General features: G+C 39.5%; 3 protein-coding genes and 5 non-coding genes across 16 annotated transcripts in view; 5 read left to right on the top strand and 3 right to left on the bottom strand.

The window, feature by feature from the left end:
* The window catches only part of LOC107274750 (aryl hydrocarbon receptor protein 1), a 99,384-nt gene extending 86,045 nt beyond the window's left edge, over window positions 1–13,339 (bottom strand). For all 4 annotated transcript variants that reach the window (XM_015754224.2, XM_015754225.2, XM_015754227.2 and 1 more), the window contains exon 1: window positions 11,214–13,339. In XM_015754224.2, coding sequence (XP_015609710.1) covers window positions 11,214–11,329 — 116 coding nt within the window. In that variant the 5' untranslated portion in view covers window positions 11,330–13,339. The remainder of the gene's footprint in view (window positions 1–11,213) is intronic.
* Window positions 13,340–33,470: 20,131 nt separating this feature from the next.
* On the bottom strand, window positions 33,471–33,564 carry Trnay-gua. Its single transcript has 2 exons — window positions 33,528–33,564; window positions 33,471–33,506 (listed from the first exon to the last, which is right to left on the bottom strand). It is a non-coding gene; the product is annotated as a tRNA-Tyr (tRNA).
* Window positions 33,565–36,712: 3,148 nt separating this feature from the next.
* Window positions 36,713–59,118, bottom strand: LOC107274759. Of its 4 annotated transcripts, XM_015754239.2 has the most exons (14): window positions 58,977–59,118; window positions 56,259–56,291; window positions 55,432–55,480; window positions 54,018–54,115; window positions 53,799–53,879; window positions 52,763–52,898; window positions 52,494–52,678; window positions 51,597–51,722; window positions 51,353–51,535; window positions 46,963–50,729; window positions 43,103–43,214; window positions 38,542–38,681; window positions 37,134–37,161; window positions 36,713–37,056 (listed from the first exon to the last, which is right to left on the bottom strand). In XM_015754239.2, exons 1-10 carry the CDS (start codon window positions 59,061–59,063, stop codon window positions 50,508–50,510), a joined length of 1,200 nt encoding a protein of 399 aa, XP_015609725.1. In that variant the 5' UTR covers window positions 59,064–59,118; the 3' UTR covers window positions 36,713–37,056; window positions 37,134–37,161; window positions 38,542–38,681; window positions 43,103–43,214; window positions 46,963–50,507. The 4 variants fall into 4 exon arrangements, with proteins under 4 accessions (XP_015609725.1, XP_024947701.1, XP_015609729.1 ...); XM_025091933.1 differs by lacking the exons at window positions 36,713–37,056; window positions 37,134–37,161; window positions 38,542–38,681; window positions 43,103–43,214; window positions 55,432–55,480 and having other exon boundaries at window positions 49,178–50,729; window positions 58,977–59,073; XM_015754243.2 differs by lacking the exons at window positions 36,713–37,056; window positions 37,134–37,161; window positions 38,542–38,681; ... (2 more) ...; window positions 56,259–56,291; window positions 58,977–59,118 and adding an exon at window positions 54,720–55,065 and having other exon boundaries at window positions 49,178–50,729.
* Window positions 49,052–49,148, top strand: Trnay-gua. Its single transcript has 2 exons — window positions 49,052–49,088; window positions 49,113–49,148. It is a non-coding gene; the product is annotated as a tRNA-Tyr (tRNA).
* Trnaf-gaa lies at window positions 50,181–50,253 on the top strand. Its single transcript has one exon. It is a non-coding gene; the product is annotated as a tRNA-Phe (tRNA).
* Window positions 51,045–51,116, top strand: Trnaq-uug. Its single transcript has one exon. It is a non-coding gene; the product is annotated as a tRNA-Gln (tRNA).
* Window positions 56,623–56,694, top strand: Trnag-ucc. The gene has a single exon. It is a non-coding gene; the product is annotated as a tRNA-Gly (tRNA).
* Window positions 57,183–62,703, top strand: LOC107274758 (zinc finger protein 271). Of its 3 annotated transcripts, XM_025091931.1 has the most exons (3): window positions 58,588–58,977; window positions 59,232–59,445; window positions 59,527–62,703. In XM_025091931.1, exons 1-3 carry the CDS (start codon window positions 58,828–58,830, stop codon window positions 61,665–61,667), a joined length of 2,505 nt encoding a protein of 834 aa, XP_024947699.1. In that variant the 5' UTR covers window positions 58,588–58,827; the 3' UTR covers window positions 61,668–62,703. The 3 variants fall into 3 exon arrangements, with proteins under 3 accessions (XP_024947700.1, XP_024947699.1, XP_015609724.1); XM_025091932.1 differs by lacking the exon at window positions 58,588–58,977 and adding an exon at window positions 57,183–57,278 and having other exon boundaries at window positions 59,232–62,703; XM_015754238.2 differs by having other exon boundaries at window positions 59,232–62,703.
* The last annotated feature ends 9,386 nt before the right edge of the window (window positions 62,704–72,089 follow it).

Below are 72,089 nucleotides of genomic sequence, written 5' to 3'. Positions count from 1 at the left end.
TTGCAAGCCATACGGAAAAGAAATTCTTTTCCATTAAAATTGTAAATTAAAAACAAATATGACATTTAATAATACTGTATTTATTATGAATGATGTATTAACACTTTGCAACGAAGATTGACAAAAAGTTAGGAATAATTATTTAAACGAATCATTGATTCTTAACGACTGATCGTAAAGGAGTTAGCTATTGAGGATTTTTGAGTTTCTTCTACTTGGTACGAGTGCGACGAAGACAGAGTAATGGGCATTTACGTGAGTGACAGAGTGACGTACGTATGAGAAGAAACAATTTTTTTGTACGACTGATCGATCGCAAATAATAATTAATTCAAGTAAGTGTACGAGAGCTATTAAATCTACTTTGCATATTCAAGTTGAACGAGCCTGTATGAAATACTGAATTTTTAAATCGCCTCGTCGCCAAGTGAAAAACTTTTGCAAATGGCTATACGACTGCTATCCAGGTACGATCAGAATGTGATGTTTCGCGATGCACGGTGTCTGGATGTTGTCTCGGCCAGTCACACTGCCTAAACGGCTTTGACCAGAGCGTGAAATGACAGACAGGTGAATTCACGCACAATGTAAAATGGCTGATAACCCCCTTTAATGCTAATCAGATTTGCTACTGATATCTATACCAAAGCAGAATGTTACGCGACCATATATGTGAGTGAAGGACAATACAAGGAGGAGACGAAGAAATAATACAAGCAACTCTATACTATTTAAACAACTGTTTCACTGTATACTGATAAGAATCAAGAAAATTCAATAAACACAATGCTTAGAAGAGTAAGGTACATAATGCTATTTTATGTACTCTCTATTGATCGATAAAATAATCATCAAATATGGACGTAGCTACGAGAAACATTTAAATATTCCGACAGAAATATGGAAATATGTCAGGTAGAATATCAATTAAATTCAGGTAGCTAGGTTGTATTTTACCGATAACCTTGAAAAATTAATCGTCGATTCAAATTAGTCAAAATCGATCTATTTAATGTACCATAATTCGGTAACATAATCGATTTAGTATAACATAAGCATCAACGAGAAGATGCTGATCCAGATTTCATAAGACTACATTATTTTAGGGATGAGTAATACCGAAAAAAAAAGTTTGGAAAAACCAACTGCCAAATTTATTTGTATCCAGTGACTTTTAATTCTATCGAATACGATAGAATTAATTGAACGAAATCTTTCCTGTTATCTCAACTACAACACGTAGTTACAATAAACATGATCCGACAGAGTTACCTGAAATGGATTATATGTAAAGCAAGTAAACAATGTTCGATACGAGCGAGAGAAGCAGGTGTTTCGATTAGTTCATACCCGCAGTGGAGGATTTCCACGTGCTGTTTCTCCGATGCGAAGTTTAATTGGAGTGACTAAACACGCGGACAGGAAATACATATAATATAAATTGCGCCAAAAATGTATTTAAATATTTTCTTACTTGACTACAGGCCGTACTTGAATGAACTAAGTAAGCCGTAACTACCCTTTACCGTAGAATGGAGTTGGATCGATAAAAATGTGTTTTATTTCGCCAAAAGTTTCTTTAAAAAAATATGTACGATAGAGACGTAAAAGACAAAACGTGCAAACAGTAACGTATCCTTTTTCCATTATCATCTTTCATCTATATTCCCTCCCTTTTCATTGACTTTCTTTCTCCCATTTATTCAGTCCCTCCGTATATCTACGCGTCCACAGAAAGGCGTGTAGCAGCTGACCGTACAATAGTTTGCATAATCATCGGCTCCATTCTTATCGGTCTCATATTATCACGGGATGCTTAATTGACTTCAGATTCCCTCATTAGCGCTAATGGGATAATTCTTAAACTGTTCCGCCATGAGGCGCCACGAAACCGCAAACCGTAGCTAGAAGACTGTCAGTCGCATTCGCGGCGATGGGAGGGGGACGGGGGGTGAAGAGCTCATTTCGTAGTTTATGAGAAAACCGTAGCGTGATGAGCTTTCAAGCATGAGTTAAGCACTAGAAAATTCGTATCCAAGTATATTCTCAGGTAATCCGATAACGAATTTGGCGCACGAGTTCGAAAAAATGTCTCAAATCAACGAAAATAAATAATCCATAGATCTCAGATATTGACAATACACTGAATGATAAATGATAACGAATCAAATTACACAATTTACACAAAGATAAAATCTTGTGCAAACCTATAATGGCTAAGCGCCAAATGTGTTCGATGGGCTGTATCGTGTCGCCTGTATCACGAAGGTACACTAGTACAGTAGTAAAGCATCCGAGGCGCCATACTATGCACTAACGGGTGTAGTAGTAGGTAGCTGTTAAAAATCACAGGCATATTCAACGTCCGTTTGTTTACATGACAGTGAGTGGCGTGTTAATTCTTATAGGAAGGATTAAATGTCGATGAAGTGTCGAGTTACGTTACAAGCTATTTCTTAGCAGCTCTGCTCTAGTAGATTCTCGTTTGCAAAGACCGCTTTTGCGCGTCGCTGCGCTACTCTTGCCGTTGGTCCTAGCGCAGTGAAACCCAAGCATACAGGACAAGCGAAGAAGAGAGAGAAGAGGAGTCAGTCAGTCTCGGGTTAAGGTGGTAGCTAGAGGCTATATAAGCAAGAGGAGCGAATAAACCAACCCGTTTGTATAGGTCCATGCGTTGGTATAGTCTACACGGTGCGCCTCTTCATCCTCATCTTCCTCTTTTTGGCGCTGGCGCATCTCGACGACTGAACCGCTCGCACCGCGCACCGTTGGAACTATCGCGTTGCAACCGCGCCCACCGATTATTCTTAAAAGCGGCTGATTTTTGAAGCGGGAGACTACAAGTGGAAAAGATACACGCGTGAAAGGGATGAAGCGAGATAAAAAGAAGAGGTCAAAAAGGATGTCAAAGAAATGAGCAAAGTGCGATAAGTATTGACCTTCTAGTCGATTGGACCGACCCTGCATCTGTGAAAAATTTCCTCTTCCCAGCATCCGAATGATCAGGACCAGATGTAGATGTCTCTCGGAGCGCTCGTTTCCGTTACTTTCTCCGTTACAATTTCCTGCGTTGATATTCAGCATCATCCTTTTAGTCCGAAGAGAAGCAAGAGGGGTGCCCCTTACGCTCGAGCAGAGTCTTCCGGCTCGTCGGCTCTTCGGGCGCAACTCACTTTCCAATCTATTCGGACGATCGAATCACGCCAAATCTTCCTTTCGACGAGGAACGTGCCTTTACGTAACGAGATCAGATTGTTCAAGCTTCTTTTTTTATTTCGCTTACTTTATCGTCGTAAGCTCATCCGCAAGTATACACAGTGACGTTCATTGAACTTTCTCATCCTCTCGCCTCGTGCGACACGGTGGCCAATGATTTCGAAGTGCGTGCACCCTTTATCTACGTGGGCGTTTATCAACCAATATTCGAGCCATATACCCTACCTAACATCGGACAGTCAAAACTTTCTACGACCTTCAGACTCGATTGTCATCGCCACGTTAGAACGAAATCAGTCCGACTGCTCGAGTTCGCATAAATCACATGAAATCATTGAGTGTATCGTATACATACCACGGGCTTAAGTATTATTAATAATTGATACGTGTGCCCGTCCACCATTTTCTGCTTACTCAGAGACGTCGGCTGCCTACAGTCGACGAACACGAGATACGCCTAACGGTCCCACCAATTTGGACAGTGTCACGCGAGAAGATCGACCTTTTTTTTACTCATATGCCAATACATGCTGTTCGAGACTTTCCAAAGTCCATCAAAGGAAACGGAGAATTATCCCTACTGCATATTGCAGCCTTATGCAGAGTGACTGTATAATTAAGAATTCATAGCGACGTAGAGAAACGAGAGTTAAAGAGGGCAAGAGAATATCTTATTCTTCATCAGATCAGACGCTTTTGAAAAATGTATATTAAGACCGCCTGGTCGTTTCTCTCTCTCAAAAAAAAATGTATTCAGACAAAATAATTAAAAATCAAACGAAATAAGAATCAACCAAGTATCGTGACGCAGTCAAGCAGTACAACATTCTGTCTTTAGTAGTAAACCGGAAACGGAGCCCATCCCGCTTCAGCTGCCACTCGCGGCAAGTTTCAAAGAGCTTATGCTAATAAAATGTCTGTAGACGCAATAACATTTAAAACATCAAATCCACCTCACACAGCCATTTCCCTTCGACCGTCCGTTACAATCTGTTTAGAACTTCCTAAATCATGAAGATTAATAAAAGCGCGATCTATATCTTTTTAGTTCTCACATACTCCAGCGTCCCTCTGATCGCAGTCAAGGATAAAAAAAAGTGCTGCTTACGAAGACGTAAGGGAAAATGCGCAAATTTTCAAAATGATGGCGGGCTCTTTTGACTGGGTCTCCTCGCACACTTTAACTCTTTACCTACCCTTATCCGGCTCCGTAACGCGGCAGTGGTTCTTACCAATTCAAGTTAGCAGAGCTCAACTGAACCGAAGCGCAGACGTGTAATCTTCGGAGCTAGCCACTGGGCGGGGTAATGATACGCTCGTGGAGCACTGCTAGTGGAGTATATACCGCGGAGTCGCGTATAAACCACGTTAGACCTATCCCTCTGGCATGAGCCACTGAGGGTGTTTCAGCTCGACCCTTTGATAAACTCCCTTTGGTTATAGCTAACGGAAATTATTCATTAATATCATAGCGCTCTGAGAGTATCTAGACTAGAGTTTACAGATGAGATCTCGTTAGGTGCTCTTGAGGTTGCTTCGGTCCCCTGGACCATACTGCTCCGTCTGATTCGATATGGGCGAGGGTACCTTTACGAAGGAATTCGAGGAGCAGAGGACGTACCTAATGCGCTACCAGCAAGATAGACGTAATGGTGATTGGTAAGTAAAGGGGGTGAATACTACAGCGCGGTATTCTTTAACCGATATTTCAAAGCCCTAGGCTAAATATCCTCCAACCACTATTTCAGTAGTCGCGACTCTTATGAATATAATGAATGAGCTGCATACCTAAGAGTGCTTTAAGACGTATCATTTGCTATTAAATTCAAGAATTACGTGACTTTTATTTTGGCTTTTTTTTCTACGTTTCAAAATTGTTGTACATCAAAAATATTTTTTAAAGTGCATGGTTTTTTGAAAATTTTCATTCAGGGACGATACTCCATGTAATCGCGATTTTATATTCGTTGCGAATGGCGGGTTTGGGTTGAAGGGAAAAATGAAAAATTGGCATCAGGACGTATAGGCGAAGATGATAAAGGCAGAACGGATCTAGATACCCTGTGTTTACAAGGGTACCGCCCTGCACGCACTAGCTCTATGTTTATACCGTCTAATATTGCACTCTGAAATGCAAATCCGCCGAATCGGCCGAATATCGAAATGAAGGGATCCGCCGTTCGTTATAACCGTCGGCTCGTTCAAGCACCTCTTGAAACGCGAGAATTCGTACCTAAGCGGGATTCGAGTCGAAAATCAACAATGAACAGTGAAGGAGAAAGAGATATAGAGATTAAAAAGAGAGAAATTCGAGAAAAAAAGGGTTAAACCGGTATAATCGCTGTTGGGCTGAGAATTCGAGCGAATCCCTTGAAAATAATTCACGTACGATGAAACGAAGGTCGTCGATCCGGATGCTGCGGTCAAGAACTCTTTCGGGAAGCCGAGGGCGTGGTCCGCCATATTTGTACTATTACTAGTGCAATATATGTTGTGCAAATTCGTATAGCAAGGGTAGACAGAGGAATGTATCTGTACGAAACGCAAGATCGTTCAGCATCGTGAGTCAGTAGCGTTGGAAGAGCGTATCCGAGTAAACTCGTTATTAGGATCAAACCAGCCATTAATTAATCAACTTAACGCACGGTTATTAAGTAATAATTACAGAGGCACGCGTGTGTTAGAAGACTAGCGTATGCAGAGCGTAGATACGTCACAACCCTGAAGGAAAAGTAGACAAACCGAACAAACTCGGCATTCGAACGCTGGTATACACGCTGAACTTATAGCTTCGAGCTATCCTCTTGTTAATACCTTTAAAAACCGGTGTGGCGCATTCAATTTTCAACCTGCCATATACAAGCCATAGCGATCAAATGATCGACTTTCTGACGTATAACCTTCATGACCATACTTTGATTAAATAGCTGAATATAAGTGTTGTGTGCATATATATATATGTGTGTGTATATATATATATATATATATATATATATATATATATATATATACACCTGAGCATTCGCTATACCGTTACGAGAAAGCATCCAGGCAAGTTCCTCCTGCGTAATCGCGCTCATCACACTCGTCGTTTCCCTCGGTGGGAAGGACAGATGCTTGAAAAAGCAAATGACAGTCTGGAGTGACGTAATGACAATGAGAATCCGCCTCCGAGGCACCGGAAGTAGCTGCTATAAGGACCAGGAGACACCAACTGATGCTATACTTAGCCCTGCTAATGCCTCTTTTCTGTATGATGCGATTCACAGAACGAGAACACATGTAATTTTTGGAATTTTTCAAAATAACTCATACAAGGTATCACCGATAGCCAAGTAAATGTTGCGTCACTAAATATTTCGTACAGAGTAACCTCATTTTATGTTTTGTAGGTTAGAAAATTCCTTGTGAAAAAATTGGACTCTGCATTCTTATACTGTTATGGCTCTAGTAAATTACGTAAGAGAATTAATTCGCACGTGTTACAGAGAGCAAAAGTATACGCGGGTTTGTAAGACGATTTCATATGAATGGGAAGTCCTAGAATTTTCCCATGATGGCGGAGACCCCGTGTGGAGACACTGGAGGACGTTACAGGTCGACAAATCGAAACAATAGCGCCGGGGATTTCACAGTTAAACAAATCTACGGCTAATAAGCGGTTGATGCATGGTGGCGAGTTGGAGGGGGTCCAATACATAAAAATAAGATAAATTTTACGCTCGGCTGGTGATGAATGGCGGGATGAATTATTGAATAGTTAAACACACAGCGCCGTACCGGCCCGGCTGGACCCCAGCATCCGAACGTGGTTGAGATACATCGCCAAGGCATCGTCGATTCAGGGCCGCCAGTATCACAATGAATTTTGAAATTCCGTCATGAAAATGTCTACCACGATGTGTACCACGACAGTATGGTAAAAAAAAAATTAATTATAAATAATTTCAACAATACAAAATTGGACTTACCCATGAATACAAACGAATAAAAATCCCATGCTATTTACATATGAAAATCATCCTCAGACTGACAGATACTCAGACATTAAAAAAGGAAGTCGAGTGAATGTTGACAAGGAAGAAGAATAAGAACAATGAAAATCGGCATAGCAGTATGACAAAGGAGTGCGTGTCGCAATTGACGCGAGGTAAAAGGCTCGTTCACAAGTGTTCGAGCTCGAAAGCGATGAGCGAACTCGTAAACAAGACGGACGAAAGAAGCGCCTAATTTTTTGGCTGCCAGTAAAATCGGCCTTCTCACAGTCGGTTGCATCCGAACGAGTTCACGTACACGAGGTTCACTCGTTCACTCGCGCTGGTGCGTTCAGCGTTCACTCAAACACAACGTGGCTCAAACGGGCGCTCGGTCGCTCATTGGTCGTTAGGTTGGTACAAGTCGTCCGTTCCTGCGGCATAAATTCACCTGCACGTTTCACTTCGTTATGGCTCTATTCACAAACGCCGTAACCCTTGGAACTCCTTCCACAGCACGGGCGGTTCCGCGGAAAGACGTAAAGACGTCCCCATCCTGACATGAATATTCCGGCGTAGTTTGGATCCAAATGATGAATTACAAAGGCGATACAATTTTATTGAATGTGCCTTCTGGACGCACCTCGAGTTCAACATGATTTCATTCGATCGAATGGAGCAATAGACACGCTTCGATAGTCCCAAGCATTCTTCGAGTCTAATCGGTAGTTCTGATTGCCGATAAATGTTCTAACGATATTACCTACAAATGGTATAATTGAATCGTAAAGGATCATTCAAGAAACGTGAGTCTATAGTAATGGCGGTAATTGCCTCTGCGACATAGGACCATAGTGATAATCAGGTACCAGGTGTTGGATCCGTTCGGTGCAGCTAGTTTTGGGACTTCTGAACGATCCTTAATCTGGGAACGATGGTGGCGAATTGCCTTTATGGATTTAATGTGTGGAATCTAAAATGGCACTCTATGCAAGTATATCGTAGAGAAGAGGACCGTCTAATGTACATTTTGCGACATCATACGTGTTCAGTAAATTGGCGAAACAAGTTAACGAAGGAGTTAAGCTTTACCGGATCGTATCATTATTTTGGCGTATCTCGTCCATTTACTCTGGCGCTCCTGAGGCAGTATCAGAAATTGAGTAAGTGGTACGGAGGCTGCAGAGATCCGAGTACGGTCTTCGTCTGGTCGAATGAAGGAAAGGTCTCAGAAACAGGTTCATTACAAGGCTATAAACGTACGTTATAAGGCCATAAGGATGCTCGGCAATTACTTAAGAACTAATCAGCCCAAAGCCAGGACGACGGCCGCTATCCATCAAGAGACCGTCGACCTCTTCGGCAAAGGTTCATTTAACTATCCTTTTGTATACTAAAATATATTTTTCGAAGAAATCGTAGGGATCGAAATTTACCAAGGCTTATTAAATTCGTAGTTACGTATAGCAAAGGGAAGTACCGTGTGTCGTTACAGTCATTAAATTCGAATAAAATATAACCTATTAAAAGCGTAAATCTAGATAGTCCCATGCATAGACGTCCAAGATAGATTCAAAGGGCGTCCGAGGAGCCATATCAAGATACTTCAGGTAAAACTGACCAAAAAAAAAGATAAATTAAAGATAAACAGAAAATACGCTCGAGCGATTTCAAATCCCCCTTATCCTTCTGCTCTATTTTTTAAGTTCAAACGCCTTTTAACGTCGAGCAGAGAGGCTATCGCTAAAATATACCGAAACGTCAAGGCGCATCTTCAAGCCTCGCGTCTCGTGGGCTGTCACCCGTTTAAGGGTGGCCGAGCAGAGGAATCGCAGAAAGGGAATATTTAAGACGAAGAGAAGAAGCGAAAGAGTGAAGGAAGACGGGGCTGACAGTCAAGAGTCAAGACTGACTAAAGTATAATCAGGTTCGACTGAGTCCGCAGTCGAGTGTAATAACAGTAATCCCTCCCTTCGCCAGCAATTTGGCTGTTCGCTCAAAAACTCCAAATTATAGAAGCTGCTGTCATTAGCCGAGAGCCACGTCGCGGCGCGTTCCCCGAACCTTCGTAAACTTTGAGGAAACTCGAGCTGCCAGTGGGCAACGCGTCCTGGTAAACTCAGTCATTGTCATACGTGCTTAAACTTTACTGCCAATGGACGTATCGGCACCGCCAGTACACAATAGATAACAGTGATTTTGTGTGGCATCCGAACGATTTACTTTGCGTTAAACTGTAAGGGCTCCAGAATTCTTGGTGCTCTTGCTGACTATCTCTGGATACCGTATGGACCTAGGTGAGTATAGGTACCAGGCGATACGGCCGATCCAACCGAGCAGGGATCCAACCAGACGTGAACCCTGAGGGCATCCTATCCCCAAGATATACCGCGTTTCAAAACAAACTCACCGAGCTTGCCGAACGTTCCACCTAAGATAGATCTTTCCGAAAGATCTCTTAGCTCCGTTGCAAAGTCCTGTAGCTCTTGGCAGATTTCCTCTGTCATATAAAGTGGCTGTACGTATACGTACTTGTATCCTTCATATTCTCATCTGTAATATCGAACGATGCTGCACGCTACCGGTATTGAGCATTGCCATGGTAAAGAGCCAAGGTGGAATTCAGATAGGCAATCTCTTTAGACTTTACTTTTCCGCGTCTTGGCAATCAGCCTCGCACTCCGTCAATGTCAGCTTAGCACCGGCCACCCCGTATCTTTCTCTTCGTACCCTCGCTCAACCCCATCGCGTTACGATCCACACACGAACAAGAGAGAAAACCACTTGCTGCACGCAAGAATGTCGCCAGGGGATTAAGGACTTACTCGATGGGTGCAGATTGCTTTAATTTCTCAAAACCAGGAACGCCTACTTCTCTTTAAACAAGTGAATCTTGCATCCATTGTAGAATCATTTTCAAGATACCGTTTATACTCTCCCCGTCTGTAAACTCATGGGAACTCGGATTAAGAAGGTACCATTTTTCTGTGTGAGACACTGTTACAGGCTATACTTGTGATAAAAAGTTCCTACTCTTATTGTGTAACACGGATCACTTTCCTAAGTACGGACAGGAGATCAAATTTTCTCAGGTCATTTTAAGTAATTGCTATCAATTTATTATTTTAATCCCGCGAAGGAGGCATGCGCGACACGCCATGCGTTTACGCCTGATTTTCCGTGCTCGTAACGCAATTTGCTCGTAAATAATAAATCCGTAGGCCGTATCGGTCGTTACGCACAATGAGAATTTTTATAGCTTCTATAGTTAGTAGCAAGAGACATCGGTAGTCTAGTCACTGTCAGTGCTTTGCAAAGATCAATTTGTAATGTGTAATGTCACTGTAGTTACCCCGAGTCCACTGGATCATCAATATAATAATAGTCACGTACGAGTTATGAAGATCCATCATCGGCACACGAGTAAACAGTAGAAAACTTCAAAAATATTACATTTCAATGTATTATTATTCAAGAAGGAATTTAACACTGATGAGTCGAATAAGAAAGCTGATACCCTGCTTATCTACTTACGGAACGACAAACCAACAAAGGTTACTACTCTTACGCTAAAGCAAGCTTTACATACCTTGAATTATTTATACGTACAACCAGGTCATGTCAGTTCACAGTCTATTTGTACACTGGGAACATACTAGTTACCGTAATAACTTTTTGAGCCACCTTTCCCAATAATGTGACAGTCAGACCATCATTCGTCCTTCGAGAATGCGAATCTATAGGGCTTGTATTCACAGGAATTACGGAAACTAATATCTTTTTCATCTTCAAAATATAGCGAATAAATATAAATTTATAAGTGTCTCCAGATCTTCACGCTTGGCTATTCTACAAAATAGAATACCTTGTACGTAGACTAGAGTACCCAAAAGCGTATTCGCTTCATAAAGTTTAAATAAACGTAACAAGAATGACGTTTCGTTTGAATGAATTAACTGATGATTCGTTAATTCGATAGATTTCTCGAAATAATGAATCTAATAAGAAATGATGTCGACTAACCTTTTTCCATTGCGACGGCGCCGTTTGGTAGCGTAGACGGTACCGAGCTGGCTCATCGCAACGGGGTTGTTCGGTCCCGTCGCGGATGCCGGTGCTGGCGCCGAGGTCGGCGTCATCGCAGCTTCAACGACGGAGGGCTGGGGGTGAGAAGCGCTCAAGGTAAGCGTCGACCCAGGTGGATAACATGCTGCCGTGACATAATCCGTCGGCGTGAGCGATGTGGTTGGTGGTCCGCAGATTCCGACCACCCCCGGACCACCACCGACACCACCGACCACCCCCAGCCCTGAGGCAGTTCTGTCCAGCGCGTACACGGTGCAGACGGTCACACCCCTAGCTGCTTCCAAATCTTCCGCTACGTCATCGTCAACGAGCGTAATCAGTTGCTGGCTTCCTGCCGGTTGACGATGCAGCGATGACAGCTGCAACTTCGTGCTGGGCGACAGCCTCCGTCTTCTTCACGATCACGCCTTCCCGTATCCTTCCCTTCCTATTTATATTCTGTCTCTTCTTCGCCAAACGAAAATCACCGAGGTCGAAGATATCGCCTTGAGATCAATTCTGGAAGATGCGGACACTCGGCGAAGGTGATCCTCGAGGATCTGGTCTTCCCGACTGTATTCCGTGAATGCGATTTCGTATGCGTCCCGATGGAAGACTTCCCTATTCTTCCATGGAGCATAAGGACTCCCTGATTTGTTTTTTTTTTTTTCTTGAAAAGATTCCCTGCGTGGAGAGGCAAGGCAGATATTTCCCAGAGGATATTGGAAGACGTTCAGGATCCTCTGGAAGCAGCTAAACGTCCCGGTTGCTGGAGGAGACCCTCTGGGAATTCTTTAGGAATCCGCAGCATTGGAATTATTCCTTAGTGAGAAGTGACGTCGATTGATCCAGTAGTGGGGAAGCCTTGGTGAATCGAGAAATGCAGAAGAGACACATGAGCCAAGATTCAAAAACGTATATGAACACTTTGGATTAATAGTTCCCAGGATACTCTGGCTCCAATCACTGAGAAGGAGGAATGGAGGTACGTCATTGGTAAGACACACGGTGTCGAGTATTACTGTCAATCATGGGCAATGCCACGAAATCACTGTAATCACGGAAGAATTCACCCGCGGGACACACTTCGAGAACGAACGCGCATCCTTGTCGCGACTTCGAGCCTTGTCGACCCAGGTCTCCCTTCGTGTTACGACTTCGACGTAAAAGCAGAAACAACACAAGACGAACGTCTTATCTGCAAGCTCAGAGGCGAAAGCTCACAGTCACGTGTGTGCCGACAGCTTTGAGTCACGAATTATTCACTTATAATTCTTCTCGCATGAAACCTCATTCTCTGAATCTGTATCAGTGAATTTCACAAAAAAAAAATGACGATTCATAATCTATGGATGTTGACTTTTTATCCCTGTTACTCCTCCTATTCCTTTCTCTCTTCCACTCCCACCCTCCTAACCCTCTCTTTCAGATAGCTCTCCCGGTGTGTCACGCACGTTCACTCATTCACTCTCTTTCACTCTCCCTGTCTCTCTCTCTCTCTCTCTCTCCCCCCTTTCACTGTCCGTCCTTTCGGAGCTCACTCTCGCGTATCTCCTTTTGCAGAACCACTCGTGGATTCCACCAGATAGAGCGTCACGTGTCGCAGGTTTCCCGCCTTGGAGTTCTCCACTGCCACTTCTCTCAGCTCGCACAAGATCCTCACCCAGTACTGTCAAAGTGCTTATTTCACGTAAACTGCACGTATCGGTCGAGCACTCTCTGCCTTTCTATTGGTTAGCAATCACAAATGATCTCACAAACGACGAATAAATTGAGTAGCAGTACTCGAGCAACGTACAACTCGATTGAATCGGAACCGTATGACACTCCAAACGAAGTTGGTTCTCTGAACGCCGCGCGCAGTAGTATCCCAAGGTGACTCTCTTGGGAAGCAGCGATATTAAACGGCAGCAGGATGCCTCGCCTCGTGGTAGGCTACCTCCGCTGAGCCGGTTGTCGCGTCAGCGCGCGAACGGTACGGTGCTCGCTTCGTAGAAGCGTGTGGTGTACTGCCCTGCCGGGCGTAGCATAAGAGCATAGATCGGCGCAACGCCGCTGAAGAACGTGGTGGTGGGCCCGACCGAATACCCTCTACAGGCCGACGGAGAGGCACTGAGCCGGGAGGAACCCCCTCTTTCGGGACGCCCTGGAACCCCCCACTGACTGCGTAGCCCCGCCCCTCCCACTCATGCCTCGACCAATCACTCGGCCAGCATGGCGCTACCAGCGTAACCGCGGAACCGCGAAACCCTGATATCATCGACGCTCTCTCATCTACCTAGTCCCGCTATTCTCCGTACCCTACGAAGCCCTGCCCTGTCTTACTTCCCAGGACCTTGCACTTCTCGTAGCCGCTCCAGCCCTTTATTCACCCTCCTGTATACTTTGTGCAACCTCAGTCTCAGTTATTTACTTCATCAGCACGATACTCGTGCAGCAGTTGCTTGAGACAGTTTGACAAATCTCGGCGGAAGTTTATTTTTTTCAAAATTTTCATTTCCATCGACTCATCGATCACGTATACGATTGTCGCACAAGTGCATAATTGATCTTTAATGGTATCCGATGATTTATTATCTACAGGCAATGATGGATTCGACATGGCGAGTTCCGATCGTCGACCGTTCATTGAGACTTCGTGTCTTGGGGTCCGTTTGCACCTTGACAATCGCAGGTATTTATTTTCCCGTCACGTTTGCCTTATCTCAAGTTCTTTCGTGTGCGCTATCGGATTGCCAACACGAGCGATATCCTGCAGCAGCCAATATCACTGAATAATCTCGAACATAAAACGGAGTATTGGTTGGCTATTGGCTGGGTATTGGCAAGGACGGGAGGTACACCTTCGCAAGCACCTAATGCGTAGGCGACATGCAACTCCGCGGCGTTTTATCGACGATATTCAGGAATATTGGGGTCCCGTAATGGATTGTGTGCTACTGCCACACGGCTGGGATGCCTGTATTTATTGCGACCTCTTGCACGCCATGCACTCCGCAGTGATAATAACCGTTGAAATTGCCTCGTTTATCTTGGAAAATCGTGCGGGCATTCGATACGACGATTGCCGGACATCCGCGCATTCTCCACCGGTGCTTCTTCCGTCACCAGGGGTGTCATGATCTACGATCCTTGATCGCACAAAAGTCCCACCTATACCCACACAGTTCTTCATCCTTCAGTGCCCGATGCAAATAAGAAAGTTCCGTACCCTTTTGCGCGTGAATAATCGAGAAGACCCTGTACATCTCTTAATAACGCGGCTATTACACACCTTTTGTACCGAATTCCCATTCGCGTTAAGAACTCATTTCACGCATGCACTGCACTCAGGATGTGGACGCTACCGTTGCAGGAGGCTTCACACGCGATAACCTGCAAGAGCCCTTCTCTCTGGGTCACGCGAATTCGGACCTAAACCCAGTGCTCGCTTCAGTCCCAACACGACATCACACTGAGTTCCTCCTCTTGTACTTTGACTTCATTCGGCTCACCTTGACTCTTTCACGAAATTCCTTCAAATCTTTTTAATACTGAACTCTCTCAGGACCCACGTGAATGGAGTGCCTGTATCAACGTGGCTGTAATGCCTTTGGCCAGTCTTACGTTCCTCTTCTCTTTGATCCCTTAGAGCTGGTATATGCTCGGTGCAAAATGCCTGTCAATTCAATTCATTTTATTTTTTCCTATATCACTGGTTCGCTATGTCTTGTCGCTGATGATGATGATGCATTATCAGTTTAATTGTAAAATTGTCGTAGGAATGCTAGTCAACAGTTCGAGAACTAACGAGAAACCATCGTCAGTTTTCATTCATCAACCGTAACCTCGTTCCCTCTCATTTTCTCGAATTATCCAGCCAATTCAGTTGTTCGCGATGCCAGGCATTTTATTTGCGCCAGGAGTTTGCATTACGGTGTGCATATTTACTCGTTGCGCACCGGATACGAGACTTTCGTCAAGTATCATTAGAAGAATGTGGCAGCGATCTCGAATGTAGCACGAGGAGAGCGAATTTCCAGGTTATGTAATTTATCGAGATAGACTTTTGCGCTATTTATATATAATTTTAGCATTTTATAAGAAATAATTTTTACGCAATGGTAGGGAAAAATTATTTTGATACCTTTTTTTATTTCATTACAGGACGTCACAGATACTGTAGATTATTCCATAGAAATGAAAAGAATTTATATCGTGAATTGTTCATCCCCATTATTATACCGTCTATTCGGCATCATTTTTATTATTTTTTTTTATATCTCACATGCGTTTTCTCACTACCCGCTTCTTCGTCTCTGAAACGAATTCGCAATCGTCCAAGCGGATACTTAAGTGGCCGCGCGGTTTCTCGCCTGAGCTGCATATTCATGGAGACATTACCATAAAACGGCAAATACGATGGGATCGGTCGAAGCTACTGGATTTTCTTGATCCGCATTTCCACCAGCTCAGCGGCCTCGTAATAATGACCATCGCGCGTCTCGCGAACGAACAAACTCCAATGGATGTGCTAATTCGTATTTTGAATATACAAATAATGGCATGTATAATTGAATATACACAAGTGAAAAAAATCGTAAGAAATTCCATACATTATGATATGAAGATGACGAAGAAGTCTTGGAAACAAGGGTGAGTGGAGAGGAAAAATGTATTAAGTGTATCATGAGGTGCGTGTAGGTTTACAGGTGTTCGCAGTGATAGGTGAACGGTGAACGATGTAAATAAGAAGTGGAAAGGGGTTAAGTCAACACGCATCGCGTACACGCGCACGCAACAATGAGGCGTTGAGCTGGTCAGTGTCGATTGGCGCCCACGCGCACGCATATACACGTAAGTACGTATTATAATTCGTTAAGCGTGAAGGACGATACGAAATTTATAAATTGACTATCGATCCTGTAGAAATATTATTAGATGTTTAGTAGGCTGTGACTGACTCGTTAATACGACTGAAGCGCGATCACGTAAATTCAGAACGAATCGCGTGTTGACACGAGAGTCATCGAATATTTCTTTGAAACTTGTACAGAATTAGAATTAGCTGATACAGCAAGAAACCACCGCTATGTGACAGAGGGACCATATAGTATGTATGGATTTTACAAGAGAAGTTATGGCAGATAGATATGCGTGCTGTATATGGTAATACCAATATTTACAGCCGAATTATAGCTTTGTTAATAAACGTTAAATCAATGCGAGATTACTATTTTTGTTAATAATATATTTTTAATTGGCAATTTTGGGAAGGAATTATAAGTTATAAATTTAGAAAATCTGTTTATTCAATTTTTCAATCTTACGTTCAAAGGACTTCGTGCACGTCGTTTAGATTGAGCGAAACTACTTGATAAAGTAAAACCAGTGAAAGGTAGGCTTTCGCCATCTACCGGCTTCTCTGGTCACTACGATTCACCTGGACATGTGAAATGCCTGATTACCTACCGATAGCTAGACCGTAGTTCTATACTTGAAAATACATGTATCCATCTTGACGTTTCAAAATGTTCTAATGAAAATAAGTAATTTCATTCGTGAAGTATAATAAACCCGAATAATCGTTTGGTCAATGGTAGAATAAACGTGGAATGCAGTTTAAATATGTACTATCGATTATTTCGAATCACGAATATTATTCGAAATGAAAAGAAATATTGGAAAAAATTTTACAAACGTTTATAAAATTAACATACGATTTTTCTATTATGAGATAGACTTTTTGATCGAATAAGGAAAAAATCCCACAAATCTTTAGAATGCACTCGTAGACTCACGTAGTACATTTTTACCTACGGTCATTTTGTGCAATAGAAATAGCAAACTGTAGAATAATGGGTAGAGCATAACAAAAGCACAGCTAACAATGCAAAAATGAGGCTTAATTAGATAAATCATTGTTTTGAAATGTAAACCAGCAATCAAGGCTGCAACTAGTGCCGCAACTGATGCAACGATACCGCCGGTGCACCAGCGACACAACGCAGTGTTTATAATTGCGTGCTATGAATAATTACTTTCATACTGGCTGGCAGGGGTAGCCAACTACCCAGTCAATATAATACTGATAATAATAAATATACCAAAGAATTTCCCTCCATCCGCCAGACTTGCCTATACCCTGTCTGCCATAATCATGAGCCGTATCACTTATAAGACTATACTCCATTATTGCTAATATCCTTATCCAAAAAATCTATACAGAGTGCAGTAAATACTTCATGGAATCAACCATGTGGCCTGATTGATATCAGCTGTATGAAAAAATTCGAAAAATCTATTCACAGAACTGCACGCAGCAATGCATCCACATACCCCATGACCAAGGTAAAAAAAAGAATATCTTGATCGATATTCAGCCTGTAAGTGCAGACACGTTATGTATACAGGTATATTGATATATTAATGGAGACATAATTTCCGTTCGTATATCTGCGGTTTCAAGTGATCGATATGTAATGACGTAACATAACGAACCAATAAGCATTTTTAACGTGGATTATTCATGGCTTGACTACCACTGTACTGTTAATAAAAAGCCTGCTGTACACGGACGTCACTCCGGAACTACGTTGTATGCATTCCTATATTATTATTTATTATTCGTTTTTCATTCACGTTGAATATTCTGATGTGGATGCATCGTGTGTTGAGGTGACTCTTCACTCCCCATTGTATCCATCGTAACCACTCATTTCTGCTACTGTATGGTAACAGCGCTGTTTTCTCTAGGATATGATTTATTGTGTGTATGGTGAACCATTGATTTCGACAAATTTTATAAAGCTACGTTCTCTTCTGAAATTAGTGACAATTCGTTCCACTTGTACATTTATTGAATTCGAAGACTTTTGTTTCAATTGAAATTCTTTGTTTCATAGTAATTGCATGGTTAAATTGTAAGTGTTCTTGTGTCATGGTAATACGCTATAACAACCCTTATGGTTTTCCGACAGGAGGAAATCGAGAAATCACCAAAGGGAAATCATTGAAAATGGGAATTAGTCCATGAACCGTGGTGATATTGTGCAAAGGTCACGTGTCAGTGCTCATTGTCCAAATTTGAAGGAACTCCGGAAGCGGTCGAAACTGCACGGAACCCCCGCAATGAAACAACAATGGTTAGGGCTGTGGAAAACGACAGGTCGCATTATTCTGGTACATAAACAGGGGTAAACATTTGGGGTCACGGGATGTTGAACTTTTATGGGATTAGCTATAGTCTCATGGGGATTAGTAAGTCATTTATCTACCGAGACATCTATATATGATTGAGACGGTACGAGATTCGAGTGACTCTTTCGCATGGTAACTCGTAAGAAGATGGCCCCTCAAAAAGGCACTGGTCTCGCGTGCAATTGTCAATAAATGATCGCTCTTAAAATGTATTTCTAATCTACCTCTTATTAAGGGATGAAGTGTATCATTTAAATGGCTGCTGTCGTTACTATCGTACGATCTAAATAGGATCAAAATTTCCTCAGTGTTTCCATAGCAATGTATATAAGTGCATAAGCTGCAGTGTGCGAACACGCGAGTCGCTCCATCATCGTTAAGTCACTATCGGAGCCTGCAAACTCGAAAAGGTGTGCTTTGAGCAAGGATTGCCTTTAAAATTATCGTATTACCCACGAGGGGGCACGAAACGTTTAAAAATGACGGCCAAACGAAATGCAGAAAGAAATAATAGTTACCAGGTAGAAATATAAGTACGTGTATAAATTGCATCTAAATTATGTACTGTGGTCGTGAAAACCTTGAGAATGACTTCGATAGAATTTTATTCTACATGTATGTGTCATAACAGAATCAGAGCCATTTCAAAGAATTAAACCATCGCAAGCACCTCGGACCATCGGTGTATCGAAGATGAGTAGATCTCGGGGTAGCTGTATATTAAAGTTCATCTAATTGGGCTGGAATACACCGACTGCAAAAATATATCCTCTATGGTGGGCAAACCAGTGATTATCCTGGTTTCCACAGGCCGCAACTCATATTACATTGTTATTATAATGAGCATGGATAAATAGAAGCCGCAGGTACGTGATCGGCGCAATTACCTTCTTATAATAATTTCGAGAACCGCGCGCTTGGGCCTCGAACAAATTATCAGAAATTATGAGAAGAAATTGGTAGTCTAGCCTTCGGATGATTGACAGCTGGTGCCGGGAACCGATCGACCCTCCTTGCTGCTGCGGTGGTTCTGGCCCATTCCTTCATAGGATTGTCCCACCTGAGGGATAATCCTATGATTGAGGCACCAGGACGGGATGTCGCGCGATGTCCTGCTCCATTTATTACAACAAACTAATTCATACGAGTGACTCGCGATCAGAAACTGTGACTGGGATCCTGGGATGATACTGGGATGTACAATTTTCTGGTTTATAATTCTGTCTTACGTGTGAGCTTTGAATATTTTTATCTCAAGATAATTATGTCATTTATCCTTACTTTGGACTGGCATCCCTCAGCGGGTCGAATAGTGCACTCATATAGTTTATAGGTTTAATACGAACTCGTTGTCAATGATTTCGCAGAGTCTCGAGCCCTAGGCGTCCCGAAACTGGATTCATGAACAATCGAAATAATTCTTTAACAGCCCAATTTCACGATATAAAAGAGTTTCGTTATAATTCCTCAAGCGCGCTAGGACGAAGGATCTGTTTTGTGCTATGGGGCCCAATAAAACCCAATGCCGACATCGTCGTGGTAGCCAATGCCGCCGGCGACGAGTCTCGCCGTTCGAAGACGTTCGGGATTTCGGTCTGACAGGGAAATGACTATAGAGGCAATGCTCGCATCCTGAAGAGCTATTAGTTCAGAAAGTGAGAGAGAGAGAGAGAGTGTATGCGTCTGTTTTAAAATAGAGGAAGATCAGCTGTGTATTACATATGCAGAAAGTTCCAGTATACAAGACGTCACGAATTCCTTCCTCTCGGAAATCAAGTAACATTGATTTCGACCTAAGACTAAAAGGCTGAAAATACACGAAGAGTTCCGCAAGCAATAAGTTCTTTACTCCACCTTAAAGTCTCGAATATACTGAATGAGATAAACCGTAAGTTATTCTTCTTCGTGACTCGAGGCTCGTAATCAATGATGATCGCACGGAAGCTCGATCTTCCTATGGACTCCTGAATTGACACAGTGAGTATTACCTTGATACCAGTGACACAAGCAATTACCAGAATATACTTGTTACGTCGATTGGACAATTAGCTTGACGCTGGCGCAAGTAAGAATCCTCGGAGTTTTTTCCCGCGCGAGTTACGCAACCTGGAGGTCTATCGGCGAAACCTTCGACCTGTAGCCTGGGAAAACTTCCACGGGCCCTCTATGCACCTTCTGTACGTGCACGCGTTAATAATTACTTTTAAACTGCTAATTATCGACGAGCGCTGTTAATAGCTTGGTAAACGTCATGACGTTTAATGCGTAATGTCACGTGCTGTCAGGCTGACCCAGTTCGGAGATATCTTAAAGTCTTGATTCGTGGATCCAGTGTGGTACTATAGGGTTCCTGGGGCTGAGCATGAGAACATAGAAAATGGGGCTTCGAGAGAACGGATGAAGATTCCTACAAATAGGGAGACGCGTATGTTAGACGCTTAGGGAGACGGATGTTTCTCTTCTCGTTTGAGAATATCATTCTTCTATTTTCATTATTAAATTGACGATGAATAAAACATCCACGGGGTACGTCTCGTTTGGACATTAAAAACTCCTGCCAATGAATATTATTCTCTCTCACGACGGCGGTAGCGAGATGCGTCACGCTAGCCCTGGAATTCTCATCGGAACACACCGATAGGCAGCCCATAAGGTTGCTCGGAGGTCCTTGGATGAGCAATTACTCAGAAATTGCTCGGACTATTTTTCTTTGGGTTTTGTCCCGAAGCTAAATTATCCCTACACGCGAACATTGCCACCCTACGCCAAATTGGCTTCCGTTAGGTTGGCTATTCAAGGAAAATTATCGAAAGCTAGTGTTTTTTTCTCTTCTTTTCTCTTGGGTTTATTTTTTTTTTATTTATACCCGACTACCATATTACTTGATATACATAATTAGGAAGGACGAAGGTGCAACGGGAATTAGAGTTTATTTTTATCCTTAAATGTTTTGCCTCGGCATTCTTATACTTATATTTTTTTTCTGAGAATGATTTTACAGCCGCCATATTTCTTTTGGATATAAATTGGTCGATATATCGAAATTGCACGATATTTTTTTCAAGAGAGTGCAGCAAATTTGAAAATTATTTGACAGATGACAGTAACGAGTATGTCGATTGTAAGAAACAGCAAGTTGACGTTTCCTGAGGAAATAAATAATTACGAATTTTTCGCGTATATCCCGTAACCACGCAATTCTAGGAAAGTTCCCCACTATTTATTCGATTTTTTTCTTTTTATTTGGCGTCGTTACACAAAACGATAAGACACTTGCAGTATCCTTGAAACTGTTGGAAAGGATCGGGTTTCGATAAATGAGAGAAACTTGACATCCGGCAACTGTCAACTTAATTCAACTCGTCGATCCGCAGCTTGTACGTCAGTTCTCTCGTGCGTGACCAGATTAAATTTGTAGGATGTAAATTTGCGTCAGGTATAAAATTAATAAGACTGCGTAAGAACACAGGTAAGACTGACGATTGTACGCGTTGATAGAAATGTCCCGTTAATGCTATTTTCAAATCTTGATATAGAATGACGTGACGTAACGTGACGCAACCGTGATTTCCCACGGGAGTCGCCGCCGGAAAATTCTGTCGTTATACGCGCGTTATCTCGCTATCACGATTGCCATATATGTATATCGTTACGCCTCATTCCTGCGAATTAAAAATCCAACGAGCACGTTTATAACGTAGGAACTTTCGTTATATATTTATATTCTCGTTAATATAATACATACTGAAATACCCACAACGATGTACGAGGAATAACTGATTCGGTATGCCGTTACAATGCGAACTGTTATCGTAAAATTTTAATTCGTGACTAGCGTGTCACCACGGACAGAACCTGTATAACCCATCGATTTTTTATAAAATTTTAAAAGGCGCATACTTTTTCACCTAATGTCACTATATCTATTTGAGTTAACGCGAACCCCGACGAAAACTAACTAAATACCTCACATATGAAACCAAACCCCATACGAATATAACGAAGTAAGAATCACACCGAGCAAAATGTGTTTTTAATTTTTTATACAAAAAGCACGAAATCGTACCATCGATTCCCCGAATTCGTTAATATTAATAATATATTTCTGAGTTCCTACGAAAGTCTATTGTATTTTATAATGCATATAAAAATATTATTTTCTCAGTGCATACCATCAAAAAATGTGCAGGCGTAATTGTCAAATGAAAAAAAAAAATTCGTATCATTGATAAGAATGAAAAAAAATGATCCACTTTATCTACCGGGACAGATACTCGAGCGTTGTAGGGTATGGCAAAACGGAGTAACGAGACAGAGTAAAAAGGTAAAAAATCGGAAAAACAAATGAGTATGCACGCGAGCAAGATGGCGCCGCTGTGTACAGGATCTGCATGGTCGACCAGGGAATGGTGGGAACAGTATGGGGGTAATTGCGTTGGCAATGCGCGAGGCTCCTCCCCTCATTCAAAGCCAAAGTCAGAGGAGTAGTAGCTACTCATTTCAGCGTGCGCACATGACATGTCCAATGCGCGCAAGGTGCGAAGAACCGATATACCAGCTGGTCGAGCATACCGAGTAGAATTGCTAGCAGTCTGGGCGGAGCGCATCCCTTCTTTTACCTCTTTTTCACCATTTCTTTTCCTCCTTTATCACTCTCTCTCTCTCTCTCTCTCTCTCTCTCTCTCTCTCTCTCTCTCTCATATCTCTTACAGACTGCTCTTCGAAGCAGTATCACCAATGCCAAACTTCCATGACATTGACAAGTCGATATCTTTTCCTAGCCATTTTATTGACACCGTGTCTAGCTAACTTCAACTACCTGACAGACAGAACGACGTTGATAACAAAGAGAAAAGCTTGGTCGAAAAATAGGATCCCATTTGCAAGATAGTACAGTCGTATTACGTGCTACGCCTATCGTGTGATGAATTCAAGACGATCAAATTGATAGTATAGTCTGTCGATATATCTATGGTGATGATATAGGAAACACTTGGGTCTTTGATCGATCCTATTCATAGAGGTTCGATGCAGGTATATCCTAGATAGGTAGGTGCGACCGAAAAAAGTACTGATAACACATCTAGGTCCAAGGTTCCTTGTATTTAGCTTAATATTCCTGCCATCATTCAATGGGTCTACCGATGTTGAAACGGATATCGAGCCATTAATCAGAATTAGATACGAAAGAGTAACAGTTCTGTGGATTGTTATTACACGACGGTGACTATCGGCTCTTTTATCATGCATGATCGGGAAAGTCGGCTGGTACTGTATTACATCGAGAGAGCATGATAGAAGGACGTCACGTTTTATCAGTTACATATTTTCATAGTAGATCCCATTATACGCTTACACGACAGGCTGGTAACATCATTCGCTACTGTCGATCCAGTCGACGATAGCATCATGGTTGCGATGCTTTCAGCTATGGTTATAGTGTATATATGTATATATGAAAGACACGAAAGAATATCTTATGTATCAATAAACGTGAATTGGTTAGGTGGATTAGGTTGATGTAGAAATAAATGTATATACGCTTCGTTACCTTAGGTACCTTGAGACTAAAGTCTTATGGGCCTTTGGACAGGGAAAAAATGGAAACGGTGAACTTTACTCACGCGAGGAAACATCTTTCTCTGTGATACATGAATTATTTCTTGGAGAAGAACATTCGTTGGTATTACCGTCTAGACAATTTTTCGTTCAAACTTATTTAGGTTTTACGAAGAAGCAATTGTAGGTTTAATTCCCTTTTTTTTTTTTTATTTTTTTCTTCCTATTCTATATTATTCGAACCTTATCTTATACTTGTTCGATATCGAAAAAGTATGTTTTTTCGTGTCACATTGGTTGGGTGTTTACATGGGTTTTAGGTACGAGTGCAAATGTTGAACTGACTGTACGTTATCGATTAAACTTGCAAGGTGACGGAAACTAATGTATGGTTTCCATGCAGCTACTGGTGACGGATACTAATGCCTCGGGACCTCCCTCGTATCGCAAAGACTTTCTCTTAGAAGTAAAAGAAGGGTTGATATGTACAGCATACTCTACAAAATGCAAATTAATTTACTACACGTTTAGCGCTGTCTCGGCTCCTTGATTGATTTTACCAAAACACGCCAACCTTCAAGGCGCCTTTACATTTTTGGAAGCGTTTAACCACTTGTTACTAAAGGCCATACTTGTCGACTACACTGGAACCGAAATTTCAATTTTATATACAAGGAACATTGTGTCCATCTAAATTGCCTGTACATTTTGTATATTTTAATTATTCATTAATAATTATTTTTTTTTTTACAGCAAGATTAATACATATTAACAAACTGTATCTGCACAGTTTTTAGGATATTAAGGTTAAGTTGTTATTAAGTAAGGATAAGTTGTTATCACTGTGCACTACGGCCTCCTAGTAAAACAGTAGTAAGTAAACGTTTTGCTCGTAAAATATAATTTTCTTAATAAATTATAATTAGATTAATTGTGAATAGTGCGACTACCAGAAAACAAATTAATGAATACAGATCTTTTCAAAATTATAACAATTTCCACATAGATCAATACTCTCATCGGTACGAAAGTTTATGATCGTAGGACCTAATTTTCAAATAGTAACCCTCAATATTAAAAAAGAAAAATATTAAAATAAAAAAATTTGTAATTTTTGAAAAAAAATTACATCTACGTTAACTCTTTCTTTTTAAAACTAAACACTCCAGAAACAAGTGAGAAGCAGATTAGCCGATTACCCAATGCTCGTGGTTGTTAAGCGACGTCTTGGCGTTCCGAATATCAGTAATTTCTACAAGTGCTGCTTTCCGTGGGAGTCTTCAGCTTTGTCTTCAGGGCTGGACGGAGGGAGAGGGGGAGGGGCGGTCTCTTTATACCTCGTCGCGCAACGAAGCGGAATTACTCAAAAGAAGACTCGTATATCAAGTATAGACAAGAGACCGACACTCGCTGTGGCCCTCATTCCTTATGAATAAACTCGCTCTATTCCTGGACACCGACAAAGCCATACCACGAAATTTCATTAATTAATCGCTTCGCCAGCGACGGCCAAGCGTCGCTACGTACAATTTTTCTGTAACCCATATAATATTCGATCCAGTTCGTCTCACTCTTATACTGAGCTTGGACGAGAAATTATTAAAAAAAAAAAAACCATATCCATATGCACAGTGAACCATGATAGATATTCCAACGATTCGGCATTTATTTTTACAAATAAAAAATTCAAGATCCCCTTGGAGATTTTCCAAGAAATGAATATTAATCGAGCGAATATTGCGATATCCTGATGCCCCACGAATACATCGCTCCCTATACGCATAAACAGCGGCTGATGTACGTTCGTCATTTAGGTATATCAGTCACTGACAGTCATTAGCCGGCTAATGCGCGAGGAATCAGCGATCTACCGCCTGCACGTTGCACGCTGTGATTATCGAAACAATTATGCGCTAACGGGAAGGAGGTAGCAGCAGCTGATTTTACAAGAGCGGTTTGTCTTGGAAGAACATTCGCATGGATACCAAAATTACCGAGGCTCACAAGGTGTCTTCTCGACTGTGGAAGGAAACTTGGCTGTGGATGGGCGACGAAAAGAAAAAATGAATAAAAGGGATGAATGATAATAATAAAAAGTTAAAGATCCACGCGCGAATAAGAGACCCCGAAGAATGTTGAAAAATCACATCGTTACGTATATCTCGTGCGTAACGACCACCGGGAATAATGGCGCTACCGTTCCTCAAGTGCGTTCTCAAACTCTTAACACGTTCCAAAGAGATATTGTAGAGAATCGTCCTGGCACAAAAAACGAGTCTCTACTCCACGTATAGAATCAGGGTTATATGATTAGATATAAAGAAAGGCAAGGTGGTCTCCCGTATCTTAATATGTACGATTGAATGATAAGCTGTATACATATATCTTATATATTATATGAAATAACCATATCCCATGTGCGGTTCGAGAGCTGGGCTGACGTTGGCCTACGACCGCCTGAGTTGGAAAGTCGGCTCAGCTACGTTCGTCGACGTCGCCTCAGCATCCAATTAACGGCGGGGTGATAACACCGGCCCAACGATACACCCAAACGTCGAGCCGCGACAAAATATTAATATCGGCCATACGTCGACTGATTAAATATTCGACTCTGCCAACGTCGGTTTAGCGTCAATTTTACGTCGGGAGGATAATATCCGACCAGGCGCCACTATTGGCCCTACGTTCATTATCGAAGCTCAGCCACTAGTGACGGTTTTGTTATACATAAAAAGAAAAGTTATTTCAGTCAATGAATTATTTTTTCTATAATTAACACATTATATTCTAACAAGAATATACTACTTTGATATGCGATTATTATTTTATAAATCATACCTATCCAGTATACACTTAAACTTTTTAAATTAAAAATCGATTTTTTTTATGAAAAAACTACAAGTTTGCTTCAAAAATTAGGTTTTGTATACAATAAAATGATTTTTGCAACGCTGTACGGAAAGTATAAGGTTTGTGCATCAAAAAACAAGCACAAAATGGTCCATTCTTGATGAGTTCAGAGTGTGCGGGAATCATCAAGAATCGGCCATTTCGTGCTTCTTTTTGGTGCATATCCTGCGAACTTTCCGTACATTGTTGCAAAAAATAGTATATGATACGCGTGCGGGTTGGTGATTCCTACTCCTGTGACGTTTGCCACCCTCGCTTCGCTCGAATCGATTCGAATCATTTGCTGATATGATTGCTCGTTCGCTCGGGCGGCAAGCGTCACACTCGTCAGGAATCACCAGCTTTTCGCACTTGTATCATAATGTACTATTTCCGCCAGATAAATAAATTATTTACTAGTTTTTTTTTCTATGTATAAATCTCGAGAAATGGGTTGATTTATACAAACGAAGTAAGTCGAATACACAAGTATTTATTAATAACGATATAGATATTTGTGATAAAAACATAATATAATACAAAGTCTTCTCATAGTCTTATTGCAAATAGGCTTTTTTTCGACTTTGACTCCGCATAATATTGTCTTAATATAAATCAGAAAAGACTTCGACTTCTCATAATATAGCCTTTTTATTAAGTAAGAGATCAAAAACTAAAAATAATGAAACGATGACGGAACGAGAGTATGGACAACGCTGGGCCACAGTCGCGTTCTGATCGTCAGATGCCGCATCGACGCCGCCTGACAGCCAAGCTTCGCTCGTACGTTTCGCCAACTCTGGCTCGTCATAGAGCTCCGACCGTCGAGTACCGACGAGGTGCCGTGATACAGCCAATCATCGGCCGTACTCGGCACGTTGGCTAACCACACATGGGATATGGTTATAACCATCTTTGCGTCAGTACCAAAACGTGTTTTTACTGTTTAATTTATTTTCATAAAATAATCACCTATTAAAAAAAATTGATTAATTATATGATATTTAGCATGCATTTTCGTGTATATGTATATATTGATATATTTATATTGAATATACATATAGTATATAGTATTATATGTACTGAACGTAAGTTATTTCGAATTAAATATAGTTAGTCGTATCGAGATGAACTTCCGGTTTGAATACGACAAATGGTACTGTGTGCTCCTTTCGTTTGGAATTCCTATGTGACTTGACAATCTCCGATTCTCCGTGGGATTCTCGGAAACTAGGTGAAAGGTAACTAGAGAAATTCACAATAATAATTCGAGCAACTTAATCGACCGCGTCCGCTGGTTAACCCAACAGACAGTTGTTACACACAGATGGGTAATAGGTACGTACTGTTTCCTTTCCATAATCACTTTTTCGAAGAGTGCTCCTTAATTGAATGTCATGGGACTACGAAATTATCTTATCTGTTCGAGAAAACTAGAGTACCCAGGTGCCTGTGTGTGAAAACATCAGAGATAAGATAATAAAAAACATCTGAAGATTCTATTTCCGATAATTCCTCAAGACGATCAGATAAAGTATCTGTATGAGAACTATCAGTCACTGGATCCTCATGACTGCTCATATCTATACAGATCGTAAAGTTTAATGACGTCTCGTTTGCGCGAATGTATTTTCAAACCGGTACTAGAAGCATAAGCATCGGATGCTCGATATAACAATAAATATTGTTGTCAAGCTCGTAAAAAAACCTTTCATTGAAATCATCCGTAGAATCACTAAACAGCTCCATTACGAGTCTTTTTTTTACCGCCTTAACGAACTACCCATTCCTGTTTCTATGAGGTACGGTGTCAAGGATACCACGTATAAAGAAGTCATTACGGCATTAATGTGCTCATGGAATAGCCTAATCAAACGTTATTTTTTGTCAACGGGACTAATTAGCTATAGTAGTAAAACCACTGGCGGCAGTAGTCAATGTATGTACACAAGTAGCGAGAAGAAGATCTATTGATTTTTATCAAATGCATTATAAAATCTTACGACGATACAGATATTACAGTCGAGTGCTGAAAATTTTGTTAATAATCTGTTTGGTAATTTTATGTAAAAATACATTTTTCACGCTTATTTTGAAATTGCGTGTATTTAAGATCAATTCTGTGCGATCTCTATTTGCGAAGTCCTGTCTCGCCATCTTGATCGCAGTTGGATCTACTTGGCCCCAGAGCTTTTGACAGGGTGTCGATCCCTTGAGAACACGAGAAGGGCGGATCCTCATTAACCGTGCGTTATATATCTTGCACGTTAACGGTAGATATAGAGGGGAGAAGCGGGAAGAATGAAGAGAGAATAGATTTTAAAAAAAAGATTAACAAAATGTGAAATCTCAAATATTATGTATGCTTCAAGTACGAAGCTTCTTTTGGCGGTTTCGTAGTAAAATCATAAATTATTCGTCCTTAATTAAGCCCGAGAATATAAGTGCTGTCGATCATACGTCTTGCCGATTCAACATAAAAGAATTTATAATCACTGAGGAGCTGCTTGAGTGCTTGTAAATTGATCGTAAACATCCATATATGCCTTGATGACCTTTCAGCAATTAATGCTACTGATAATTATTTCAAGGCACGTTACCCGACACGCTTTTGTGCCTAAGTATATAGTGAATTGTTTATTGTAATAATTTTATTTCGTTGCATCAGGAAATAGTAGAAATTTATAGTATGATAATGAATATACGATTACAGGATATCACTTTTGTAATTATATTTAATTTTTTTTAGACTGTAACTCGTACACCATATTCACCTAATCACGTGATTCTATCTCATCTCTCGTACAGTGCTCAGAAAGCGATTCTAATGACAGTAATGCCATATTTATCAGTTCCCCAGCAAAGAGTACATGCCGTGTTGGGACATTGATAGAATAAAATTTCACATTTTTCGGACATTGATAATATATAGTGCAGAGCCAAGAGGGTGTGGCTTGGACAATTCATCATCGCCGGTGGGCTATTTAGTACGGTAGAGTTAACGATCGGGAGCTCTTTTAATTGTCGGGTGACGCCATTTATGTGCAGTGCGTAAAGAACAGCAGGACCTGCGCTGGTTAAAAAAAATGATTCCTTATCATTTTATATCGTTCGAATTTCCCCTGAACATTCACTTTAATACTTAGTCCGTTACGGTATAGATATATCTGTATACCTATATCTATAAGTGTCTAGTAAGGCTATAACGGTTTCTTAACGAAACCCATAAGAGTCACCATAAAAGTCACTGGTCTTGGAAATGATAGTTCTAATTGACTTGGAAGCTTTCCCAGATCCTTATTGCACTAATTTCGAAGTGATAGCTAAGCACCTATGGTACAACATTGAATTCAGAGTCACCTGGCCACCCGGTATAAATCAAGTTGCCAGCTGCACTGAAAAAGGATGAAGCTCCGTACCGCTTTCGAGCACTTACGATACAATCGTACTGAAGTCATTATTTGTACAGGGACATCAATGACGCTTGCGTTTTAACAATAAGATTAATTAGCGCCCTTAAGCCTCATTATCTCACCATGGTCCATCTTGTATGATGAATCATTGGAGTATCTCGTAACGAGGCTAATTTGTTCATACCACACGGTGGTCCGATGTAAAAAGTGCATAATACGACGAATGAAAGAAATATTTTAAAGATTCCATGAAAAAATTGTTTTTTCCCAAAAAAAATTACTTGCCGCCTAACCTTACTGAACCTGTAATATGAGTCCCGTTTAAGTCCCCATACACGTCTTATACGGTTGTCTTGCCAGTAAAAAAAGTTCTTGTGGTAATACTTACACGCTTATGCAGTACTAAGAATTTTATTTCAAGGTCAGCCGTATTTAATAACATAAAAGTACAAATGAAGTAAATAGCGAGACTTCATAAAATAATTATTAGTACGTATCGTGAGTTGTCAGTAAAGGCAGAGAAGAGACGGAACGAGAAGTTGATATTCTATACGAGGCACTATGATGTGATGGGGTCAAGGATCATATTGGGTCCAGTCTGTGAGAAAGGTGGACCCGGTAACGAGGCGAGGCCCTGCGGTATAGTCCGTCTCGCCATAGTCGATAATGCTAATGGGTGTACACAAGAGACAAGGCCACCTGACTGCCGATTTACATTTTACGGGGTCGGCGACAGGGCCCGCCGTAATGTCAGGCCCAGACAACTAGTTCCAGAGGGCCCATAAGGCAGGTGCACGCTTTGCGGATCGAAGGAATCTGCTCTTGGCTCGTTGAACTCGGCCGAAAAGTCCTGCGATTCCACGACTTAAGGGAATGCGCGCGCGCGCACACACGAGCGCATCATCACATCTCACCGCACTTCATTCCACTTCGCCACCACTTAATGGCTTTCGTGGATCGTCCTTTTTGCGAAATTTGCGAACAGCGCGTATCGACTTCGCATTTATCAAAAGCAGATTCGCATCGGGCCCTCGAAACGTCTCCTGCTGTTACGCGACGATATTTATTGCCCACGTGTATATCGGATCGATGCTATATAGACGTGTAAAAAACGTCGCTCGAATCGACACCGCGGGCGCCGCCTTTAATCGAACTTTAATCAACCTCGTACCGAAGATTCACATCAATTCGACTTTCAAGTGACTTTTGAGTAGTATGTATTTTTATAATTCTTCCTTTTTAGAACTTCTTATTTTCTCGCTAAAATTATACATGATCAAATATGACGTAACTGTCTGGTCGTTACGTCTTACGATAATAGAGCCGCCTATTAAATATGCATTGACTCGTAAACATTTTCTAGTAACGATCAAGTAAACGAGCAACATAAAATATTAAAAAATGAATATATTTCACTGACAAATTTCGTCACGTGCTGCTAATGTCTCAGCGATGCTATTAAATACCATGACCTTTGTTACCTCGTCCATTCATATGAAGACGCAGAGAGGATCCAGCCAGTGATCAATCGATCGAACGGTATTCAAATGAAGACTTTCTCAATGTGTTGATACCATCCCAGAGTCATTATGCCAGTACGAAACAGCCGCTACATAAAACCCGATGGTAGATAGCGCATGCAAATATACGTTGCAGTGAGGAGGTCTTAATCGTACGGCGGGCATCATCGTCGGACAAATGATTATTGACTGGGCGATAGGATCGGAGCATTTTGGCATTAGTCTAACATAGCAGACATCTGTCCGAAGGATCCCATAGATGTATCATTCTCTGATTGCATTGTAGAGACTTCGGTAACGGCTGACGAGTGCATGCAAAAAACGGTCATTTACGAAATTTGAAAAATCACATTAAAATAATTCCATAACAGTTTGCAATAAGGCAGCAGCCATATATCAATGATATTATAGCGATGGAGGTACATAGTTATATAATCGGTATATACTTACCATCTAAACGTGAAGGAAAAGAAAGCAAACGCAACAAGGCACTTAGATGTAATTAGGCCGATATTCAAGTGCGCATGCAAAAAAGGTACTAAGATCTTTTTTTCCAAATAATGGGTTTGCCAAGGTTCTCGAGCTGTTACTGTACGGTATAACTATAGAGGTCCTTTCATATCATAAAAGAGGTCTGTCGCCAACGATAACGATACCAGCTAATGCAAGTGTCCAAGGATATGCTTAAAGTGTTACCGAGGTAATTAGGTTGGTACTTGTATGTATCTCGAAAAGTACCTAATAATCACGGTGAAAGTGGGCACATTACCAATTTCATGGAGAAAAATTTTTGCACGATATCTTTGCGCAATATGGATATACACGAAGCATATGTGTACATAGGTGCACCCGCGTTTCGGTTTCATTATGCTAGGGGCGGGCGTGGTCCCAAGCTACACGCACGGACAATAACTTCCGAAGTCGCATAAACCAGCCGCAACGTCTCACTTAATGAGCGGCTTGATTAACCCCACCACACTGCGCTACCAGGGCTAACGCCAAACGCGTTATTTAGCGATGGATTTACGAGCGAAGATTGCGCGCAAATGAACGCGCGTATAAGGCGCCAGGGCACAAACGACAGGAACTTTTTTGAAATCCTTAGCTACTACCGCCATCAATTTTTTACCTTTGCCTCTCATGTAGGTATACTTACAGAAGACATTGGTATGCTGTATACTAACAGAAAAGTATTTCTACATTTTTTTTCCATATATCAGAAAGAGTTCCTTGATGAATAAATTGAAGGATTTATGGATTTGATTGATAATTTTTTAATTATATTAAAATTTTATGACATTGTTGATCATGATTATTGTTCCACACTACATCATTACAGTATCTCTGTGTATGCATAAGGCCATGCCGTAATAGGCTAAGTTACCCTGACGCTTCGGATAAATTATACCCTTTTAATTCGCACCGTCCAACTTTCTTGGTCTTCCGTACTTAATTGGACATGGATCGACGATGTTCTGCCTATTTTAGTCTTGTGTTTCCTTAATGCATTGTCGATGAAGGAGAAACGCACTTTTCATCTCGTCACTTTTATAGCTCGATATATTTGGTTCTCTTCGGTACGACCTGCGACGAGGTACAATTTTCACCAGCAGACGTAATATCACGTCCGGTTTAATTCCGGTGACAAAAGGAAATCCTTCGAGCCGGATTTGAACCAGCGACCTATGGATGTCTTTTACATTACTTTCCAACTACAGTCCACCGCTCTACCAACTGAGCTATCGAAGGTGATATTAATGATTTCGACCGCGAAAGTTACTGGGAACGCTTAAAAGTAGGTTAACACCGGAGGCGCGAAAATAAACAGGGGATAGTACATGCCTAGTTCACATTACTTGGAGCCATAGATTATCATTGCGAAACGGCAGAATTAATTTGAGAATTACTAGAATTTAGAAACACTGATAACAGTCTTATACATTCTTTTAGTCGTTATCAGTCTTTAGAACGTATATCTATCAGCCTCATAGATTTTAAATCATATTGAATTACGTAAATACGTACTTAATTAAGAATCACGATAATAAATTCAATGGATTCAACATAATATTACCTAATAACACGCGATATCCATTTTTCATATAAAATCAACATAATCATCAGAATAAAAATATGAATAATCGTTATCGCCATTTAATCGGTCTTTATTCGTTTATCATTTACCCTTACGGAAGAATCGTGATCTCACACGTTCCAAGAAGATAAGACGACAAGACGATCGATATCCGATGTAACTGGATTGGAATAGAGGGGAGCACGTTGAATCTTAAGGAATATAGATCGAACGAGACACCTGTTTGTCAGGTTTTGGCGATGAAAAATGTACGAAGCGTGGCACGTGAAGCGGGAACAAGACGACATCCGACAAAGCGAAGCCGAGACACGAGAAACACACGGAAGATTAAAGCGACTCTCGCTTGTGATCCACGAGCGTGCGTGCTTTCTGTGTTACGGTGTTAGGTAAGTCCAGCACCTACCTTAACATAGGTGTATCGGCACGAAAAGGCCAATAACAATCGCATAAATAATCGATATTTATATCGTTACTTCATCTGCGAAGCTCCTGGTACGGGGAGCAGATGTCCTGTGAGGTTTGGCTATAAAAAAGCCTGAATAAAGTCTTTAACCGATAAACTGACAATCGGAATCACCGTTCCAATTAAATAATATGCATTGAACAATTTGGTTCCGTTGCCTTATTCACTTGATTCGCGAAAGATCGCAGTTGGACGGCTGAACACCTTGGGATCAGGCATTTGTAATTATCGCAAAATAATTGTCTCGAAAGAAAATAAGCGTCAAGGCAATCTTACAAGTGTCGAATACACATGATAGCACCTAAGGTGGATAATCGATTTAATAGATATACCAGAGACCGGCAATGCACGCGTACGTGCAGCATTAATAATTAATAGCAGGCATTAAACGCAGCTTCTAATTATGGGTTTGAGACTATTAAGCAACCGTCCGATGGGTAAAATAAGAGCAGTTCAACTGTTGGATCGAAACTGGCTGGGCCGGACACACTGCACGCCGGCAGATGCACACACACGATCGGCCCTCTGATCCAACTGCCTTTAACTCTTCGTTATTTTGATTTCTATACTTATTTATTTGCTGGCTGCCTTCTGCCTATCTGCCAGCTCCTTTAACACTCTACTTATCCAATAGGAGGATATAGTGAACCAGGCGTTTAAATTGGCTCAAGCCGTATTATAGTCGAGAAAATATTTGCTGGCAGTGACAATCAGCTGCCAGAATAATGCTATAGAGTATATTAACTCTTTCCTTCGAGAAAGGCTGCTACAGTTACACTGGTCTGATTTATGAGTCCGATCTAGTCCAATTGCACCCACGTACCAATTCCGACAGTGCGAAATCAATGGCTCAAGCTTAGGGGAGAATCGGCCTGATTTAATGAACTCAACGTATGAGCATTTAATCAGTATTAGCCAACCGTGGGAAAAGGGTTTCCTTTCGGGCTAATCATTCACTCATTCGATCCCCCTTCTGTAAGACTCCATTAATCCTATGACGTTTTACGTGAAATATCAGAAAATTAAATTCGCACGAGATATAAAATCAATATGAGAAAGAAGGGAAGTTAATTGACCGGGAACGGTTTGTTTTGCTACGTTTAAGACAGGTGAAAGATTCCATCCTATAACGGAGGAAGGAGGACAATAAAAAGAAGATGAATCAAGGAACAGAGTATAGCTGTATAGTACCTACCCGTAGAACACCGTGTATAGTGTATAGTATAAAAGTTTAAAGGAAAGAAGGCAGAGGAGGAATGAATGGCGAAATTGGTCGAATCCTTTCTTGCTCCGTTCTCCATTACCAATGTTACAGTATATTTACAACGTTGCACGATGCATGATGTCCGGACCCTACTCACATACGATCCTAATTGTTATGGCTCTACGGAGCAATAACCGCGTGCTTTATGGTGGTGTCCGTTGCGCCGAGCGGCGCGGCGCACCTCAGGCATGGTAATTGTTATGTTTGGAAAAAGTCTGGTATGACGAGACAGACGGAAGCAGGGGTGAATATGGAATTAACCGTGTATCATCTTGAATTCTTGCGCCTCGTGTAACATACGTCATGACCAAATTGTTCAGACCGCGCGAAGAAATATAAATGGGAATTACACCAAGAGATAAGACATTCCATTGCGTGTCCCGGGTCATCTTTTACAAAGATGTATAAGGCGGGAGGAATTCCATTTTGAGATACTTTTTATCTCGCACTCTCGGGTTTGTTATACGGAAACGACATAGCACCCAGTGCTATTATCACTTTCTTAAACATTTGCCATACACTGTAGGAAGGATTAATCGCGTTTTAAGAACCCGCTGTCTGTCACGGCAGTGATGCCAGATAGCAGAATTTGTCTTTTATGTGGAATTTTTCTTGCGCATTTGCGATGGGTAATCTCATTGAGTGTCATGGATATTATTGTATTTGCTTTTCCCAATTTTTTTTTTATTTAAGACTTCGACTTTCTGTACGAGCTCTCACTGCTATTATTGCAATGTATTTAAATCGACTTTGAATTTAAAGCAATATATAATTTATTCCGAAATTTTTTAAATTCAATCCAACTTGGCCAAGCAAATTAACACGGCCAACCGATTTGGTAGATCTACCCACTTTACAGTAAGACGTGCGCGCGCGGTTGGCTAAGTGTTAAGATACTCGTTACTGATTCCATTTTTGTCCTACTTTTCATGTCGCTGACAATTGAATATATACTCTCAACTTCTACATTTGGATTGCGGGAGGAACAGAATCAATTGCACGAATAAAATTGAAAATATTTGTTTTTTTTATTATTGCCTTCCGATTCCTGTACTTTCTTCGAGAATTCATTGTCTTCCCAAATGATTAATTTCTTTATTTGCTATTTTAAGCAATAAACAAGTAAATAATAAAAGTAAGTTTTGCCAATGTCTGGTATTATATTAACCATATTTTATGGCTAAATTTATATTTAACATGGGAGTTATAATTTTGTTATAGTGTGGATGATACAATTATGCATAAAGATTCGTTAGCAGCCGATTGATCCGATCACCATCTCTTTGAAGATTTGGTGGTAGTGTCTGTCGATTTACCACAAATATTTCGTGCACAGCATTGTGGAAATGAAATATCGTTATTCTGTCGAATATGCTTTATTATTTTCCTTCCTATGCACGGGTCTACCAGGCATCTGAACTATGAAATTCGTAGATAAATATTCCTTGTATATAACTGTACTGTAAATGACTGAGAGCAATAGCAAAATAATTTACCGATGATCAAAGACACCTCTGCACCATCCTAAAAAAAAAAGAAATAAATATAAGGTAAATTTGATTAGATAAGGTAAAGGATAGATAAAGGATTATGAATAAAAATAAGTAATAACTTTAAATTTATATCGACCGTGTTAAGTCGTCAAATAGACCATGTAGCTAAACCGTAAAATTCCACAGATTCGTTTTTACTGTTACTTACTTTGCGCAGATACTTCTCCACTAAGAGCAAAAATAACTATAGCCAACACAGTCAACTAGAATATGATTTTCATGATGGCAACTGCGAGACTCGTTCGACCGGAACAACTCAAATTGAATACTGATAACTTCTTCGCTCGTCTTCCTTAAACATTCCTTTATGGCCATTAAGTAACGTTAACTGTATACATCTGACTAACAATAAGTACTCCGTATAAACAGGGTATTCCCCGAATTAAGTAAGCCGAACAGATGAGTCGGTACTTTCCTCGCTTACATCTCGAGAACAACAGGAGAGATTACACAAATTCATATAGTCGCATAAGAATGCTTATGAAGCGTTTGCTACATAGCGATAAAAATTCTTGCAAAATTTGCGTAACATTTATAAAAAAAAGTCAATTCGGAAAAAATGTAAATTTTTTAAAGTGAAAAATAAAAAACAGCTGATCAGTCAGTTAAATAGTTATCAAAAACACGATATAATAGAAAAATATACGTTAAACATATAATGAATCTGTATTAAAGTATAGTTTACAATATAAAAACTATATTTTTTCAAAACATATGGTGCATATATTAAAAAATAAGTCACTTTTTGCCGCTTTATATGATTACATATAAATGTTATTTTCATCCGGGAAAGCACGTTCTTGAATAAATTCAGAGTTGATCGACCGTGCATGTTTAGACACAGAACAGAAAATCACACATTAAGGAATTTTCTGTAGTTATATGTAACACATACGTATCCGCGTCAAGGTGTGGAACACGTTTACCCCCACTATCAGACAATATTGTATCATTTCGTTTACGACAAGACAAAACCTACCTTATATGACATCGACCGAGAGAATAACATTAATTGCTTGTAATTCGCAGAAATAATAAGCCTCACGCTGGTATGAAGGTAAGAAGTACTGACTGCAGGTGCTTCGTTTGCGGTACAGTTCGTTTAGTATAAACGCGGCATAAATAACGCAAATGGGGAAGCCGACACGCGGTAAAAAGCATTGAGTGCAAAGCTAACTTAATTGTAAGTACTTTGAGTCGTAACGCGATATTTATATTGACTACTATGCACGAAGCCTTAGGCTTTCATAGTCTGTATCTGTAAGGCGCGTGTCTGAATATTAACGCGAGTTGATAAGTCTTTCAGACATATTTTGCCTGGCAGATTCGCCCGGTCGATTCGGGTGCGTACCTTCTTCCTTTATCGTTATCTCTATCTGATTCCTCTTCTTGTTCCTTTTCTGCTTCGTTTCCTTCTTCCAACATCGTGACCTCCTTTTCTGTTCTCTTCTTCATCCACCTCGGTTTCTTCTTCTCTTCCTCCTTGATGCGCTTCGTTAAATATCACACAATTAGTTAAATACTTAGCGAGGATTTTCGAATGTTAATTTCTCATGCTAGCCTTGTATTATCGTAATGCGCAAACAAGAAATGCATAATACTGTAATGGTAGAAACTGCGTGCTTCGACGATTTCCCAAACGCACCGACGCTCTCCCTACGTCAGTGTAGTATTTACTGATCTATATAGAAGCCTGGTACAACTTCAAATGCATTAGTCGGATTAAAAAGCGCCTCAGTAAAAATGATCAAGTATCAGAGATGTCGGGGACCAGTCTGGCGTACATCTATTTGGACTCGATTAAATACTTATCAGTTAAATATACTATCAGTCAAGAATTCTAAGAGTCAAGATTAGATCGATCTATATGTATCATTTTTTGTTAGAAAAACGTATGCAGAGATTTTAAATCTTAGAAAAGTATGGAACAGTGCCATACAATATTGATGCGTTTTAATAGAACAGTCCTGCATAGGTAAGTGGACATACTTTCCAACTATACGGTAAGGCAAGTAACAGCATTCCGTCGTTTTCTCGAGGTGCCCCATGTGTTCTGAACAAAATTCAAAAAAGTGTTTTACGATGATCTAAGAGAAGTCGATCTTACAAGAGATTCCCAGCCATTAGCCGATGTAAACAGCGTAGAAATTCATCCCTCCTACAGGCTTCTCCAAGAGCATTATTCATTTAAATGTGAGAACCACGAGCAGAGCCACTGACAATGACGAACGTCCTATAGTATTTCTGGTAAGCTGGAGAATAGACACCATTTCGTGTATAAGCTTCCGACATTTCAAGAAAGGAAGTCAGATGCGCAAGGAGCTCTTCGCGAAGTATAATAAAGTAGAGAAATATTGTAGGACGAGTAAAGTGGATCTTTAAGAAAATCGATATCTAATCCATAAGGCAATTCGATCTTGGGGTTCGCACCCTGGGGATGACGTACGGGTCTGACGCAGCGTGTGGCATTCTCCCCTTTTTTTAATCCTCGGCCCCACCCCAATTCCTCTAAGATGTAAACCAGCCCCAAACGAGCCGCGGCGAATAAATATTTGAATTACAATCTGAGCCGCTCGTAAAAACGTCGTCACTCGTAACGGATAGTGCGCTCTTGTGTTACACCGACGCCGTTCCAGCTATTTACAGACGCACGGGGATACCAGCGCCTCCTACTTATGGCGAGGACGTGCAAAACTGGCCCCCGCTACGTTTACTTCGCTGACGGGGAACCTGATGGTGATGGTGTATCAGAGTATCAAGCTGTCGGAGTATCGGAGCATCTCGGCATCGGAGTATCAGTGCTGGAGGTCACCCACTGCGAGATATACCGGATCTCCTCAGGGCGCCTGCACTGTGAGGCCCCGCAAGATCCTCCAGGAATTAAATCCCGAATAAGGATCGAGAAAGTCGCCTCTTTTAAAAACACACGACTCTCGCGACAAATCTACGCGTTTCAAATGTTCTTAAGCAGACTAAGTTTTTAGGCCAAAGACGGTTTAAATGAACGACACCTGTTCGGCTAGAAGAGGCTAAAAGAAGAAAATATCTGTAAATTATTTTTTTAACTGGATAAATTATCCAAGATCGCTCTACCTGCATAGAGTACCAATGTGAATACATACGAATCCTCGTACCTCATATCGAGCCTGTAATTACAACGATGTCTATCGTGCTCCGCTTTCCTCGTATTCCGCGTGCAACCTACCGAAGACACGGCTGCTGAACAGTGGCACGCAAAGTACCCAGTGCAACGATACAGGAACGGAAGCGCTCAGAGAGTGCTCAGCGATTGGACCTCGGCATAAACTATCAACACCATTTAAACTGAACTCTTGTCGTAGATACCATTGACAATATTTCATATGCACAATTGGTATAGTCCACCTAATGTAAATCGAGGATTCTTGTAAGACCGGCTTTGACTCTACTACTATATACAAGATACGATTCTGGTGAGGGTAGTCACCAAGATACTAACACGTGTCTCTGCCAGACGAAAGGGCCACTACACTCGGCCACGTTGTTCCAAGAATAATTTGTTCCTGGAATAATTTGTTAGTGATACGGACTGCGGTATTAAATAGTAGGAGGAATGCAAAAAGCTTGTTGCACGTATGAAAACGAAGTCTCTTACTCTTTCGCTGTATGCTCCTACCTACTCTTCTCGTGCCGTAGGTGTCACCGGTTGACACTGGGATACATATGTTTCGGGTGAACTATACTAAATTCATAATTCGTACTAACAAATCAACCACGGAGACTTATGACGAGAATAAGTGACAGAAATGAATTTTATTTCAAATAAATGGCAAACATTTTTTTCGATAAAATTAAATGCTCCGAATGAGCGTAAATATCAGTTTTGAGTATATTAGCCTAAGAGGATTCACCGTATTATGGTTACCGTCTTATGCAAAATGTTAATGGGCACTCCGACAAAGCAGCGCCGATTCTTTCAAGATTTGATACCAGCATAAACCAAGGACTCCCCAGAATCGCGATGTTTATGTACCGACCTTACTAATTTACAGCGAGCGTCCCGGCCGTATGTTGCTCTGAGTTACTTTTAATTGCTTTTTGATTTAGCTGTTGACTCATACGCCTTCTCTTATACATCCCAAGAACCTAAGAAATATCCGTAGCGTCACAGATATTTTCTTGGATCCTCCATAGGTACTACCGTAAGGGGATACAATGTAATTTTTAATTTTTGTCCTTTTTACATAATACTTCAATATACGTACATACGCTCCTGGTAAAGGGGGTTACCTTAACGCGTAAACCTTAACGATACCTTTGAAATGAACAACGCCAAAGAATCATTCTCGTTTATAATCCCATACTGGCTATTAATAACCTAACTTGTTACTACATTGCTTGGTCGTTGGTAGGAACACCTCGCTCCCAGCAGGCAGCGTGCCCCAAGATGGACCCCTGCTTCTTCTCGTATACCGACTTGATTCGAATCACTAATTTCATGGCTTGTTACTTGGGTATTAGAGGGTGATCCATGTAAAATAGCATAAGACCATAAGTGTCACACTTCAGAATTGGAGTAGATCATTCTAGACCACCTAGCCACTTAAAGTCGTGTATTATTTATCTTTATTATTGGCGAATCGATAGGTCAGTAAGAATTTATAAAATTTCTTTTCAAAGTACAAAATGCCGAAAACCAACATTTTTGTGTTAATTAAAAAAATTTAATTATTTACTTATAACGATCCAAAACCTTGAACAAACACTGGTCTACTTATATTTGAATTAACAACTGTTCGTCATCAACTCTATTTGGCAGGTGACTCAAAGTGGGCCTTAGTTTTATCAATGAGGCCCATCGATCTTGGTCTGCGAGTTCACATTCAGCCCTTAATCAGGCTACTTACCTAACACCGATGCCATCGCGAATTAGCCCGATCCGGAGAGACGCGCTTCGATTGCAAACGATTAATGCTGCAGGCTGCGGCTCCGCCTGAATAAGAGCGAGTCGAACGAGCAGGTTCGTTATTATAGGCACCAATTTGTGCAGCGATCCACAAGATAAGCGGCCGATCAGCCGCATCTGATTATCGAGAACGGATCGCACGGCGACGAGGAGGACAACGAGAGCCGCCTTGGGCTTTTGCCGATGCCGAGGGTGACGTCGATTAATGGAGACGCGTGCCAACCGTTCTAACTGGAGGATCCGCACGGTAGCTATACCTACTGGCATCTTTTCTCGGCTTTTTAATATCACGTCCATAGTGGAGCTAACGGTACGAAACGTATAACACGATAAGGAGAACCTTTCGAAAGGATATGAAATCCCTATGTCAAATCCCCAAGTACATTTTCTCTTATATAAATAACCATAATTCGTCCGCAGTAAGAAAGCTTGCTGTACAAAAAAAGAAGCTCCACAGTAGATCTATGAACCATCTGCTAAGGGTGGTCTATGAAAGTCAGTCAATTGTGAGAATTATAGATTTCAATATAGACAGCAGTCGATGATACAAATTTACTACAAGTCTTATCTGTACCAACTGTATCTATGAGTATCGGAGAAGTCGAGTAAAAAAGAAGTAGCTAATAATACACGCTGCTCGATCGTAGTAGATTTTCGTTACTCAATACAAAATCTGTACACGCATCGTCGATCGTCCCAATTTACAGACTTTTGCCAGACTTACTGTACCAGATAGTTTATAGATCTGCCGAATTTTTGTTTATCGGTTATTTAAAATACCAAAAATGGAGTGACACCGTCTTCATTAACGGCGACACTCGGTCGATAATTATTTATTTTATTTTCGTTGAGAGACGTAAGAAAGACAGGTCCGACAGGATGCAGGCGACGCTATATCCTACCGACGCCACCTGCCACTCCTACCTTCCGACGCTCAGCGCTTTTTGCTTCCTTCCTTCCTATCTACCTTTCGTCCTCTTCTTCTTCTTCTTCTTCTTCATCTTCCGACGAATTATCCTTTCCGGGGTTGCTGCTTTTTCGGGATCGCATTCCCGCCGTATGGCTGCGGCATGATTGTCCTCAAAAAAGAAGAAGTAATTATTTAATTGAAATGACTCGAGAGACGAGCTGAACTCTTTTATCGGCATCAAAGAACCGTTTTAAATGGCGACAAGAGTTCTTGGTTGATATTTGTATAAAAGTAGCTTCAAGCATGGAAAATAAATGTTATGCAGTGCACGTTATGTCATCTTATACGTCGCTGCTTAAATGAGTTCGGGAATGATAGATGTAATAGGTAGCGGTATAAATCAGCATACTCGTGTATTCTATTATTTACGTGCTTTTAATGATTATTCATAGAAGCAGATGCTAGGCTCATATTACGACCTAACACGAGCTGAGGCCCACGCCGGGACACAAGTAGATATATTTATGAGCACATTAGAGGCTGCCACAACGCCACGAAACAAATACACACTTTTCTTTCAGTCCAATAGCTATTAGTGTATTTATGAACGCTTCGTATCAGTCTTTTAAATCATGATCAGCTTTACTGACGATTCGCACGGCGTGCAGCAAATGTCTTTCGAGTCATCGTAAACATAAATACCTACACCATAGCCGCGAACAGACCCGTATTTAATATTTGAGAATACCACCCACCTAGTTTTCTTAATTTTATTTCTTTTCCGCTTCTTCGTGGTCATTGCGAACCTGCTGCATTACCTTTTTGTTTAAAAAAAAATTTCTCAAGTTCATGATATTGAGGATGCATTTAAGCAGGTTCGCTTTTACTTTCCAGCCAGTCGACCGTAAGTTGATGTGTCGTTTACGAACCTGCCTGCACCACATTTTTATTTGGAGACAGGAAAGGGTAGTGAGCTTGATAGGGCCAGTCAGCTGAGATCGGTATAATTGGGCCGAGCAAGCAGCCGGTGTAGCAAGATTCCAATGGAACCCGTTCCCCACTGTGTATATTCCTTCAGGTTCGCAAAGGGATCGAGCCGACGCATAGTTTCAGTCTGCCACTTTTGTCAATCGCGAGTTCCGCGTGTCGCTCAGTGAATAGTTAATACCGAGGAGTGAATTGAATTGCTCCGAAATTATTAAATTTTTTAATAACGATTCTCTGTAAGAAATCTAGTTAGAAAATCCATGTAATAGTACTGTGTGTTTAAATCGCGATACCGTACGTTGTTTAAATTGGAACAGTCGCATGAGCAATAGAAACATTGGTATTGTTAACCTATCAAATTTTCAGTTAGTTCCTATGCGTTTAATATATGTTAGAAAAAAAGTAGGATAATCGTAAGAATATGTAAATTCAGAGTAGTGGCATACCATTTATCAGACATTTTATTTCTCTTATTTTTACGTCCTACTAATTTCTCCCTTTCTCCCGCACACCCTAATGAAATGTTTTATGGAGTGACGTATACCAGGCTACGAATGGGTATAGCGAGTCTTTTGAACTATGGAAACATAAAATAATAAATGCCAAACGCAGCCGTCTAATAGATAAGACTTTTCACGAACGAGTAATATATTTGACTTGGAAATTTTTCAGTGTATACGTTAAGGGGAGCAACGACCCTTTATTTTCAAGCGACGTTGTATATTTTAGTTGCGAATCTTTATAACTCGGAAAATCATAGCTGCAACCCGTGAAGAATTTTTCTGTATTAAAGCCGACGAGTATTAAAATATGATTTTGCCATGATATCGAGTTACCTGTTCGCTCGTCTTACGAACAGAGATCGGATGACCATCGGCTTTCTGTAATCATTGCGTTTTCACAATCACCACGTATAAATCAAAGGACCCTAAACAATAAAACAGTAAAATTCGTATCACGCCAGAGACATAAATCCATGCGTATCATAGTTACGTATTCGTGGTATACATCAACCTCTAACTTTTTAGCCCCACCTACACGTGGGTATATCTGATTAAACCGAGTCTATAGCACCTCTATATGCCTATAGTTACGTACGTACCAGGTGAACAGTCTACTTAGCTAGTTACCCATTCGATAATTATATCGCAGTTATTAATACACACGTATGGAGACTAATATCGGTTGAAACGAATTACAGCCTTATTAATATTGTCGATGACACCTATAGAATTTTCGTCTGAAATTTTTGTTGAGATTTTTTTAAAACAACACAGCTGATCGAGCGGCTGCAATTTGTTAATTACCAATAAATAGCAGGTTCAAGTCTTTTTTTATATAATTCGTATTTCAACTGAAATCATGTTCCCTAACATTTTAATAATCTTGAACGATAAGATAGATTTTTTAAGTAAATAAACTTTTATGTATTTTCGAAATTATGAAAACAAAATAATTGAACCGGTCCAGTTTCAAAGAGAAAATTATGATAGTACATTTTTTCTTAATATTTTAAGAAAACTTGGAACATCCAACCATACTGATTTTTTTTTTCAAATTACGTAATTTATAGTAATTTGTAATATGTGTGTAGGATGGATACTGTAATGTACGTATAATTAATTATTATAGTGGGTTTATGTTACATGTACATAGCCAACTGTATGAAGCACGCGTGCAACTAGATGCATAGTAGGCTTTCATAATTTAGTTGTTGGAAAAATGGAATATCTTGTTGCTATGTCAGATAACCGTCGTTGAAAAAAACTGACGATTACGCTGATGGATTGCCAACGAGTGAAGTTGCATTTCAGGATTGCTGATAGGCCTTTTAGATGGAGAGACATTCTTTTTTCGATTCGTGTTCACTGGGAAGTTAAGGGACCAGGGTGAATTAACATTACCTGCTCGCGATGCATATTGCAGTGAATAAAATAGTTGGGTTATATGTTATAGCGAATGTGGAAAAAGTGTAATTGATAAGGATATACATATATACATTATACATATATGATCGTAAACGTGTGCATATGACAAGTGCATAATGCCACAAGTAGTTGTAGACGTACAGTGACTTTTCATTATACTTTTTGATCCCCAGATATTCCACTAAATAATAAAAAAATACATACATATATATAACCGGGACAATTTTCTATTCTATAACAACGAATCAATAAACTATATTGTTAATGGGCTTTCCAGGGATTCCAAGTTTTTCAAAATCATGTTGTTTGAAGATGAATAAAAGATGGATAAGTAGAAAAGAAAATATTGCATCTACTGTATGATTACCCTTATGCCATAATGTGAATTGAATGAAAGCCAACCAACCTTCGTATAAAGACCTTATACTTTACGCCACTGTATACAAGACGCACAGTGCAGCCTAGCGACAGGCGCGACCCCGGAAATCCCCCACCCTCGTTCAAGACCACAAATCGTCCCGGAAGTGGGGATGAAGGCGGGAATTACAAAGGTACCTCCCCTTGGCTCCACGCGCTTCCCAATACGCCGTTCCCACTCGACACGCATTGCAGTTTGCATCTCGATGCATTAATACCTATATTCGTTTTAGCGACGATCAGTTTCGATCAATCTCGCAGATTCGGCAGGACACGTTCGCGCAATGTGTACTGCAGAATATTACGCGAATGCAGACACGACGTGAAACGAATAAGAAATAATAGAACAAAAAATAATAGAAAATATATTCTAGGCAAATGAAGGAAAAAAGTATTTTTTATTTTTTATACGAAATTTAACAACTTACTAATTTATTTATAATTATACAAAACGTTGCGCAAAGTACTAATTAGGGTATCCCTACATGCAGGTTATTTCGAATGTAAATTAAATATATGATCCATTAAACTGAAAGCAATAAATTTTCTTGAGATACTTCATATCCGTTTATAGAATAAACTTACCCGTTTCCGGCTAATTCCTCAAAATCTTCGCGTATCAAAGTCTCGTATAAAAAAAAATTGGCCAGTCTCAGCAGCGGCTAGGTCAGGAAGATTGTATCGCAATTTTAATAACTAGCTGCACGCCCACAACGAATGCATTCCAGACGACATAAACGTTCCATATAAGATACGCCAAGTGTGATATGGACGTAGCTACATGGTTCGCCGTTGTGAACGCATCCTGTGTACGTTTGGCGCTTATCTGCATTGCGTCGTTTTCCAAGCGCAGTTGCATTGTTGCCCCTACTGCACTAAAATTGTTGCATGCATCAGACGTGTGGATAAATATATGAAATATTACGTATAGCACCGAAATATAGGTTTTACTGAAAACATAAAATTCTAGAGTTATCTATATATCGGATTAATATCCTGATACGTGTATTCCAGAAAATCACATAAAATTCCTCGTGAACGAAATGGGTCAATTCGTTCTGAAACACATGCATAGGCTTGATTGCATTCTACTTACGTGCGATCCTCAATTTACGCACTCGAGTGGGATATAATTAACGACCGATCAAACTGTCAGCCAGCAAACTTAAACTTAGCCTACATAGGAAGGCTCTTGACGCCCCTGTTTCAAACTGTTTACTAAAGTTTGCCCTAACTAGTTACGGACTGGGCTCGTGTGCGCGATTGAGTTAATAATCGCATTGGGTGCGTATATATCTAATATATAGTCTGAAAATATATACTATATACATATATATAGTATATAATACTAATAAAATTTGGTGCACTTATTAACAGTAATAAAAAGCATCGAGTAGATCTCATAGATCAGAGTTCTGTTGGATCGATGAGACGCGAATTATTTTTTCAATTCAGATTCGTTATAGTGATGCTGCGTGGTCCTGGGACATGTAAATAGAGCACCTGCCTCGGTGCCGGATACCGACAAATAAAAATGCCGGCTTAACTCTCAAAAAGAGAATTAAAAAAAAATTTTTAAAGAAAAAGGTCGCCAATATCTGCACTGTGCACGGTGGTAAAAATCTGCATGTTTTACCATGAGCCTCATTAGAGTTTAATAGTGACAAGAGAGAGTTTTGGATTATTTAAACTGGCGGAGAATTATGAAAATAATAATGTTAATACGTGTGCCCAGTGCTTGCATGTGCACTTGTCAGTTTAACATATGTACGTGCATAGGGTATATCGTAAACCGTGTTATGCGGACCTATAAACGGGCACTGCATGAATATATGAGGGCAAGTAATAAAACTGTGTGTATCTTACATATTATGCGCTAATTATCGTAATCTCAAATCTGATTATTACGCAGTAAAAATATCTGCGAACCTGCAGGAGCCGCTACGCTTCTCTTACTGACTTTATAAGCTTTTAATAATAATCAGAAGCGGCTATGATAATCGTTGGCAACTTCCGGTTTTACGATTGCACTTCAAATTGATGACCGATAATAACATGGCTTCATTAGTCTTTTATTGCGAAGCAAATACACGCTTTGCGTATGTGGATATATGTGTTTGATACAGTTTAAGCAAATTTGCTTTAGTAAGACATAAGAAGAGTCATTGGTGGCAGTCGGTTATAATGGCCATCATTAATGTGCAATGTATCACAAAAGTATTTGCTGCAAGCAATCAAAAAACAATAATATTCACTTTGTGTATTTATAGAATACAATCATTGATCGTACCGGAAATTAAAAGCTTTCAAGTAATGTTGATTGTTAACGCTTTTCTATAAGTATGGATCTTTATTTGTAAAGTAAGGAGATATATTAATTTTGAAATTGCAATTATTTTTTATTTATGACTTATTTATTGTGAACTGTGTGCTGTTATATTAAATCAGTCAAACTGTTAGCCACGTTATGCGTATATAGTAGATTTAATGATTAAAAGGATATCTATGATGCATCAATAAGTTTTGTACATTTTTACAAACTATATTGCACATGTTGACTATTTCTTATGTAAATATTATAAATTTACGTAGTTAATAAGTGTAATTTCATTGCAATTGGGTTGTTATAAGTAATTAGGGTCTGTGGGTGTATATTGCAATCAATTTTTATAAGCCTTCGATAGCTCAGTTGGTAGAGCGGTGGACTGTAGTTGGAAAGTAGTATGAAACGAGACATCCATAGGTCGCTGGTTCAAATCCGGCTCGAAGGATACTTTTTTTTTTCATAAAGAATGAACAATAAACGTAAAATAAAGTATTAATCAAAATAGTGCATATGGTACAATAATTTTACAATAAAATAATATCCAGTTTCACCTGTAATCAATAAGATCCAAATTCAGCAAAGTAATTAGATCTCGTGTTAATTGCAGTAATAACTATACAGCTGCATGGCCATTTTAATCGTTCATAGTCTCATATATTATCATAAGTAATTGCTCTTCGTTAAAGCAACCCCTCAATCAGTGAAGTCAATTAAATTTATTACAGATCGTGCTCGATTGTATTTATAATATATTTTATGTTTTAATCGTACGCAGTTTGCGTTGACGACAGTTTATTAAAGAATTTTGACGAATTATGGAGACGTGTATAGCCATTTTGGTAACGTGCTGTTGTATGTCTAGTCGAAGAAAGTGAAAAAAATATCTTTAACATATTGATCCTTCACGAAATCGTTTGGTAAAACACAATTCGCTCTGGATAGTCATCTGTATCGAAAATGATGTAAAATGTTTCGGGGTGACAATGACGTCCGGGAAGCTATGACTTCGCCCGTATTTCAGCATTAGTATTTAAAGGTGAAATCTATTGTGGACCCGACGTGTCTCACTTACAGTTAAATTCGATTCGGAATGGTTAGGACTATTATAGGTACACATTTCTGTTTCGAAGCGGCTGACACTGGCCGTTCGCTAGCTTTCGCTCTGGACAGCACAATGGCTCCAATTACTTTAATTGCAGTTCAGTCGGTTGGATGCGAAAGCTTCCAGGTAACCATTGGCCAACCGGAAGTAGATTTAAACGGGGCAGAACAATTGGCCCTTTTTTTCAATGCGTCGCCCAGCCATTCCGCCAATTTTTTCGAACGGACGTTGACACTTTTTTATAATTTTGCAACAAGACGATATTTAATCGATGATCGTGCGAATTCTCGACATCAAGTTGTTTCGTGCAAACTTAAATATTTAGAGTGGGGTATAACGAATTATATTCCTCAGAGAAACCACAAGTTCTTACAAGCCGAAATAGCTCAGTTGGGAGAGCGTTAGACTGAAGATCTAAATGTCCCCGGTTCAATCCCGGGTTTCGGCAATTGTGTTGTCTATATTTTTTATTTTTTTTTTGATATTATATTAAAGGCTATTTTTCTGATTTCATAATTTTACATAGAAATGGATGTAATAGGATTTAATTTTACTATAATTATAGAAATTATGAAATTAAATTATAACTTAGAATCGTTTTTTTGTATAATTAATGACTTTAATATTTAATAAGAAAATTAGTATAGATATACCAATTTTATTGAAAGGTCTTGTACTGTTTTTTATGGTTTTTCCAAATCATTAGTATTCTCCGCGCTTACCCGGACAACATATTCGAGAACTGCCATTCTTTGTTTTATTGGAGCAATAAGATGTGAAACTTCTGCTCGAACTATCAAAACAGGATAAATGTCCTGTTTGTTGAGCACATTCCGTTTTTTCACCAGGTGGTATAAATTCCTTCATGACGTAAACCATAGCGCAAGTACACATCACCGCCAAAACACCTAAAAGGACTGCGATCTATGATAATTTTATTAATTAAGGATAAACGAATAGTGAAAACTAAATTCTTCCTAATATATATCTTTTAATACTTTCTTTAAATAAAAATCAAAAGTCCGTAAAATTCTGTGGTGACTAGAAACTCTAACAAGCTGCAATTAATAACCATCCTCAGACATATTTGCTAAAATTGACAATATCATTAGTCATAATCGAACTTGAAAAATGTATAAATAAATAATAATCGCATAAAAGTTAATATTATTATTTTTATAATAATCAGTTTTTTCACGTGTAAGTGAAATACGTTCTTTTCGAAAACATGGATACAACGGTCCCATGGTGTAATGGTTAGCACTCTGGACTTTGAATCCAGCGATCCGAGTTCAAATCTCGGTGGGACCTTGACCATGACTAGAATACTTTTTTTTTTAATTTATCATAAAAATAATTTTGCCGACTTTCGTTGTATGATTACCAGCAAGTCATTAGTTATCGTTATCTCGTGGATATCATAAAAATAGAACGACGAATATTCAAGAATGTAGAAACGTATATGGCATAACCCGATAAATGCACAAGCCATTAAATAACGATATACGATGACAAGAATTTTAAAATAATCCAACTTAAAAGGATACAATAACGAGGGATAATTTCAGACTTCGGTTATGCAATCGAGGAAAATATAACATCTGTACGTTGCACATATGAATATATTCTGTGGTGGGTTCAATATTTCCCAAAGAATGAGAAGTCCAACCTTCATCGCATATGCAAAAACCGGTGGTATTATCCGAATAACCATGATGACAATACATATTCTGCAAATAAAAATTATTTAATTTCTCAAATTTGCACATTCTTATTAGTCCGTTAACTAACCGCTATGTGTGGTACGATTTCTGATCTCCAAGCAGGCTCAGCATTTCCTCGACTCAATGCTCGTACTTCCATCTCGTTTATCGCGTTTTCCAAGTCTCGGCAGGTATTACTCGCCGGTACGTAACCCTGAAAATGCGTAAAAACATAGAACCAAACGCAGTCAATGAAGGTCTGCAATTTTTGTGCAAATTTGAATTCCGTAGAAAAAATAAAAGTTAACGTAAAATTATAACTATTCGTGTATTAAATAAAGAAATATGACATTTCAATGTTATATACTTTAGGAACAATATCGTTATCATATGTTATCAGTTATCACGTTTTCATTTAATATACTGAGACGTGGTAAAGACCATATCGTTAAAAAAGACATAAACATGAGAATTAGTTATTACTCAAGAAAACTGCTTACAATATAAGCGTCTCAACCTTTGGAATATGAACTAAGCGAAAATTCATAATTAAGACAAGTAGCCGTATGTAAGTAACATAACAGACCATAAATTTGATAATAAATCGTACTCGCCTGCAATAGGAAGTCAAGAAACACGCCAAGTCGCATGTTATTGGTCGAGATTTGTGAACTAAACCTAACACCTAAGGTAACGTCAGTAACCATCGTGATTTACTGACTATATGCATTGAATGACTTTCGTTTAATAAAGCGCCGCATTTGCCCCTTATTAATGTGTCATTCGATTAGCCAAGAAATAAAAATAGGAACAAAAAAAAAGGAACGAGGAAAAGTAATATGCAGAGTCATATCGCTGAGCTTATTTTACATCAAAATATACACGGCAATTCTGTACGTGCTAAATGATTTTTTCTCTTTTTTTTTCAAAAATATTAACCACTAACAATTTTTAGCACACAAATAAGGATACAGACGTTACTTACCACGTCGGGTAGTTCTTTGCTCGAATCGGCAATGCAAATTGGTACTACTTGACATCTCAGCAATTTTCGATTGAAAAAGTTTCGTTTCCCACTGTACTTGATATGGCAGTTAACAGAACGACACGAATCCAATGAATCCAGATCAACCGTGGAGCACGACTCCACCCCCAGAGGATCGTAGTAGCCTGGTATAAACGAATGGAGTATTTAAGAAATTTTGATAAATGCATTATTTTTCTCAAAGAAAAAATGACCATCATTTTTTTGACCTTCTAGTATCGCCGGAACATATCGACGAGACACGGTTGTGTCGAATTGAACATTCTGACGAATTTCCCCGGTTTGATTATTCTTCCACGTATAAGAAATCCTGATATTACACTCGCCGACGCGATCATGTAGATACTTATCAATAGAAAGAGATAAATTATTAATCCAAAATATAGAACAACTTCTAAGCTTATTTTCATAGTTAATCTGAATCTATCATCTTATATAGATATTTTCAATTTATTCTAAAAAAAACAGGTGATTGCACGTACTATAGGATATAATTCTAAATTCTCAAATGTTGACTCAATCATACGTCCAAGTTTGAGGAACCAATTAGAAAAGTGCAATAAAATTGATATTGCCCTTTGCGGGATATAAGTTTCAATAATTTCACGAGCAGCCAAGTGCAACGGATAATTGCAGCAATTATACTCCCACACAGTGCGTGTATCTAAATGTTAGGTTAGATCGTTACGGCTCAATTTTGTATTTGCAGTATTTCTCCCAACTATCCGAAACCTCCGCAACGAGCCGATTTTCGCATTCGTTCTGTCCTTTTGCAGAGCAAGTCTAGAAACAGTCATAAATCATGATGGCGGCCGTTCACGTGCATATGTATTCTCCCGTAAATACAGGGATATGGTATTCGGGGTTATGGTGGTAACACTGCCGTTTAGTGATAATACGTTTGGGTCATGGTGGCGGCAGAAATACTCAGGCGAGTATGCTGATTGGTGCATGTCGGCTCCGCCCCTGCAGGATCGCGATAACGACTACTATTATATTACTCCCACGCGACAGCTAACCCTGCCATGGATATACCCGTTACTTATTGGTTCCACAAAATTTCTTGTCTTTCAAAATGTCCCGGGAAGAATGTAATTGACGACGATACCGAGTGATTTTAATTTTTAAAATTACCGATGGATCCAGAAATTTTTTTTTTTTCAATAAATTCGATATTCACATGAATTTAGGGTATTTTTAGGAATATTAATAATTTCAGATCATTCTATCATATGTTAGACTTACTAGGGTAGGCCAGATTAGGGTGAGATTTCGTACACCGTGTTGCGTCAAAATACCCATGTCACCACCGATCAGTTGCATATGCTGAAAATATTAGAGATTTCTATGAACTCGTCATCGACACGTCTAATTGTATGTATAAAAGAATTTGACAATTACCCAATTTTGTCTTCGCGTATTTTTCATCTTTACTCATCGTACTATTACATTTTTCAAACTCACCTCGCAATCAATGTCATCCTCACATATCTTCTCGCAACATTTGATCATACGAACGCTCAATGCTACCGGTGACTTCCCTTCATTCTTCATCTCGATAACTACAGACACGATAAGTTTGACAACACTCATGCTTTAAAAATATTAATCCATCTATGCAATGTATACTTTATAACGTTCATCCAGTCACGCGTTATTCAAAACGTACAAACGATATTATATAACGATATATCAGCTGTGGATAACTTTAAAGGGTTATCACTATTCCTTCGAGCACGGTTGCTAGAAAGGGACTAATCCCCGTGGCAGCGATATTTCAAAGCCTCCACAAGATTTGGCGAGCTTCCGAGGAGCCGTCCGTCACTCAACGGGAGACCCGAATTGTAATTACAACCACGAATAAAACCAGTAATCATCCAGCGAATCGTTGGGCTAAGCATCACCTGCTCAAGTCATTCAACACACTGACAATGAGTGATGATCATTATACCAGAGAAACAAAAAAAATTGCACGAGGAATATTGAACTAATTGAAAAAAAATAACAACGCTATTTATCAATATACGTTTAATACCATAAGTGACAAGTTTCATAAAAAGAATTACTATTGAAAATCCCTGTAAAAGTTATCAATGCAGTATAGTCACTCCAATCACGTAAGACGTTCCTATATTACAGTATAACACATCGTACGTGGTTTCTTACGTGGATGTTCGTACAATCATTTAAATTACTGTCTTTATCATACTCGAAGGTAATATTCGTGATAGGATGGGTCCGTGATAAAATGTCCACTGCGTACATAATTGTCTGTGGGTTACCAATGACCACAAAACTTATGGACCACATCCGTGTCAATGATAACAGATCAAAAAATGATATGGAGATCTAGTTGAATTTTAAAGTGTAAGCACCGGACTTGTCACTTTTCAGAGTCGCCTCTAGACGGTACATGAACTGATATTTCTGGCTATGAGAACTTTCCTCAAAAGAGGAATCCGCATACGCGCACCGTGAAGAACGAAACAAAACTGACGTTTGGCCAGTTCCAGTAGTGTACCTACAATCCGGTTAACGAACGGGATGCCAGCTCGGATTGCGTGTAGCATTGCAGACAAGCACTGGTATTCCGTGTGCGTCGTGATCGAAGCTTCTTCGTGATTGTCGTAAAGCGTGATCTCGTGACGTGAGGTTGATAGGGCTGACCTGTTAGCCCGGGGGATGCCCGAGTATCACTGTCAAACACGGGATTCTCGCAGACCGCGCGAATCCGATCGTCGCTTTTTCATCGAAGATGCAAAACTTTTGAAACGTATTTTGTATATCGTTTCTATATGCCTCTCGTGGCTGAGGTGTGAGCCATGTTTTTTAAATAGGATTAATAATTTATTTGTACAGTCGGATAAATAGTACTTACAGAAAACCATCCCTACATCCAGGCGGTCTATGTGTTGAATACCGGAATTCTATAGAATGATAAAATGAAAGGTGATAATTTTGAAAAGTTACGTAAAGTCATTCATAATTATAGTGCCATCTGTAGTTGTAATGATTTTGATAAGTTAAAGTATGTCAGTTCGTTAATTGTTGCTATGGAAATTCGAGATTTCTCTTTCCTTCTGTTTTTATATGACATTTTCGTATTTAACTCTAGGTGGCCCGTTCACTTGTACAAAAGTTTCGGTTTCAGTAAGTATAAGGTTGAGATGCGACACGATCGGCAATTACCTGAGTTTGCCAGTATAAAAGTAAAAGAATGGATGAAAGTATAGAATCTGCTTTCCCATGGCCTGGGGTGTTACTTGTGTTAAAGGGTTTTTATATGTATATAATATGTATACGTATATAGTGAATATATGTAGAAAATGTACGCGTATAGGGACAGATAGGTCGTGGGGCAATTTACGTGTCAGTCTGTCAGGTTGTAATTTGACTGATAGAGGCTCTTGGCCGCCATGAACGCGAGCACAAAAGAGACGGGGTTCTCGATGGTTCGTAATTGCCTCCGAAAACTCGCTCGATTTCAAAATATCGGTTTTTCGAGGCCTCAGGGTTGATACCTCACGTACCGACCTGGTTATGTGCCTTTATTAACTCTTGAAATTTCAGAAGAATTGATTTCCTTTATGCTGTGCTTCACTTGTTTTTGTATCATTTGACAGTTTGCGATATATGTGATAGCGTCAGTTTAGTGCTATTTGTCCATATTCGCTTTCAGTTTGAAAGTTGCATCGTTTGACTTACCCTTATTTGTAGCAATTCAGTAGGCACGACATTCTTAAATATTGAAACAAGAGTAATCACAATAACCATGGATTCAATCATTTTTTGCTAAATTACTATGTAGCAAAACAAACAGTTGATAAAATTGGAAGAATATATACATGAAAAAAAAAATGAATATTGTAAAGGAGTGCGTTTCTGTTTCTTCACTAAAGTGTTTGTTAGCCTAATGTAAAATAATCAAAAATTAGGATATCGTAAATTGTATAAAACTTGAGTAATTTAATAGTACGGCAATTGATCTATTTGTTTAATTAATTTGAATACGAAAATTTGACATATATGTGGGTGCTGAAGCTCGTAAAGAGTCGAAAGTTTATCAAGTGCGATGGTGGTGTAATGGTCAGCATAGTTGCCTTCCAAGCAGTTGATCCGGGTTCGATTCCCGGCCATCGCACATTATTTTTAAAAAAATTTAATAAAAATGCTGTAAAATTCTACATGTCTCTTTATATCAAATAATTATTTTATGAGAATCAGTCATATGAAAATATTAAAAATGTCTTGAATTTGATTTTTCGATTTAAAAAATGTGCTTACAATGCAGATTCCTGCAACTCCCGGGTCTAGTAGGTTTCAACCAACATGGCTGCGTTGTTTTGTGGCTGACGCGTTTGCAGTGATGAGAAGGGCGGGAAGGGCGCTAAATAGTAGCGCTTAGTTCAGAAGTATGATTTTGCGATCATCGCCTCTGTCGAGGTTACAGTTTCCGCTGTAGCCGCGCGGGTGAAGATCATCGTTCCGGCCGATATTGCAGTCAGCGCGAACACAATGGGGTTGCTCGACGGTGGGGAAAAGGGAAAAGGACAAGCAGGCGGTACAGCAGGGTTTTCCGTCCGATCGAGCTTTGAACATTTGTATGGACGTACTGTGCAATCAAATGTGATTCGAATATCGGGAGAATCACTGGCAGGCTGAAAGTCTCCTACGAAAACTCACAGATGATATAGTGCGCGCTACAGCTAAAAAATATTCTGAGTGGTAAGATGAAAGGCATCCTTGCACTAATCATCATTTAGAGTCTTTAGTCAGTGTCAAAATATTTGCTCAGACTATAAATATAATAATCGCGCGTCGCGATCAGTTCGCACAGCTGGCGTGCAAGAGAAACGGAATCAGAAATTGAAAAAGCTGCAGGGTTTATAAGTTTCGTAACGAGTGGTATTGAACTCTGACCTATCTGTAATCGGATGCTCTTTGAACTGTACACCGATACATTTATTTATATCTTAAAAGTTGCATCCGTTTGCAGTTAGTGGCTCGATGAGTTGAGTTTCAATATGCAACATTTGTTGCAAATATCAGAGTATTGAAATTATTCAACCGTTCATTATCCAAGTCGCAAGTGTCTACAATCGGGCGCTCTTTTAATTACACTGTTGCTAATCATTTTGAATTATCGAAGGTGTTCCCGTGCGCAGTCAAAGGCTTTTTCAAGCAACGGTTCGATTGATCAACAGTTATTTGAGTTGCGCATTTGATAACCATACATGTACTCGATTATTAAACTCGGCGAAACAATCAACAAAATAGTTATCAATCAACAGAAGTAGAATAAATCAAGAAAAACGTATGAGCTTCATGGTTGAGTTTGTAGCGTGCCTGCTCGGTGTTCGGACGGGAGAGGCTTTGAGGCCGGGCACAACTTTTTTTAAAAATATTTTATACAAATTAAAAATAATGTTTGGGCAACCGAGAAAGGCTAAAAGAGAGGAGCTTTGAAACATTTTCCTGACGAAATGAAGGGAACAAAATTTTAAAAAAGTTTTTTACCGGGGGACCGACCCAGACCCCCAGCGTTATAATTCAGCGGACTACCAAATCTGCCACGACTCTCGTTTAATGTGAAATTAAATTTATAATAGACATTTATCTATAATGTATACTGGTGTTGAAAAAAACACTAAAATGATCGCCAAAAAAACTCAATATTCCTCTTTGAACCTTCTTCGGTCGTTTCAGCGTGTTATTTTCCAACGAGTTTCGCCATTCATTTTTTTTAGTGTTCATTTTCTGCATAATAAGAAATAAAGAGTAAAAAACAATATTCCTTTGTATTTTTTATAACTTTGAATTTTATTTGATACACATTTGTTTGCGTAGTACGTCCATACAAAATGTTCAGAGTTCGATCGGACGGAAAACCTTATTTCACCGCCTGCTTGTTAAGAAGGATGTGCAATGGGCGACAACTTTTCTCCATCACCGAGCATTACATTCATGATCGCGCTGACTGCAATATCGGCCGGAACGATGTTCATGAGCCGCGCGGCTATAGCGGAATCTGTAAGCTCGACAGAGGCGATGATTACAAAATTGAACTTCTGACCTAGCCGCTACGATTTAGCGCCCTTCTCGTGACACGGCCAGAACTCGGACGTTGTGCACTTCTTACTCCTTTCTGGCCAAAACCCGGGCGTTTTGCATCTTCCTACTCATCTCTGGTTTTTGCGATACTACTGTTTCCTTCTAGAGTCGTTTGCTCGTGACATTTTAAGGTTATGTTATGTGACGTTTGAAATACTTAGTCATGAATAAGAGTGTGGATTCTATTTACAAGTGTCGCCTTTGCCTTACGGACATCAACGAGACTAACTCAGCGCCCATATTTTCACAATTAGAAACATGTATAAACGGTATTCCTCTCTCGGCCAAAATAATGGTCTGTGTATCACTTACGGTATGTGAATTTATTCCTTCTTGTAGCCGGACACATTCAATATGATTTTTCTCGAATAATTGTTTTAGGGACTTAATATATAACATGAAATTAGCTAGACATTACTAGGAACATCCAATTCTTATTCTCGGCGTAAATAAACTGTTTTGTTCTCTTCTTTACCGATGGAACTTGAGCAGATATAGGTTATCCGTTAATACTGTAGATGGTGCATAAATCACTGATTTCATGTAAATTTAATTTTTTGATTTTAGGTTCAAGAAGACGACTCCTTTCCACAACAAATATGTAAAAACTGCGAAGATCGTATAAATTGCTTTTATACATTTCGCGAAACATGCTACAGAGCATACCTTTCACTCATTCAAGAATGCGCTAACTGCAAACGTCTCGAACAACAGATTCACAAACAAAATATGAAGAATAATCGGATAAAAGATTACAAGGGACGTACCTCAAGAGAACATCGTAAGAATAAAAAACACATGGCTGAATTAAAATTGAGTAAGAACCTAGAGGAGCCTAGAAATATATTAATTGATGCTATAGATTTTATCATTGGAGACGGAACGTACGTGGAAACGACAGATGAACGAGAAAACTTACGTGCTGATAAATTGTCAAAAAATGCAGTCCATCAGGAGTCATCTGAATCAGAAAATAGCGCTATAAAAATAGTGGCGATCAGTCATGATAACACAGTGAAGAGTATAAAAGATGATAACGAGATAAATATGAAATGTAAAAATGGTCGAGTAAATAGAAAAAGCAGACAAGCATCACATAGTCAAGGTACAACAGAGGAATCTGAATATGATTTGGAACAAAATATACCACAACATCATATAGTTTGTGTCGATACGAATCAGCCATGTGCTAGTGGAGTACTAAAACAAGATACTGTAGATATTGAAAACAGTTTAAAACTAACCAATGAAAAATATACAAAAGCAAAGACACTAGATAAAATTGAAAAAATCATACAAGCGGCGCAACTGCAGGAAATAATTCCTGTAGACCCTACAGTGGAGAAACAAAGTGAAGATTGTGAAAATTTAAACAATGTGGAAAATTCGAGCGTGGAGGAAACTGCTCCAAATACATATTTGGATGATTCGACAATGGAAAGTTGCTACCAAGTGGAAGAAATAGAAGAGCAAATACTTTGCGGTGAATATATGGAGCGTAGATATAAGTACAAATGTTTACGTTGCCATAAATGCTTTGCCGATCTTCATATGGTGACAATGCATTATATTGACTGTTGTCGCGATACGGAAATATTAAGGAACGATCAAACTCTTGATCAACCAATCGGAGTGGAGCATTTAGATAATAACTTTAAGGATACATTAGTAAACTGCAATGCCGACCATGCAACGGAAGAATCGCTGCCAGATAAAGAAATTTCTGAAACACGACTTAAGTGTATTTGCAATGAAGATACGTCAAGTAGCAAGTATAGGATATCCTTAGAGGAATCAAATAGTTTTAAAAAGGAATACGAATCAGATTTGGACACTGAAGTAGAAGTAAATGGTTCAGATGATGTTGATGCCTTAAACATTAGGAATATGAAAAGCGATGTCTCTAGTGTCAATACTGAGATACCAATAATTCGCACAAACAGCGATGGCGCGGAATCAAACGGCAACACGACTGTTAAATCAAACGATGTAAATGAAAAATCGCAAAGTCAAAAACGAAAACGTAAAAGTCACAGGTATAAAATGGACCATCCGTGTCCCCACTGTAATAGCATGTTCAGAAATGCTTCTTTATTAAAGAGACACTTGTCAGTACACACCGGCGAGCGGCCTTACGCATGTGAAAAATGTAATAGGAGATTTTCTCAGTTGGGACAGTTAAACTTCCATCGTAATTTTCATGAAAATCCTCGTTATCGTTGTGAAATATGTAGCAAGCCATTTTTGCGACCAAGCGATATTCAAAAGCACATGAGAACACACACTGGTGAAAAACCATACAATTGTCAATTGTGCTCAAAGTCCTTTGCACAATTGGTCGCTCTGCAACAGCATGAACGAATTCATACAGGTGACAAGCCATATACTTGCGAAATATGCGGAAAGCGATTTACGCAAAAAGCCAATAAAACTAAACACGTGAAGATACATAAGGAGGGTGCAAAACCTCACACTTGCGAAATTTGCGGTAGGAGTTTTTCTGACTTGAACGAAATGGAGTTGCATAGGGGTGGCCATGGGGGTGGAAAACCAAGAAAGTGTGACCATTGTAATGAGAGTTTTCGAAAAATTTCTGAACTGACGCAACATATAAGGCGCTTTCACACTTTCGAGAGACCACATAAATGTGCTATTTGTCCTAAAGCTTTTTATTCAGTTTACAATTTGAAGCAACACGTTATGGTCCATACTGGACAGCGACCTTTTATCTGTCCCAAGTGCGACTTGAGGTTCACGCAAAAAGGTAATCTTACCAAGCATTTTGAGAGAAAGCATGCGGAATACATGCTTGAAAAGGAAAAATACATAACGATTAGTGAGGAGGAGTATCATGGCGATGATATGTTGATCATAGAAGGATCTATGAGTGATAAGATAAGTGAACCGTTGATTGTCGAACGGGAAGAAACAATTGAGTTAAGAAATGAAGATTTGAAAAATATCAGTGATAATAATATTCAGATTTTGGACATGGGGGAATAAATTGGACTATATATACAATCTGTTTATTTATATTTCAACTATTTTTTTCATATTTTTAATACATTCGTAAGAAAAAGTCTTGCACTTTTTAATTACACTGTACTCTAGTTTACGCATTTACTGTAAATATTTATTAGGATAAATGTAAATATACATATATCTGTTCGTCATTATTATCCATTCTTTTAATGAAAAATCAGATTACCATTATTCGAGATTACCATATCCATGAGCCGAGTCTCGCCTCAAGTACACGCAATCGGCTGTACAGGTGACGAACTGTCGAGACTCTTTACCCGAGTAAAATCTTATACCTATGTTTGGAATAAAATATCTTATGAACCGCCATATATATGAGAAAAAATTATTGATATATTCACTGTAGGAATTGAGGGTTCTGAATCGATTGCTAACAGGATCAATACGATTAGTGTACGAAATCAGGGTGTATTAACATGGTGAGCGAGATGATTTTATTTCAGTTCCGTCGTCTTCGTTGTCTTCGCACGTCCATTTACTTTTCCACATAACGAATGGCACTGATGTAGATACACGGTTGATTCTTGGGCAACGACAGGCATTCGACGGTACAGCCAAGGCGACGAAACGAGTCATGTAACTGAGCGTCATTAATGGCGTCCTGTTTGTGAACACCGTGCGGTGGGGTAAGAGAGGAAAGTGCCGATTCGTTCGCACTAATGCTCTGCGTAAAGGACGCAATCAGCGACGCTTTGGCATCTCGCTCACACCATAGGATCCCTCTCTGAGCTGCTCGCACGGCTTGAGGTACGTAAATAATCCTGTACACTCTCCTCTCTTACCTTTACCACATGGCGTCAACAAACTCGAGACCATTAATGACGCTTATATGGATTGAAAATTAGATTTTATTAAAAAATGTATATATATTATTATGTATATCTAAAAAATTAAATTTATATGCCATTAAACATTTGCGACAACGTGATATATTCTTCAAGTGACGTCACAATGTATTTACATTTTATATCTGTAACAATATAGATTTGAATGCTTAGATCTTCTTTAATATATCCTGTTGAGCAACAAAAATTTGTGATATCCTTCCAAAACACAGTTGTAAAAAATTATGCCAAGTACAGGAGTTCTGTGAATTCCTCTAACAAAAAGTAATGAAATGATGTAGACTAAACATGCCCATATAATCTGGGCCGCGTGATTCTGATATGCAGAATGTACTATATACATAAAGGTAAATCTTACTCGGGTGGCTACCAGTGATTTTATCTAATGGTCAGAATGTTACCCAGAATCGCACCCAAATGTACGACACTATTGAAATGAAATTCCCTGAATGGCTATTCTCCTGAAATGCCGATGTATCACTAATATACTACTCTGTTATATTGTTGCATATCTCAATTGAGCAGTCAGTAGCCAAATTTATTGTACCAATAACTGATATAGAACTAAAGATATTGAAAACCTGACGATGAGAATATCACGGCAATTATTTGACAATAAATTCAAAATGAGTAGTATTTATCTTAAGAAAAAGTAGGAAGCTCTGATATGCCATGCGAGTAGAACGTATAAGTGAAAGTCGTAGTTCCAGTTGCCGTTCAAAGTTATACTTTTGATAATTATTTGGATGATTCGCGGGATGAAGGAAAACGTTGAAGATAATAGAGGAAAGGCGCTTCAAAGTTGGAAAAAGAATGAAGAAGATAGGAAAGAATTTTGTGAAATGGGCCCCTCCCCGCTTATTTCTGTGAGGTTTTTGGGGTTTGAGAATAAAACCCGAGTCCCGAGACTCCCGCGTCCAAGATTCGGGGAAAAGGCCTCAGGAACGAAAGGAAGCTGGGCCGAGCAACAATAAAGACGCAAAAGAAAAGTTAAACGCGAAAGTCTCTCATCTACGACAGAGACTTTAGTCAAAAAGCTGCTTAAAAGAACCGATACTACTTCAAGTGAAGTTAACCCAGAAACACGAACAAAGGCAGCTACTTTGCCCGGAGTCACCAGACTACAACTCCGACCTCCCCACCGGCATACAGGATCGTTTCCACCTACACAAGTGCTCAAAGGTCAGCGACGTCTTGCAGCGTTTTTAGGAAAGCCAACAAAATATACTAAAATCACGAAGGATAGACACTTGGCTAAATTGACTGCACGCAAGACTATGGTCGTAGCGTATCCTAAGAGTATTCAAGGCCCCCGTCGGGAAGTCAGAAGAGACCATATTCCGATAGCAACCTGGGCCCAACTTACTGAGCAAGCTCAGCAGATGAGGCTGAAGGGCAACTCCCGTTCCCATAGTCTACGTGTGTTGCTGTAAGAGAATGAACTACCCTCCTATGGCTACTCGAAGAAATATGCTGAACCCAATGAGAGAAGTAAGAGAAGTCAGACAAGCACAATGTAAAATGGATGAGAACAGAACAGAGAGAAGAAGGCAGAAAGAAAGAAATAAGGAAAGTAAAGAATAAACTAAGAAATACATAAAGAAAACAAAATAAAACTAGCAAATTAAGAATACGAGTATAGGACAAAACGAAAAATAAATATGGAAAAAAGGATTAAAAATGGATAATCGTTCGGGCCACTATCAACATATGAAGTTTTATCTTCTCTCTAATATGGTTACCAGTGATTATCATCTTATGGTCAGCCGGAAGTACTACACTATTGAAATAAAACCTCCCAAAAAACAGTTAAGTGTAAGAAACTATGCCAAGTACAGGAGTGCTGTGAATTCCCTAATAAAAAGTATTGAATTCACATTATCAATGCCAAGTACATAAGGGTATTGTATATCTGATTATTGTATGATCTAGCACTAGCCCATTATTTTAATTGTATTTTCAAAATTTTCTATGACGTCCTCGCTACTCTTTTATATTACTACTGCTTCTCATACGTAATTATGATTTAATGGTCATTTAATAATTAATAAAACTTTCGGTGATTCCTTATCGGGTATTACTTGGCGGGTCCGTACCAGGAATTCCAAAGTACTTTGAACGTATTAATAGTATTTTAAGTTTATGTGTTTGTTATTAAGCTTTTACCGTGATTATTTTTGACGAGTTATTGTTAATATGTTCCATATAGAAAGTTGAGGTTGGTTTTGAGTTTGAAGACTGACATAATGAACACAAATTTATATCAAGTAATGCGCGAACCCGCCAAGTAGTAGTCGATAAGGAGCCACCTGAAGTTTTATTAATTATTAAATGATCATTAAATCATAATTAAACACGAGAAGCAGCAATATTATAAAGGAGTAGTGAAGACGTTATAGGAAATTTTGAAAACACAAATGGATGAGCTAGTGCTAGATCATATAATAGGCAGATATATAATGAGTAATGATTTATGTACTTGGCATTAATATGACTTCAATAGTTTTTGTTAGAGAAATTCACAGCACTCCTGTACTTGGCATAGTTTGTTTTACATGTAAGTATTATTTTGGGAAGAAGATTAAGAAATTACAATTACGATATTTTATTGAGAATATCAGGCAATATGAATTTCTAACATGCCGGCAGTCAATAGCATATCGTACATGAAATATTCTCAGCAGTGATTTATCCTTTGTAAGGGTAGAAATCTTTAAGCCAATGCTGGTAACACAGTTTATCGACCATAGATATATTTGGGGATACAAATAATTTTATTATGACTTGATAGAGGTCATGATAGATTCGCGTTGATTTGCACGTACAACAGTGTAACATATTTTCACGGTAATAGACAATTTATAAGAAATTTCTGTCATCTAAGAAATTTAATAAAGGACGACAAATATATTTTCCATTCTATTTATTTTTTCATTGAAACTATTATCAGCAACGTATACCGTCTTATTTCTAGATTTAACTCTAAAGCTGCACTGTGGGGTACGTCGATATCCCAGTGTCCTTTCGAAAAACTTGGTTTGCGATTTTGCAGTGACTTTTATAACTTTCAATGTATTTTTTCATTAAATTAATTGCAAATAATTAAAAGATAATTTCAAGTCAATCTCTCCGTTATTATCTAACAAAGAAATTAATGGACCCTAAAACTTTTTGACTCTAATGGGAACCGGAAGGGTACGATGGAAAAATCAGGGATGCTTTGGTACCCCAGTATACAGGTCTGGAGTTAATATCAATCAAAAGTAATTCATTACGTTTCTATACACACTGTAGTAATTGTAGTAATTTGAACAATTTTTAATATTATGATAAATATGATAAATATCATTAATTAACTAATTTTATATACATAGGCAACAATTTTTCGTATTGAGAGGAAACGTGTATTGTGTTCATTTGTAACAATAATTATTTTCGCATGGCTGTCGAGATCATAAGGACATTTATTACATTAATTACGGTACGTTATCGCGTAAAATTTACCATGGGGAAAGCTTGCACGTTATTACGTAACAGGGAAACTGGACTGAGATTGCAGAAGAGATGGATATTCATATCGAATTTGCAAACACCCCCGGTTTGGCAATTAATATGCAATAATTTTCTACGATAAGCGTATCAATATCCCTTTAGGCGAACTTGCGAAAAAGCGCTTTCCGCTGCTATGTGGCCACAGGGTGTATTATTAAAAATGTTCAAAAGTTATATAACAATGCCTTTGTGTAACAATTGGCAATAAATAATTGAGCATTGACCACTTCACTATTTATGATTTCCGTATCGGGGGAGTCAACTGAAAAATATTTTTTTTAAATTTTATTTGCAAAATTGAGAAATTAGTATTTCATGTGTGTCAGCTTCCAATTAAACTAGTTACATTTCCTTTGATGCTTTGCCCCTGTTGTTAAGGTAATTAAACTCATTTCAATTCAATTGATTAGACTAAACGAAAAATTTCCAATCAAACACAAATATCTATACGCTTTATTACAGTATATTACTTAATGTCACGGTAGGAGTTTCTCTGTCGTTACTTGAATCGGCTCGAAGATCCAATTTCTAGATTTTCATTCTTGAGCGTTTCCACTGTTTTGACCTTCTTCGATAATAACTTCTTCAACTGGACGATCAATCAAGATTGCGTCGCGAAATTTTCCAAGGTATAACGACATCACTTCGTCAGTCAACCGTCCTGGGACAGAGATCAAGATAATAACACTGATGAGATATTGGTCATCCAAACCCCCAGGTAAACTCTCATCCGATGAACTTCAAAATGACTTCTCAATTTTGCTGAGTGACATTTTCCATAATCTCAAAATACTGAAACCTAACCTATAAATGGGTGAAGTTACGTCTATCCTGGTAATCGAGATACTCGGATATGGTTCACTCGAAGAGAAGATACCTCATGGTTAAACGAAGTGGCCGCCGCAGGCGTTAAACCAATTAGCTAACTCCCCAGCACTTCAACCCCAGAACCTTTAACGAAGGTAGGAACGAACGAATGAACTGCGGGCCGGAAAGAAGCGGATGGTATGAGGAAGGAAAGAATAAAGCAAAGATGATAGGAGGAAGCGTAGAAACGTAACCTCCTTCGAGGATCCTCTCGAGTAACTGCCGGAGGATATTCGATGTTCTCCACTTGTTTTATCCAGGGTCCACATGGCAAAGCTTTTATTTTACGGCCCTACCATGGCTAACTTTTTTAGCCTGCCAGCTATCACCAGCACCTTCTGTCACGATCTTCGTACTTTAACGCTCTCAATCTTTAACGGCCATTCTATTGGTAATCCTGAAATACTTCGTTACCGGTTGGTTAATTAACTACCCTATTTTCAAGTTTAGTGCCCCAACTTTCTGTCCGGACGCAGACTACTCGTGGGACGTGTTGTGGATAATTATTGTGTCACCTTGATTTTCTCTTGATTTCAGGTAAACTTACGCTTTATAAGAAAATTATGGATATTTTTAATGACTACTGATCCAAGATAAGGTGAGTACTGGCAATTCTGTGGCGAGGTCAAATCATCAAGTTCCTCAACCTAACGAATCTCTAGCTTACCCTAAAAACGCCCTTCGGCGTAAAGCCTGACAGGTTATGAAAAGAGGGCGAAAAAAGGAAAAATAATTTTTAAAAAAGTCACGGTTCACCGAGTATATCGAGTGTGGGTAGCTCCGTAATAAGAGGAATAAAAAATCGTAAGAAGCTGGAATAATAATTATAATAGCCGCAGGCTAGGCCGAACAAACAAGTGGAACCAAGTACACCCTCTCGGTTGTATCAAAGGGTCCCACGGCTGCGTTTCAAAAGTTGCCAAGCCGAGGGAAATGAATTAATTTGAGATTTTAATTTATCACGGAAATAATCGCCTTTGCCTCCTTTTTTCAAGTTTCCTACTTGTGACTACTGCAACGAGAGTGGGGTGAATAGAGTGACGAAAATGAAAAAGAAGAAAGAAAAATTGAAAGCCAGACTTTCAGCAAACGCTAAGAGAAATAAAACCGGTTTTGAATTTTATCAAACGTGACCCGGTTCTTTCTTGTTACCATGACTTCCGGGCCAGATGACCGTCAAGGAAATGGCACGTAACTTCACGACGATTCCCGCAGGCGACACCGTGACGAGTCGACTATGACTACAGTGACGCCGACAAATTATGATATTACGCAAATCTACGTAGCAACACCGATGAATAGTTACTTTGTTACTTTTTATTCTCGGAGCACAAGCTCGATTTTATTTTACCGATGTTCCAAGAGAGCGGCTATACTTCATATCAGGAACAATATTAGAAGCCTAATATACTTTAGCTTTTAATATATTTAATGTATTAAATTAATTCCAAATAGTACAAAACAAATTTAAAATAGTAAATTTTACGCGTAACGTCTCCCACGGATAAATATTCGTACTTTCCGGTAGTGGTATATAAGATTTTCATATCTATACAATTTTTGGTCTCTTGCTCAGCTTGGAAAATTTTCCTGTCCAATCTTACCATCTAAATGTTATTTTGTCCGTAGGGACCGCGGGGAACGGCCGTTTGCCTTGGAACTCGAAGAGTCATTGATATTCATATCATAAAACAGAACCACTCTCCCTTTCTTTGCTTGTTTCTCATAAAAGTATGAAAAAGCACAAGTCAGCTTTGCATGTTGATAATATGTACTTACGTAATCGCCTTGCGAACTGACCATAAGAATTAAACGCAAAGTGTACTATTCAGATTGCATATATGTATATATATATATATATATATTCCCTTAAGTATTTCGTAATGCATTTTGTATACACGACTGTCAAATTAGTTTCCATAAACGCTTAACGGCTTTTATTCGATTTTCCATTTTCCAGTCCAGTTACGTAATGTAACGACGTTGACGGACTAATTGCATTTGTGGCGTTGAGAGCCTGAAAATAGAAATGTATGTTACGTACGACGTACAGTATCCACGTATGCACGGATATGTACGTGGTACGTCAAGTCATTCGCATACAATTTTCGGAGTTAATTGCGCCAGTAATTATCTTCGTTGGCCGAAACGGTCTTTCACGAGTATGCTAATCAAACACGATGATTTTGCGTGAAATGGCTGAGCAGTCACATGTTGCATGGAATGATTGCACGTGTTCAGTAAATATCTGTCGTATGCGTATAATGACACTGACGATCAAGGATGAAAAGATAGACCGGAAAAGAATGTGGAATAGATTGAAAATAATTAATAACATAATACGTATTTAGCTTATGCCCTGTGACGTGAATTTTCGAATCACGGTCCCAAGGCGGCTCCGGTTACCGATACAGATAACGTTCTCGATTTCTGGTTCCGCGATATCCAGGCAATTCTATGAATTCCTGTGAGTGTTACGGAGGTGTAGTGCTGTGCCTTAGTGCAGTGCTCCCCAGAGTGTCCTTTGGATGCAGTTCTCGGCCTCCACGGATTAGCTGCCCCAGCTCCGGTGAGTCTCCCAATTTATTAATTGGTGAAGGGATCTCGATAGATAGTTAAGATTCGTTCTGATACGTTGGATTAGCTGCACCAGCTCCGGTGAGGATTCCCAATTTATTAATTGGTGAAGGGATCTCGATAGACAATTAAGATTCGTTCTGGTACGTTCTCGGTTCGTCGCTCTCTGTCTCTCTCACTATTTGCCGGACTCTTACTCCGACCCTCTCTAGCTCAAACCTAGCAGCCTGAGCCGCTGTGCATTTCCGTAACTGTCCGCTCCCGTTCGTGTATCCAGTTGCATTTGCTGATTTTACGCGACCCCAAAGATCAGCACCTACGGTTGCGTTTCTCGATTTTACGCGTCCCCAAAAATCGACAGGATCCGTTAAGCTACCGCCTCGTCTGATAGGTTCCGTCAGAGCTCTCGTTCTTGATGGAGTTGGGCCTGTTCCGCCCCAACTCCCAGTTTATACCGGCTCGTCAGTTCCCGGTGAAAAAAGAATTGGCTGGCGCCCGCCTGGCTTGCAGATGCACGAACGACGGGTGGACGGCCGAAGGTAACGTAGGTTGGTTCTCGAAGATAGTCGTTCTCGCATGTTTTGCTATCCGAGTCGGGTCATAAGTTAGAAATTAGGTTACAGCCCATAAGTATAAATGTTTATTTTTATTGCTATAGTAATATGTATTGTGACGATGTTTTATTTGCGATCTAGCCTCACCAGGAAGTACGGGACTGATCGGCGCACAACTTCGCGTTTCTTACGTGTCTTAGACAACCCAGGGGCTAACGAATCCGAAAGCAAGGAAATAGTAATTGTTACTGTTGGGCGCCAGGTTCAAAGCGGGAACCACGTATCACGTAAAGACATTTTTCCTACTAGCCTCCCTTGGCTAACTCAGTAATGCGAAGGCGGCAGGATCCGAAACAATAGGTGGGATAGGTTAAACGATCACGCGACGCACAAAAGAAATAATGGATACGATGAGAATAGGTTTTGATTTATTACAAAATCGGCGGCGCATAGCGCGACCATCTCTTACAATCCCGAATGGAAAGAAATTTACAAGAAAAACTGTGTTTTATAGAAACAACAAACAAAGGAAATGTACCCTATGGCACTTTGCCTACCTTCTAGATTACAAGAACGTTCCACGACTATCCGCGTTCAACGCACAATTCCAGCCGACCGTCAAGGATCTCTACGCGTTCTGCCTGTCACAAAATCGAAATACAAAAGTTCCTCACGGACGGAAAGACAAGAATCAATTCGAAAATACTTTAAACCGCCTTCTGAGCCAGCAGCGGGTCTCTCGTGGTATAGCGTGAGTTTCGTCCCTCGCGCGTCGCAGGTCCCTCCCCAAGAGACTTCAGCTGGCTCTTCCGTCTCTCTCGCTCCAAGCTGATGCGTCTCCTAGGGCACGGCGAGTGAGCACTCTGTTCGAACTCCACAAGAGTACACACCAGAAAAAAGGAAAGTAATAAAATATCGTGTCGTGTTGAAGAGTCCTTCACGATCGGTAGATCCTGTCTGGACTTTAATCGTGATCTTGCTCCAATCTCGCGTTTCGGCGTGGTTCTCGCTAAGAACCTGACGGGTGCAATTTCCCACTTCACAGTATTTACTGTATGTAATGGTGAGGTGTTATAAGCCATTAAAAAATGAAAATCCCTTGGTATAAAACTGTTCACTGACACGCGTAATCCTTCTCGTCATACATCAGAGCTTAACGACCACAGGAATTGACATGTGCGATACATTTACAAGGGGACTGTTAGATATTCTAATTTTCAAAAATCTTCAAACTCAGTGTGTGAGAATGTCATTTCTTGTAAAATAAGTTGCCAAAGTAATAAGATGTGTTTTTCAGTAGTTATAAGAAATTTGATTTTGAAAAACTCCGAATGGGTTATATCGACTGCACGGTTCACATGTAATAGCGAGCGGCGACACTCAGCGAGCATTGTTCTAGTTTAGAGATCGCTGGTTCGCACCACACTGCCCCCAATTTTTTTTTCTTTTTTCTTCTTAATTCTATTACCTACAAAATTTAAATGTAAAAATGTATCAAATCTACGCTAATTAACAAATATGTAATCATCAGTTTTAATAAGAAAACTTGCTCTCGCCTAAAAAATCGTACTTTTTCATTAAAAATGATTTTTTAATATTTCCAAATATGATCATAAACGTAGGTCTTCGAGTCGACCGTTTTATAATAATGATAATACAAAGCAAATCTATCTGGGGGGACCGGATATTTATACACAAAAGATTTTGACGAATTGACGATTTGACGAAACATGAAAGAAAGGGCAGCTGGAAATTTCAGATTATCGAGTTGGCTATTGAATACAGTAAGAAGTATATTTTAGACAACCGGAATTTACGGCAATGGGCTTTATTTGATACAAATCAATTCGAAAATCTTGATTTTGAAGCTTCCAAATCGTAGATTGCATGATTCAAATGTAGGCATCGAATTCACCAAAAGAAAATAACAAAATAATGTAAGAAGAAGATTCTGTTACACTCGAAGAAGGATTAGCTTCTTCAGACAT

This window comes from Cephus cinctus, unplaced genomic scaffold, assembly GCF_000341935.2.
Source record: "Cephus cinctus unplaced genomic scaffold, Ccin1 Ccin1_scaffold0101, whole genome shotgun sequence".
In the NCBI taxonomy this organism is placed as follows: domain Eukaryota; kingdom Metazoa; phylum Arthropoda; class Insecta; order Hymenoptera; family Cephidae; genus Cephus; species Cephus cinctus.
This window is presented reverse-complemented; position numbering and strand designations above follow the sequence as displayed.

Bases quoted from the DNA above. Each gene is read 5' to 3' on its own strand.
- LOC107274758 (XM_015754238.2), top strand. From the start codon at position 58,828: ATGAATAAGAGTGTGGATTCTATTTACAAGTGTCGCCTTTGCCTTACG. The intron at 58,978-59,231 runs GTATGTGAATTT...TTTTGATTTTAG, and splicing joins TGGTCTGTGTATCACTTACG to GTTCAAGAAGACGACTCCTT.
- LOC107274759 (XM_015754239.2), bottom strand. From the start codon at position 59,063: ATGTTATATATTAAGTCCCTAAAACAATTATTCGAGAAAAATCATATT. The intron at 54,116-55,431 runs GTAAGTACTATT...TCGTGTCTGTAG, and splicing joins GGATGTAGGGATGGTTTTCT to TTATCGAGATGAAGAATGAA. The intron at 51,536-51,596 runs GTTAGTTAACGG...TTTTATTTGCAG, and splicing joins AAATCGTACCACACATAGCG to AATATGTATTGTCATCATGG.